This window comes from Bidens hawaiensis, unplaced genomic scaffold (genome assembly GCF_021521415.1).
Source record: "Bidens hawaiensis isolate Kalapana, Puna unplaced genomic scaffold, B.hawaiensis_p1.1 tig00008535_1, whole genome shotgun sequence".
In the NCBI taxonomy this organism is placed as follows: domain Eukaryota; kingdom Viridiplantae; phylum Streptophyta; class Magnoliopsida; order Asterales; family Asteraceae; genus Bidens; species Bidens hawaiensis.
The window spans coordinates 892595-964486 of NW_027491610.1; the positions used below are offsets into that span (position 1 = coordinate 892595).

General features: G+C 33.3%; 7 protein-coding genes across 7 annotated transcripts; 5 read left to right on the forward strand and 2 right to left on the reverse strand.

Annotated features, from left to right (window-relative positions):
- The first annotated feature begins 24547 nt into the window (after positions 1-24547).
- LOC143529360 (calcium-dependent protein kinase 32-like) lies at positions 24548-33407 on the forward strand. Its single transcript, XM_077025177.1, has 8 exons — positions 24548-25651; positions 26394-26517; positions 26620-26763; positions 28937-29089; positions 29587-29702; positions 29786-29953; positions 30046-30276; positions 33145-33407. Exons 1-8 carry the CDS (start codon positions 25139-25141, stop codon positions 33286-33288), a joined length of 1593 nt encoding a protein of 530 aa, XP_076881292.1. The 5' UTR covers positions 24548-25138; the 3' UTR covers positions 33289-33407.
- A 1099-nt stretch (positions 33408-34506) lies between these two features.
- On the reverse strand, positions 34507-35976 carry LOC143529373 (nascent polypeptide-associated complex subunit beta-like). Its single transcript, XM_077025188.1, has 6 exons — positions 35909-35976; positions 35600-35706; positions 35149-35199; positions 35008-35064; positions 34887-34925; positions 34507-34640 (listed from the first exon to the last, which is right to left on the reverse strand). Exons 1-6 carry the CDS (start codon positions 35974-35976, stop codon positions 34507-34509), a joined length of 456 nt encoding a protein of 151 aa, XP_076881303.1.
- Positions 35977-40235: 4259 nt separating this feature from the next.
- Positions 40236-43090, forward strand: LOC143529334 (nascent polypeptide-associated complex subunit beta-like). The gene is made up of 6 exons (XM_077025153.1): positions 40236-40309; positions 41452-41519; positions 41616-41767; positions 41840-41896; positions 41990-42037; positions 42731-43090. Exons 2-6 carry the CDS (start codon positions 41452-41454, stop codon positions 42886-42888), a joined length of 483 nt encoding a protein of 160 aa, XP_076881268.1. The 5' UTR covers positions 40236-40309; the 3' UTR covers positions 42889-43090.
- A 1118-nt stretch (positions 43091-44208) lies between these two features.
- Positions 44209-49262, forward strand: LOC143529335 (zinc finger AN1 and C2H2 domain-containing stress-associated protein 13-like). Its single transcript, XM_077025154.1, has 2 exons — positions 44209-44466; positions 48423-49262. The coding sequence occupies exons 1-2, from the start codon at positions 44368-44370 to the stop codon at positions 49137-49139; spliced, it is 816 nt and encodes a 271-aa protein (XP_076881269.1). The 5' UTR covers positions 44209-44367; the 3' UTR covers positions 49140-49262.
- A 1669-nt stretch (positions 49263-50931) lies between these two features.
- On the forward strand, positions 50932-51897 carry LOC143529374 (uncharacterized). Its single transcript, XM_077025189.1, has 2 exons — positions 50932-51021; positions 51088-51897. Exons 1-2 carry the CDS (start codon positions 50932-50934, stop codon positions 51895-51897), a joined length of 900 nt encoding a protein of 299 aa, XP_076881304.1.
- Positions 51898-55363: 3466 nt separating this feature from the next.
- LOC143529361 (protein SEMI-ROLLED LEAF 2-like) lies at positions 55364-64549 on the forward strand. The gene is made up of 21 exons (XM_077025178.1): positions 55364-55522; positions 55987-56031; positions 56134-56455; positions 56612-56686; positions 56780-56895; positions 56998-57112; positions 57425-57553; positions 57676-57723; positions 57881-58062; positions 58500-58696; positions 59520-59812; positions 59897-60046; positions 60887-61267; positions 61356-61505; positions 61717-61792; positions 61888-62015; positions 62092-62283; positions 62613-62741; positions 62831-62953; positions 63036-63227; positions 63946-64549. The coding sequence occupies exons 3-21, from the start codon at positions 56309-56311 to the stop codon at positions 64102-64104; spliced, it is 2982 nt and encodes a 993-aa protein (XP_076881293.1). The 5' UTR covers positions 55364-55522; positions 55987-56031; positions 56134-56308; the 3' UTR covers positions 64105-64549.
- A 1366-nt stretch (positions 64550-65915) lies between these two features.
- On the reverse strand, positions 65916-69963 carry LOC143529363 (leucine-rich repeat receptor-like tyrosine-protein kinase PXC3). Its single transcript, XM_077025179.1, has 3 exons — positions 69575-69963; positions 67016-69418; positions 65916-66293 (listed from the first exon to the last, which is right to left on the reverse strand). Coding segments are annotated over exons 1-3 (2733 nt in total). The 5' UTR covers positions 69576-69963; the 3' UTR covers positions 65916-65964.
- Between the last annotated feature and the right edge of the window lie 1929 nt (positions 69964-71892).

A 71892-nucleotide genomic window follows, 5' to 3' on the forward strand; every position in this document is an offset into this window, starting at 1 on the left:
TTACACATTTTATTATATATTGTTATTAATATATTTAAAAAAAAAGACATAATGTCAACCCGTGTAGCACACGAGCATATAAGCTAGTATATACATATATGTACATTTATATGTTTTTTTGTACACATGTGTGACATTCGTCAATTTCGGGTCACTTTTGTTATGTAAACCCGACCCGTTTGTAACCCGAACATTTCAAATATATAAAATATTGGATCTTGTCATTTAAAATATATAAAATATATAAAATATATTTTTTTTATATTATGCATTGTTTGACCATTTAAACATACCCATTTTTATGCAAACCATAAAAGAATCTTTATACCCAACCCTTCACTCCTTCCCTATATATACACACCCATCTTCTTCATTTTACTCTTGCTACATCTCCAAAAACTCTCTCAAACTCCATAGATTCAAGGTTGTTATTTCTTATGTATTCTTGAAGTTTTGACTTCTCAAGTCAAACTAACTATAGTCTTTCATTCTAAGGGGGTGTTTGTTTTTTCTTCAAACATCTTCAAGGGAGCTTATGTCTGCAGGCGCGCAGACGTCTCCCTTGAAGACTGTTTGTTTTTTTTTTTTAAACAGATCTGAACACATCTTATTTCCTCTTCAAAAATAAGACAGGGATCTCATTCTTATAACATCTTCACAAAACCCTACTCCCTCTTCTCCTCCAACCAGGTACGCACACAACATCAGGCGCTCCTCCTCCGATCATTTTTCCGGTGACCGCCCTCTTCTCCTCCGGCCAGGTACCTCCCTCTTCTCCTCCGACCAGCCCCTCCCATGGTGTTGATTGAAAAACAAAACCCTAAACTAGGGGGGGTCGGGTTTAGGTATAATATTACAACAGTTTAAATTGAGAAATTCCTAGCGATCACGAAGATTGAACCATTGAATCATTCTCATATTTTGATAAAAGCTTCATATTTTGAAAATTGAGTGTCCTTCTGTGTTTAGAATATCTGCTAAAACCCACCGAATCCACAATTTCTTATCAATTGAATCACTCACTGGTCATCCACTTGCAGGTACTAAACTCTTATGTGATAACTTATAACCATGAGTGCTTAATATGATGATTGTTGATTAAATTTGTTATTATGGGGCTGAAAGAATATGTTTGCATTGTTTTTTAAGAAATGCATACCAAGTGCTCGATGAAATGCCTGTGTGAGACTTGCTTGATTATGTGGTTGAATTTGGTCAAAATAAAGTTACTAACTAATGCTTAACAAATAATTTAAAACACATATGATATCATTTATAAAGTTTATTCATTTTTGTTTAAACTTAATATATTTTTTGGGCTGTTATCTGAGTTATTTCTTTCAATTTCAATCTGGTTTTTGTTAAAAGTATATTTCAGTTTAAAGTGGTGGCAGGGTAATTTGGTACATTTAGTATCTTAGGTTGATGGCCGAGCACGATTCGGTTCGGTTATTAGACGATACCCAAACTGAAGTGGTGGCAGGGTAATTTGGTACATTTAGTATCTTAGGATGAGTCCATTTCTTATCAATTCGGTACCGGTACCATCCCGGGCTCATCTCTAATTTTGGGTAGGTTTCGTGACATTTTAAGTTCTTTTGGGAGATAACTAAATTTAAGAATTGGTCTTTGTATTTTTTGTGCTAAACACACAATGAGTATTGAAGACAGAAAATTACTTGCTTATTAAACAGCCATGCAATCCTGCATTTTTCATTGACTTTGACATCCACTGAATTTAGTTATCTCCAATTAAACACACAATGATTAAAGTCAATGCTCATGACTTTAATCAAGTAAAACCTCTTCAGAATTGCAATCGTCCTTTGCCTTTATGTATATGTTTTGAGAATGTCTAAAGAGGTAGGTCCTCTACATATTTGTAATATACTAATATACTAGTTATCAGTTGTTATCATAGTATCATTCATATTGCCTTAAAGACCTTTTCTTGGTAACTTAATTAAGCATTAAAGCTTGAAACTTTAGTCGTCTTACCTGATGGTTTCCCTTTCATTCATATTTTGTGCTGTTTATTAGAGCAGTTTTGCTGCATGTTTTGTGCAGTTTTTTGAGCTGTTTTATGTTGTTTATTAGAGCAGTTTGTCTTGTATGTTAAGTGTGATTTAATTCTAGATGGAAACTAATGATGGTCGACAACAATGGACGGATGAGGCTGTTAAATGCTTATTAGAAACATGTCTTGAAGAAATAGGGAGGATAGGTAGAAATGGACAAAGCTTGCATGTTTTACACAACGAAATGTTACGATTGCATGTTTTGCGCTTCACAATTTTATACGGAAAGAGGGCTTAAGTGATGAACTTTTTGATGAATATGATCACCCAAATGTACGCCTTCAAGATGGAGATGAACATGCACAAGATGGTGGTGAAGAAGAAGTAGATCGACATGGAAGTGCAGCGGACCGTGAATTCATGAGTCAACTTCGAGATCAGATAGCACAAGAATTAATGCAAAATAATGTACTTTGAGTTTATTTCACTATTTGTGTTTTTAAACTTGGTTTTATTATTATATTTTCTATGTAACTTGAATAAATGACTTCTATCTTGTGAGATAAGTTTGACAGTTATGCAGACAGTATCAGCTTATAAAAACAAACAGTCTTATATTTTCAGCTTGCAGATCTTCAGACCACATCTTCAGTTGCAGACATGAAAACAGATGAAATCAGCTTGCAGACAGTTTATGTCTGCAAAAACAAACAGCACCTAACTTGTTCATCTAACATTATTAACTCTTGAATATGGTGGTACAACATATATATAATACACACCCCTTGTTTCCTTTATTTGTTACTTCACCGACTTTGGTTGGTTAAGTTTCGAATGTCATAAGGCAAGGCTTCATGGAGGACTTCGTGTTCTTGATATATATTTACACACACATAACTTATTATACATATCACTTATGACTAACTTCTAACCCTTTAGTTTGTTCATCTTATTTACAAGTTCCATGGTGTGGGTTTGTATAAGACTAACCTCGGTTTAACCGAAACTAGTCCAAACCGGAAACCGAACTTTTGTTTACTAGTTTTTTTAAAATAGTTGTTTAAACATGTTTATTGCTAGATTTGAGTTTCAAAAATCATTTTTACAAGTTCTTTGATATTAAGCATATGGAATCCATCTATTAACTCGTTGGGAGATGGAAACCGAACTAAACCGAAACTTTTGCTTAAAAGACTTGTAGTTAACTTTTTTTGTTGTAAAATTTAAGTTTTCTTCATTTATAAACAAATATACAAGTTCTATGATATTTGGGCATCTAGAAACCATCTATGAACTATTTGTGAGATGGAGACCGAACTATACCAACTTTTACTCGCTTAAGACACACAAGTGTGTTTTTAGTTATCAAGACTTGTATATTTCTTTAAAAAAATAGTTTACAAACTGATTTTAATTATTTTCTTAAGTACTTGGAATAGTTGGATCCAACTTGATCTCATAACATAGCTTGGACCGACAAAACCGAACACTCGCTTAACGTGCGTTGTTAGTTCTAAACAATAGATCTACATACTTGGTTAAGTGTTAGTATGTTTTAATGAGTTATCTCATAACAATTAATATTTTGGAAAGTTGACTTTGGGTTTGACCATTTGTCAAGACCCGAACCGACAACCCGAACACTCGTTAAAAACCCGTTTTAGTATCTTTAGCCTAATGGAACTTGCATTTTAGCATTTTCCCCACCTTATTACTTAACATTGGTTAAGTAAATATTAAGGTTAGATACTTTAACCCGGTTTTGAGCAAACTTACATTTTTTAAAAGGGTTATTATTATAAATTCTTAAATAGTTACATTTTAAACCTTGAACTTTAATTGATTAGTTTTTGCAACAATTATTTTATTTAAAGATCTTCAAGACAACCTTTCTAAATTCAAGACTTTCTTTTATTTAGGCTTCATACGTTAAACTCGTCGTTCCGGCAAATCTCCAAATAATCAATCTTTCAAGTTTATTACTTGAATGTGTGTAACTTCATACCCCGTTTTCTATCTTTTATTTTGGGGGTGACATTTCAACTTATCTAAACTAAATGTTTTATACTTGGGGTCTTAAACCACAAACGTTGTTGTATACCTTACTTGAATAATTGCTCGATTTGGTGTTCTATGCTTATTTGACTATGTGTTTATCGCTTTTGGATGGTAGAACTATAAATCCTAGACCATTTGGCAACCCCTCATGGCAAGGTGTCGTTAACGTAATGCAATTAACGATAACTATAAAATCCTAAACTATTTGGCAACCCCTTATAGTTGGGTGTCGCTAACTTGTTAGCGATAACTATTTATCCAAGTTTATAGCTATTATTTATGGTTTTGTATACTAGTTTTGTGGCTTTTCATACTATATATCTATTGTTCAAACTTATGAATTGCTCACCAACCTTCTTTATTTTATGAAATGTTACAGGTTTGCATCTAGGTTGATTATGGAGTTCGGTGAAGAAAACATCACAAATACCGTTAGGATATTAGCAAAAATGAACAATATTTGATTTGCTATATTTTGTTATATTTTGTTGTATTTGAGTTATAAATATTTGGTTATGTGACATTTTCGATGTTGTGAAATGAAATGAGTTTGTTAAATATTGTCGCTTTAAATAGTGTCATGCGCTTATGAGCAATCGTTGCACCCCGGCATGTTCCGCCGCCTTTGGTCGGGGTGTGACAACATGTGTATAATTTAAGATAAATGATAATGTACATATGTGTATATTACGTAACTAAAGATTATATAAAATTATACATATGTGTATAATACGACGTTTTTTTTAAATTTTTTTATTGAAACCGGAATGAAATATAAGAATTTTGGTTTTTTTACTTTTTAAAAATTTTTATTATTTTTTTATGATTTTTTTAAATATATTTTTTTAAATGTGTTTTTAGTGGTTCAAAATGGTTCTAAATTTGCAAAGGGTTTTTTTTAAGATTTTTTTAAGATCCTTACCCTATATATATATAGGGATAGGTTATAATAAGAATACATTGTCTTCTAGGAATGATGAGAATAAATCTCAACCATCAGATCAACACATATAACGGTTGAGATTAGAAGTTACAAAAATAGCATATTGTGTCTTAAGATTGCCTTTCCCATATAGTTTCTTAGGGGTAATTTTATACATTCACATTGTCAACAAAACTGAACCGCCATTTTTAAATGTTTAAGAACAATATTCAGTTATGAAGCTAACATTACAATTAATGGGTTTAATTAATTGGGGTAAAGTTCATGTACATTTTGATCTTAACATGAGTACGTAGGAAATAATGGCAAATTATTTTAAAAATGTGAACGTAAGAAACAATATCAATCTACATAAACAATGACTTATAATAACAAAGAAAAGAACCTAAAAATTACAACAAAAGAATCAAAATCAAGAACAAAATAATAACAGCATATACCAACAAATACTTATAACAACAAAAGAAAACATCTAATAATAACAACAAAATATAAATAAGCAAATACTTATAATGTCTCATAATAAAAAATTAGTAAATACGAACAAAAAACAGCAGCAAACACTTATAAAAATAAACCTAATCATAACAACAAATTGGTTCTCACCGTTTTCATGTTAAAAATAAAATGTATTTGATCTTGTTTCTAATTAATTGATTCAGTAGAGCTTTTCAAAGATATATTATATATTTGAGTGAATTGCGGTTTTCGTCCCTATGGTTTGTCCAAATCTGCGGTTTTAGTCCAATAGTTTCAAATTTGCGATTTTCGTCCCTGTGGTTTCATTTCACTTGCAATTAAACCCAAATTCACTAATCTCGTTAAGTCTGGTCGTTAAACCCGTCAGCGTGCTCTTCACGTGAGTGGCAGTTTTGTACTTTTTTTTCCCAAATACACCCCAGCCTCTCACGTGAGGGGTTTGCGAATTAGGATTGGGGTTTATTTGAAGAAAAAGAGAACAAAACTGCCCCTCACGTGAGGGGCACGCTGATGTGTTTAACGACTAGACTCAACGGGGATAATGAATTCGGGTTTAATTGCAAGTGAAATGAAACCACAGGGACGAAAATCGCAAATTTGAAACTATTGGACTAAAACCACATATTTGGACAAACCAAATAGACGAAAACCACAGTTTACTCTATATATTTATTTGATTCAGTAGCGACATAATAAAACTATGTATTTTGCATAAACTAAAAACTACGATATCTTGGATGAGATAAAAATAAACAATTGGATGGTCTGTAAAGAAACTATATGAATATTTCATAACACTCGAAACTAATAAATAATAAAAACAATCCATAGTAGTTAATTGATATCCCATAATTGTAGGAACAAGTAACAGGTTAATTTGATATTTTTATTCAAATTAATGAATATAAAGATTTACCTAAATACTCTCTAGTTTAAATTAAGAACTATGCTACGTGTCATTACTCTATTGGTTCTTTCTATTCTTATAAAACTATTTATTCTTATTTAAACCCTCATCTCTCTCTCTCTCTCTCTATATATATATATATATAGAGAGAGAGAGAGAGAGAAAGGTTCAAATAAGAATAAAGAGTTTCATAAGAATGATAAGAACCAACAAAATTTTGACATTTGGCATTACAAATAATGGTGAAAGAACAATTCTTGCAAACTATGTCGGTTATAATGATTAAAGAGTAATTCTAGGTAACTATATTGGTTATTGGTAATTTTAAATCTCAACCATTGATTAACTTAATCCAATGTCTATGATTTATTCCTAATCTTCCTAGAAAACTACTTATTTTTAGGATAACCCTTCTATATATATATATATATATATATTTTAATAATGTGATAATCATTTTTTTTATTCTTTTAGTTTAACCACTACACATAGTGCGAATATGCTTTATTCACAATTTAATATAATTAACTAACATACTTTCCATTAATACTTTTCACTTTATTGAATCTATGATTTGTAAACATAAGCATGTATGTATCGAGCAAACCTAACTCGAATGGGGCTTTTCTATAGTTGTTGGTTGCTTTTTTAATTGTTACTAAATCAAATATAGGGTGTCAAAATCAATATCGATGATTAACATCTCGTCTTAAACCAACCCTCACTCATGTATTTACAAACACGGTAATAAAAATCAAGCAAAAAGTTGCACGAGGAAAATTGGCGTCATACCGTGTTGACCAAAAAATAAACCTTATGCTGCCACCTTGGCGGCATCTCTTCATTTTATTAAATGTAATTGTAAATTATTCTCACGTGTACACATCACAGCCCATTTAAATTACATTATAGCCCTTTTATTTTTTTTAGTTACATTCTTTCCTCATCTACTAATATTTTAAGAAAAATATATAAGATTAGTTTTTGTTAAACAACAGTTCTTAGATATTTTTAGGACACATAACATCATAACCGGTTTACTGTAAAATTTGGACCTTTAACCTTTTGATTGTAAAAAACACCACTTAATCATCAGGATGTCCTCTTGAGGACATAGTTTTAAAAGATAATTCATAATATATAAAAAGTTATTGCAATTTTAGATTTAGGAAATATTTTGATCTCAAGAAGACATGCTTTTGTTTATACAAAAATATATTTTCTTATCAACTGAGCTCGTAACTTGTGACACTTTAGACAAATCTAATATCAACCTCCGTGGATCTTTATAGGTGTTGGTTCATGAGGAACAATTTATCTCAAATATTAGTGGCGCATTTTAGACAGGTTGGCTGTGAACGAAAAACAACTTCATAGTTTAATGTATTATAGAAAAAAAATTATGTAAGCTTCTAGTAAACAAAATAGATAATATCGGTTGATTTAAGGGTTGAATTAATGTCATTAACATGTTTCACATATATTTTGTGATTTCCAACTTTCTTTTTTATTTTATAATATTATACCATGCATAATAACGCATGTTTTATATTATGAATAATTAATTAATCATTGCTTAATAATAGCAGTTGTTTGAATGGTTTGGAATTTTATAATAATTGATGGAAATATGGAATAACAGGTCCTTACTTTTGGACTTTGTTGGGTGCCAAATGCTTAAAATATTGATCATCTCACTTGCAACAAAATATGGCACATTACATATGTTACATTCTATTAGTCTTACTACTATATATTTCAATTGTGGCACTAGAATGAACTAAATTCTAAAGTTGACACACAAATTTCATGAATGACATTTAGATCCCCTTTTATTTTCTAATGTGAACACCAGTTAATTCATACTAGGAACTAGTTCGTTCGAACCCAAACTAGTTTAGGATTTTAACCGGTTTGTGCACCTCTAATTCAGAGTAGTCCATAAAAGAAAGGACATATAAAGAAAAAGTATGTGTCGCGTCAAGCTTCTTAAAATTTGTAAGAGTAATCAGTAATGTGCTATTTATATGTGATTTTAAATTATGCTACTTTATATGTGTATCTATCCTCTCTATACATTACAATAAGTACGTTTGTTTGTTTAAATTATGTCACTTTTAGATAGTTAAGTTTCATATATTAATCAGTTTTGCTTGAAGCCTTAGTAATCAATTTTATTAAGACATCAAAACACTTTACACTTGATATAAACTATCACGTATGCCACTTAATCATTCGTACCCGTCGTTTGACATATTTCAAATGATGATATTGTATTTGATAGTACTATCTTAACTACTATCACGAACCATGTGTGGTTAAAAATATTGAGAGTTGTTGAGCAGCTTTCATTTGGTTATATACCTTAAAAGTTAATAAAATGGTTAGCAAGTATCTATATGAAAACTATATCTGAACTTAACAATGGCTTATATAAGAAACAAACATCTATGTGAAAATATCTATCCAAACTTGATTGTTTGCATTCTGATTTGTACTTTATATAATTGCATTTTAGGTAACAAACCTGGGCATCATTTTTATATAACTATAATAATGTGGGCATTTGGTTGAAAATTGCAAGCATGCCCTTTAAGTTATGTATAAACAATTAAACACACATTTTGACTGTTTCTAATTTTCGAACTTTCGTTATATCTTTCTATTGGTGAAATGTCATATGTATTATACCTAGGACTAAGCATATATGGCTCGGTCTTGTGTCTGGGGTGAATTTAGGTTTTGTTTGAATAAAAACAAAGTCGTGAAACTTTTTGTCTAAAAAAATCATATTCGATCTTGGTCCTATCCGTTTTAATACAACTCACACCCATAGTTATACTTAAGATTTGTGCCATTAACATGATCAAGTCACCTTAAAGTTTAAGCCTGAGAGCCGAACCGAACAAAATATACTGAAGCCTAATGTATAATGGCTAACTCTAAGGCTATATAGTGGATGAGCTGCACAACATTGAGGGCGATTTTTGATACTGACGTCACGTCAGCAAGGGATGTGATTTTTATTTTAGGGTGTAATGTTTTATAGCCCAATATTGCCCCTCGCATCACTCACTCACACGCGCACACGCACACACATATATATATATATATATTACACACACAACATAATAAAAATATTATTATTTCTCAAACACAACCGGACGACAAGGGAACGTCGCCCACCCAAGAATCTCCATGGGGTGTTCACGGCAACATCAGGGCGGTATTGTACTCAGGTCACTCCACTACACGTAGTCTAAATGTTTAGAAGTAGAAGGTTCCGATAGAAAAAAAGCTATTTCTCAAAGAATAATTATGTTAAAACCTAAATATCCTATGTTTGATTTACTCAAAATCTTACCAATATAATAAATCAACACAAGTCTTCCACATGTCCTTCTACTAGGTTGTCCACCTAGGCCTCTAACTCACTATCTTTCCATTCTAAGAGTGTCTATAATGCTGCCACGTGTCATATTCACCACACACTTAAAAATTGTAAGGCCCGTTACCGGTAGCCCTACTTTCGTGTTGGATTTACTCATAAACACAGTTCTAAATATCAGAGTTAATTAAAACATTTACGCGGAATATAAAACTTTCATAAAACATTACATAATTCATAACTTGTCTCAAAACATCATTTGTCTTTCAACATTAAAGTATTAAAATTTAAACATCATAAGTCTTCAGATTTCAGACTCTTGTTCAGTGCCACGTGTCTCCTCAAGCAAGCTGCCTCAACCTACTCACCTGCGTGCATACTAAAAGTCAGCTACGCTGAGTGAGTTCTAATTAATCACATAATCATACCATACACATAAAATTATATTCTTTTATTCATACTTTTATACTTTCATAATTTCTTACTTTCATACTTTCATACTTTCTTACTTTCTTTTGTATTAACTTACTTTCATATCTTACGTTATAAAGAGCATTACGCCTACATTCCTCGAGTATTATTAGGGCTCGGTACCCTCTTTCCTCGAGTATTATTAGGGCTCGGTACCCTCTTTCCTCGAGTATTATTAGGGCTAGGTACCCTCTTTCCTCGAGTATTATTAGGGCTCGGTACCCCCTTTCCTCGAATATTAGTAGGGTTCGGTTCCCTAGTTCTCGAATATTAGTAGGGTTCGATTCCCTCTTCGTTACCATACAACCATACATCATACCTCGAGTATTAGTAGGGCTCGATACCCTTTTCGTAACCATACAACCATACATCATACCTCGAGTATTATTAGGGCTCGGTACCCTTTTCGTAACCATACAACCATACATTATCATTTCTTTCTTCTATTATCTCTATCATGTTCATACACATAAACATACATAACATACTTACCTTATACATAGCGTTACAACCTGACAGTACGTGCAATATCCGAAGATCGTTCACGTACCATCAAGCAATCATTCATACATTTCACATTATCCACATAAGGCATACACTTATCTCTTAGGATAAGTGTATTAACAAACATATTGAGTATGCACACAGCCCCGAAAACGTAACACATAAATGGGGCTAGAAACTCACCTGAACACGGTTACGTTCACCGTTAATCGTAATCCCTTTCTTCAGTTGTGCACGGCTGACTGTATAACAAGTATACGTATCAATTAACTATCACTTCTCATAATGTATTTCTATCTTTATATGGCCCACAACGAACGGGGGTCCGGGGGCAGCGCCCCTAGCAGCGGGGTCTAGGGGCGGCAGCCCCTAGCAGGGTCCAAGGGGCAGAGCCCCTGGCTGGGGTCGAGCTGCCAAATCAGCTTGGAAAAATTTTATTTCCATTAACTGTCTTAACACATTTTTCATTAGATTTTTAATTTATTTTCTAAACGAACTTGACTTTAAGCGAAGTTAAACCTTAGGCGAACTTAGCTTTAGGCGAAGTTATCAGGCGAACTTGGCTTTAGGCGAAGTTAAACCTCAGGCGAACTTAGCTCTAGGCGAAGTTGTCATCAGGCGAACTTAGCCGTAAGCGAAGTTATCCATTAGGCGAACTTGGCCTCAGGCGAAGTTGTCATCAGGCGAACTTAGCCGTAAGCGAAGTTATCCATTAGGCGAACTTGGCCTCAGGCGAAGTTGTCATCAGGCGAACTTAGCCGTAAGTGAAGTTATCGCTTTGAAGGCGAAGTTATCGCTTTGAAGGCGAAGTTATCGCTTTGAAGGCGAAATTGCCCAGATGCAGGCGAAGTTGCCCAGATCAGCCGCTGTTTCGGTTTCTGTCCAACATTTCGAGCGATTTTTACACCCTTGTTACGGTCCAACATCAACCACTACGCTTCCCGACCATTTTCGGTCGTTTATACACTAAAAGCTCGGATCTTTAAACTTCAAAGATCAAGAATCATACCTTTCTTGAGCGTGTTTGGATCTCGGTTAACTTGTTAGTCACAACTAGTCTCTCTCTCTCGCTCTCTCAGATCTCGATCTCCCTCTCCCGGCCGCCGGCGAAGTTATGGTGTGTGGTGTGTGTGTTTTGGAGTGTTAGCTAATAATAAGATAGAATGAAAGATATTTTGGGTTTAGGGGATATTTATATCCCCTAGATCCCATTCTCACTTAACCCAATCTCAATTAATCTAAGTACATGACCCGCTCCTTACCCGATATTAATTAATTACGCGAAATCACTAAACATAACTTCCTTTACTCGACATTAAATTTTAGGATGTTACAAAAATCTTATATTTGGAAGATTTTTCATAACCCACCATTAATTTCAACACTCATTTTTCTCTCTAACCTCTTCAAGAACATACGAACCCTAATTTCGTCGCTCAGATCCAACATCGTACGTCTACAGTATTTACCAACAATTGTTTAATCTACCATGTTTTTCTTCACTTCCAAGGTTATTGATGTCTTTAATCGGTTCAATTCCGTTCAATTGATCGTTTCTCAGAGGAGATGTTATAAGTGTTGGATTTTATACAAGGTTATCAAAGTTTCAAGTTAACCATTTTAACATGAAAAACGCAACGGAAGCTAAGATTTTAAAACTTGTTATGAACATACCATTATGTTAAAACTAAAACCCAAAGAGCAAGGATCAATATTACAAGAACAAAATGCTCACAAAATGTAAAATGTACCTCTTCTACCTTTAGAAGAAGATGTAGGTGGATGAAGATGATGATGTCTTCAAATGGCAAGGTTGCAAAGGAGAAACCCTCAAGCTTTGAATACCCCAAGCTTTGAATCAACAACACCAATTGATGCTAGGATTTGAACACTTTAATCAAGCTCACCAAAACCCCAAAATTGGCCAAAGTGGCCGTGAGTTTTAGAGGGAGAAAGAGAGGATGTTTTTGATTACTTGAAATTCAAAATGAGACAAGAACCAAAATGCATGTCTTGTGAATGGTTATTAATAAAAGGTGGTCAACACAAAAGGACAAAAGTTTGGATGGGACCAAACCCTCCACCCACATGGGGTGGCCGGTTTTGTTTTTTTTTTTTTTTTTTTTTTTTTTTTTTTTGTGTTTTGTTTTAACCATTTAAAACACCTCCATTTATTTTATAAAACTCACTTTTATAAAATTGTACATACATTTATGTAATTATTTAACCAATTAAATAATTTATTTATATAAACAAATTATCCAGATAATTTATTTAAATCCTCAAGTGTGTTTGTTTAGAAAACCAATTTTCTAAACACGTAGTGTTCGGTATTCGTTTAAATGATCAAATCACTAAAAGAATACATTTGGTGTTGTCTAGCTTGTTATTGGGTATGACCCGACTTGGATCAAACACAGTTAGCCACATTAGTTTAAGTATGTGTCTCGGGCATACGTAATTCCAACAATCTCCCACTTGCACGAGATACATAGAAAATTAATGCAAGTGGTGAATACCGCCTAACAACAGTTCACCACCCCTAATGTGTTTGACGAAGTGCCATTCAATAACATCATCCCTTCAAGTCCCTTACTTGATATGATTTAGGTGAATCTATCATTATATCCCTTTGTTACTAGATGTCATGTTGGATCTAAGAGACATAGGCGATCATTCTCTTTACAATTCAACTTTATCAGGCCTTAGACATCTAAACTCTCAACACATAAGAGGAACAAATTCCTTCTTGATTGTATACGCCTCTCACTATCACTTTATACTCCACCCGAGCTCATCCTTATATACCATCTTTTACGAATAGCGAAGGGGAGAGTCAAAGTGTAATACTTGGTGAAAATCAAGACCCAGTATACATCTCAGGTCTAAGGATAATATGAAATTCTCCTTTACTCAAAATTACTAATGATCAGGTCAATCGACTCCATGTAGTAATATTGAGAGCGGGTCAGTCCAATATTTGTATCCCACAAATATCTATGAACCTTGGCAGCATACCTATGTTCTATATTCATTCCTTATGAATATCCACCAATCCTAGTTCATAATAGTCTTGCTTCATATTTGTTCCCACAAATGTGATCGACTACGGACTTTTAGAATAAGATAACTTATTCATGGATTAAACATGCAAAATTAGAATTTAACTCAAGATTCCATAATCATATAAAAGAGTTAAATTACAAAAGTCTTTTAAACTTTAATACAAAATAGATCAAATCCAATTACTAGAATATCGAAGTCCTAAGCCACTCGCATGACGCTCATGTTTCGGTCTTTCTAGGAGCTTCGTGAATGGATCCGCAAGATTTTGATCAGTTCCAACTTTGCGAATACATATCTTTCCCTTTTCAACTTCATCCCTTATGTAGTTGAATCTCCGCTCTATGTGCCTTGTCTTTTGGTGCGAACGAGGTTCCTTGATTTGTGCAATCGCACCCTCGTTGTCACAAAAGATTTCTAGGGGGTCTTGAATGGAAGAGACCACCCCTAGATCAGTAATGAATTTCTTCAACCATGCAGCTTCCTGAGCTGCCAATGAAGCGGCGATGTATTCTGATTCTGTAGTGGACAATGCTACCACTTCCTGTTTTGAGCTCTTCCAAGAGACAGCTCCTCCATTAAGAGTGAACACATACCCAGACTGTGATCGAGAATCATCTCGATCAGTTTGGAAGCTCGCATCCGTGTAACCTTTTATAGCGAGTTCCTCCTCACCAGATCCATATATCAGAAACATATCCTTAGTTCTCCTAAGGTATTTCAATATGCTCTTAACAGCCATCCAATGACTGTTTCCTGGATTCTGTTGGTATCTGCTTGTCATGCTCAAAGCGCATGACACATCCGGTCTAGTACATATCATCGCATACATGATGGATCCTATAGCAGAAGCATATGGGATTTGTTTCATCGTCTCTTGCTCACCCTTTGAGCTTGGACATTGAGCTGAACTCAATATGGTCCCTCTTTGAATAGGTACAAAACCTTTCTTGGAGTTTTCCATCTTGAACCTTTTCAAGATCTTATCAATGTATGTACTTTGGTTCAAACCTATCAAGCGCCTTGACCTATCCCTATAGATCTTTATTCCCAAAATATAGGCAGCTTCACCAAGATCCTTGATGGAAAATCTACTTCCAAGCCAAGCCTTAACGCTTTCCATGGTTGGAATGTCATTTCCAAATAGTAGAATGTCATCGACATACAATACTAAGAAGGTAATTATACTCCCACTAGCCTTTTTATACACACAAGCCTCATCAGCGTTCTTGATGAATCCAAAATTTTTGATTTCTTCATCAAAACGATGATTCCAAGTTCTAGATGCTTGTTTCAATCCATAGATTGATTTCTTTAACTTGCATACTTTATTAGGATGTTTCGGATCGACAAAACCTTCAGGCTGAACCATATAGACATCTTCCTCAAGATATCCATTTAGGAAAGCGGTCTTGACATCCATTTGCCAAATTTCATAATCATAATGTGCAGCTATGGCAAATAATATCCTAATAGACTTTAGCATTGCCACAGGCGAAAAAGTTTCATCATAATCAACCCCTTGAGTTTGAGTGAAACCTTTAGCTACAAGTCTTGCTTTATAAGTATCCAAGTTTCCATGCATATCAGTTTTTCTTTTGAAAACCCACTTACTTCCAACAGCTTTGGAGTTGAGTGGTAGTTCAACCAATTCCCAAACTTGGTTGTCATACATGGATTGCATCTCAACGTTCATGGCTTCAAGCCACTTGTCACAATCATTCTTGGACATTGCATCACGGTATGTGGTTGGTTCATCAGAATCTACCACGTAGCAACCTTCTACAAAAAATCCATATCTTTCAGGTGGATTGCTAACTCTACCAGATCTGCGAACGTTTTGTGTGTTTTGATCAACCACTTGATCACTTTCAACAACCTCTTGTTGAGTGCTAGTATCAACCAATTGTGTATCATCTTGTGATTCTTGATCCTCATCAAATTTCACTGTTCTACTATTAGTTCCTTCCTCAAGGAACTTAGTTTCTAAGAACTTACCCTTTCGAGCAATAATAACATTTTGCTCACTAGGGTCGTAAAAGTAATATCCTATATCATCTTTAGGATAACCTATAAAGATACATTTAGTGGATCGGACTTCTAATTTGTTTGGGGTGTATTGCTTTACATAAGCTTCACAACCCCAAACTTTTAAGAATGATAGCGATGGAGCCTTTCCATGCCATATTTCAAAAGGTGTCTTCTCCACTTTCTTGGTTGGAGCCATATTCAATATGCGAACAGCGGAAAGTAAAGCATAGCCCCAAAATGATAGAGGTAAAGTGCTTCTAGCCATCATCGATCGAACCATATCTAATAGGGTACGATTTCTCCTTTCAGACACACCATTATGTTGTGGTGTTCCAGGTGGAGTAAGTTGTGAAATAATTCCACAACTCTTAAGATGATCTTGAAAAACACCACTTAGGTATTCACCTCCTCTATCACTACGAAGTACTTTGATTGTGGTCTTGAGTTGTCTTTCTACTTCAGTTTTGAAGTTTTTGAACATTTCAAAAGCTTCATCTTTGTGTTTCAATAAGTACACATAACCATATCGACTATAATCGTCAATAAAGGTAATGAAGTATCTTTCACCATTCCTAGTCATTGGTCTAAAAGGACCACATACATCCGAATGTATGATACCCAATAATTCTTTTGACCTTTCAAAAGTTTTATTAAAGGGTTGCTTTGTCATTTTGCCTTGTAAACAAGATTCACATACATCAAATGAATCATACTCATTTGTTTCTAGAATACCACTCTTGCGAAGAGTTTGCATGCGATTCTTGCTTATATGTCCAAGGCGACAATGCCAAAGATAGGAATCACCCAAGTCCTTCTTGAGTTTCTTGGTGCTGACATTGTACATTGAACTACTATGTGACATACCACTTTGATCTATTTCATATATACCATTCATGGGTATAGCTTTAAAATAAAATATGCCATTCATCAAAACATGAATATCATAATCAATAAACTTAAGATCAAAGCCACATTGTTTTAAAAGGGACACGGAAATAATGTTTCTCCTTAACTTAGGAGCATACAAAACATTCTTCAAAATTACTTCCAAACCACTTGGAAGCTTTAACAAGTAGTCTCCTTGGGCTTGGACTTCAACTCTTGCTCCATTGCCCATAAAGAGACTAATGTCCCCTTTGTTGAGTTGTTTACTTCTTTTGAACCCCTGCAACAAATTGCAAATGTGAGTTCCACATCCGGTATCAAGTACCCATGTATTTGAAGAAATAACATTTAGTTCAATATGTATAGTAAAGATAATACCTGAGGTATGCCCCGCATCCCTCTTATCTTTTAACGCATTGAGATAGGTCGGACAATTCCTTTTCCAATGACCTATCTCTCCACACTCAAAGCATGGATCTTGCGCCGCAACCTTTTGCTTCTTTTCCTTCGGTTTGATGGGCGTGATGGCTTTCCTCTTTCCCTTTCCTTGGACGTGGCCCTTGCCCTTAGCAACACTTGCTTTGGGGTTGGAGTTATGTCCCCTTTTTCCTTCATTGATTGTTAGAACGGGTAAAACCTTTTTACCCATTCCCGCTTCGGCCGTTCTTAGCATTGCGTGAAGCTCACCAATGCTTTTGTCCCACCCATTCATGTTATAATTCATGACAAAGGTTTCAAACCTTTTGGTCAAAGAGTTGAGGATCAAATCCGTAGCCAACTCATTAGACACGGGACAATTCAACCTACGAAGCTTTTCGATGTAGCTTTTCATCTTTAGGACATAAGATGAGACGCTTTGGGTTTCCTCCATACGACATGCATGAAACGCTCGAACCGTTTCGAAACGTTCGGCTCTAGCTTGTTGAAGGAACATTTCCTTCAATTGAGTTATCATGTCGTATGCCCCATGATGCTCGAAATCCTTTTGGATTTCGGGAATCATAGTCGCTAACATGAGGCAAGAGGCTTGCACCGAATCTTTGGTGTAGTTGACCCAATCGTTATAAGCCTCCTCATCTTCCACGTTAGGCTCGTCGGGAATGGGATCGTCTAAGACATATGATATCTCTTCTTGTTTGAGAACTATTCTCAAGTTGCGATACCAATCCATAAAGTTATTATGGTTTAGACGATCCTTTTCAAGGATGGTTCTTAAGGATAGGTTACGGGTGTTATGGGTAGAGGTGTTAGCATTGTTAGCGGCCATCTACAAAATTTAACAAAGTTTCATTTTAGTATTATAAACAATTTAATTATTAATACCCTTTTATTCCAAATTTTAAAAAAATAATTAAATTCTAGAATCCAACGATAAATCAAATTTCGGTTAGGTGACCTTTATCCCGTTATTTGATTTAACAAGGTAGTCAATCTTGACAATTGCAACCCTTTGCAACTTCTAGAGGTATGGGACCATTCGAAATCCTTATTTCGTGTTGGCATGTTTATCCCATCAACACCATTAGATCCCATGCTTAGGTGACCTTTATCACATGGTTTCCAATTCAAGTCGTCCTACTTGTATAGACATGTAAGATTAACATACAAGTGGTTAGGTGACCTTTATCCCACAAATATGTTAATATTACCCTAAGTATATTAGTTTGCTCAAAATGGTTAGGTGACCTTTATCCCATTAAAAGTTTCCTAATACGTTAAGTGTCATACAAAAGGATGGTGTTAGACTTGTTTCTTTGGTAATTATGAAAAAGGGATTTTTAAGTTTTCCAATATTCTAGTTTGAAAAACATTATGCCATATCCTAACATGCATTTAGTAATATGGCGATTTTGAAAACCAATTTTCAAGGTTCAAGTTATAATAAAACCAATTTTATTATATGTGAGTAATCGCTTAGTTTTAATAAACCCATTTAATTAAACTAATTGACGCGATATTACCAAATATATATTAGAACCCGTTTTATGCTTGTTGTCGTTCCTATGTGACGGTTTGGATATCCTAATATCTATCAACCACACATTACATAAAGTAAAACAAACAACCAAGCATACACATGCAAAATATAGTCATAACCGAGAACCACTAAGTTTGACCATACTTGTTAGCCGAAACAAGTATAGGTCATAAGTCACACCTAAGGGACAAAACATGACACAAGGATGGAATGTTGACTCCCACTTGACCTTGCATCCAAATGCTTCAAGTATCCTTTCCAAGTTGTTGTGTTCTTGTTGGGCTTGTTAATGGGCTCCAAACTTCCAAAAGTCTTCTTGGGCCCAAGAGTGAAATTTATGGGCCTAATGGGCTTGAATCCCATGATGGGCCGGTGAGGCCCAACAAGCCCAAAATTTCGGTCCAAGGCCCAAATCCACCAATTCTTGCATCTTCAATTTTTACAAAATGTATCCTAATACATATTTTTCTAAAAAAAAGAAAATGCAACTAATCTATTTATTACAAACCAACTTATGAATAAATAAATTACACAAGCCTAAGATTATGAATTATTACAACCATATTGAATAATAAACATAATCAACATACACAAACAACAATCAACACATCCAAGGTCTAGGTTTCGGTTATGACACATCCAAACATACCAAATGTTCTAAGCATGCAACCTAAGCAACCAATGCCCAAAATCACCAAATAAAATCGGCCCCCCCCCCCAAGAGGCTACGGCCCAAATTTTTTTTATTATTATTTTTCTTTATTTTATTTTCAACATCCAAATGTTAATAATGGTTTCCTAAGATCTTTCCATGCATGTCAAGATCTTACAAATCCATGAGGGGTAAAATCCACCAAAATTTCGGACCCCTTTTTCACCCATGAAAAACCCGAAATCTATGAACATGTAAGAAGCATAAGTCCTTGTAACCGGCTCTTGATGCCATTGTTGGATTTTATACAAGGTTATCAAAGTTTCAAGTTAACCATTTTAACATGAAAAACGCAACGGAAGCTAAGATTTTAAAACTTGTTATGAACATACCATTATGTTAAAACTAAAACCCAAAGAGCAAGGATCAATATTACAAGAACAAAATGCTCACAAAATGTAAAATGTACCTCTTCTACCTTTAGAAGAAGATGTAGGTGGATGAAGATGATGATGTCTTCAAATGGCAAGGTTGCAAAGGAGAAACCCTCAAGCTTTGAATACCCCAAGCTTTGAATCAACAACACCAATTGATGCTAGGATTTGAACACTTTAATCAAGCTCACCAAAACCCCAAAATTGGCCAAAGTGGCCGTGAGTTTTAGAGGGAGAAAGAGAGGATGTTTTTGATTACTTGAAATTCAAAATGAGACAAGAACCAAAATGCATGTCTTGTGAATGGTTATTAATAAAAGGTGGTCAACACAAAAGGACAAAAGTTTGGATGGGACCAAACCCTCCACCCACATGGGGTGGCCGGTTTTGTTTTTTTTTTTTTTTGTTTTTTTTTTTTTTTTTTTTTTGTGTTTTGTTTTAACCATTTAAAACACCTCCATTTATTTTATAAAACTCACTTTTATAAAATTGTACATACATTTATGTAATTATTTAACCAATTAAATAATTTATTTATATAAACAAATTATCCAGATAATTTATTTAAATCCTCAAGTGTGTTTGTTTAGAAAACCAATTTTCTAAACACGTAGTGTTCGGTATTCGTTTAAATGATCAAATCACTAAAAGAATACATTTGGTGTTGTCTAGCTTGTTATTGGGTATGACCCGACTTGGATCAAACACAGTTAGCCACATTAGTTTAAGTATGTGTCTCGGGCATACGTAATTCCAACAATAAGGTTTTTTTTTGGTCAACTAATGATGATTATAACAGATCGATTCTCCGATGAATATATTAAAGGTAATTAACAATCCATTCTTGCATATAGAGTTAATTATTTATTATAATATCCGATGAATATATTCCGGCCACTTTGTTATAAGCATATTTTATGTTTTTTGAGATTTTTCGGCCAGTTTATTATTGTTTTGTTTAGTGAATATTAAGAAGTGAATTTCCGTCCAATTTCTTAATTTTTTCCGTCCAATTTCTTAATTTTTTTCGTCCAATTTTTTATTGTTTTCTTTGTCCAATTCTTAAATTTTCTGTCCAATTTCTTATTGTTTTGTTTACTAAATATTAAGAAGTGAATTTCCGTCCAATTTCTGATTTTTTTCCGTCCAATTTGTTATTGTTTTTTTTTTACTAAATATTAACAAACATAATTTCTGTCCAATTTTTGATGTAAGGCCCCGAACCCGGTAGCCCTACTTTAGCGTCGGATTTACTCATAAACACAGTCCTTCAAATCAGAGTTTATTAAAACTTTTCGCGGAATATAAAACATCAATCATTTGTTACAAAACATTAAATCTTTTCTTTGATACCATAACACAAAACTTTATATTCAAAACATCTTTACTTCTTTCTTCAGATGCCAGCCGTTCAATCCATGCCATGCGTCATCCTCTTGCTAGCTCTGTAATCGGCTCACCTGCGTGCATACTAAAAGTCAGCTACGCTGAGTGAGTTCTAGTTAATCAGGTATCATACAATTTATTCCCATATATTACTTCCCGTATCCGAAGACACATATTACTACCTTAACCTTGTATAAATATCCATAGGAGGATCGTCACGTAATATTTATTAAAAGAACCATTACCATTACCCTACCATATATAATTTCCATAGGAGGAACACTATACTATCCATAGAAGGAACACTTTACTATCCATAAAAGGAACACTATACCTTCCATAAAAGGAACACTATACTTTATTATTTAATATCCATGTAAAGAGCTAGTCACTTCCCTTGACGACACGTGCAATATCCGAAGATCGTTCACGTACCGTCAAGCAATCATTCATATATTTCACATTATCCATATAAGGCATACACTTATCTCTTAGGATAAGTGTATTAACAAACATATTGAGTATGCACACAGCCCCGAAAACATAACACATAAATGGGGCTAGAAACTCACCTGAATTCTGCTTCTTTTTCTGATAGCTGTAAATCCCTTCTCTAACTGAGCTCGGCTGACTGTACAAGTTACACGTATCAATACTCGTCTGATCTAATCTGGTGGCCTAGTATTAGCTTACTTTAACTTATCGCTTTATAATTTTTCCGGCCAATTTTGATTCAGTATTATCAAAAGTAAAAAACTTCGATTTAATAATACAATTGTTTTGAATGTTTAATAAATTTGTTTGTAAATTATTTGTTTCATATATAATATTAATCTTTAATATTCCAAAAATTTAATTATAAATTTACTAATTTTTTTATTAATATTTACTAAATTATAAATATACTAAATTTACTATATTATAATATTGATCTTTAAAATACATATTAAAGTATAATATTGATCTTTCAAATATAACTTATTTTAAAATTTTCTAAAAATATAAATGTACATTAACTTAATCCGTTATTAGTTGACCTGTTTACTATAATTTGAAATTCAAATTATATTTAAAGCTTTTACTATAAAAACAATATTTAAGGAAATAATTTATGTTTTTATTATTGTTATTATTTGATTCATAAATTACTCAATGTATTATTATTATACATTAACTGATTTTCGAAAAACCTTAAACTTGGAAATATTAAATATTAGAATATAATACATTCTAATAATACTTTTTTTTAATAATCAATTGTTTATTTTTGGACATGATTATTTGAATCTAATTTATTTTTTTAATTTATAATATTCAATGTATAATTATTCTAATAATAGTATTTTTTTTTTTAATCAATATGTTATTTTTGGAGATAATTATTTACAATAAACCGGTTTATAATATTAAAACTTATGTTTAGAAAGTTTCTATATATATTACGTTTAACAAAATTAATATTATCTAATCCTACTGTGTTTTAATTTGTGGTCAAAATTTTGAATTTCAAATAAAAACAAATTAAATTCTTGATTGTTTTTATAAACTATTTTTATTAAGCTGTCAATAAATTAGTTTAAAAAGGATTTGACATTTCCATAATAACAAATTTTATTTCAAAACTTTTTAGAGTTAAATACATATTTTTTTAATGGTTTCGCTCGGGTTTGATCTTCCTTTTTACACACACACACGCACACACACACACACACATATACTTATTTAGCAACCGATTTTATGATAAAGTTAATCTTTTCAAAGTCAACATAAATTTAAACAATCTTTCCAAAGTTATTTGAAAATTCATTTGTCGTAAAACGTTTTTAAGTTTTCCAAGTTTAACAAATTATTAATGTTAGTGATTTAACAAAATATTAACGTTAGTAATTATAAATTTACTAATTTTTTTATTAATATGTACTAAATTATAAATTTACTAAATTTACTATATTATAATATTGATCTTTAAAATACATATTAAAGCATAACATTGATCTTCCAAATATAATTTATTCTAAAATTTTTTAAAAATATAAATGTACATTAACTTAATCCATTATTAGTTGACATGTTTACTATAATTTGTAATTCAAATTCTATTTAAAGCTTTGACTATAAAAACGATAATTAAGGAAATAATTTATGTTTTTATTATTGTTATTATTTGATTCCTAAATTACTCAATGTATTATTATTAAATATTAACTGATTTTCGAAAAACCTTAAACATGGAAATATTAAATATTAGAATATAATATATTCTAATAATACTTTTTTTATAATCAATCGGTTATTTTTGGACATGATTATTTGAATATAATTTATATTTTTAATTTATAATATTCAATGTATAATTATTCTAATAATAGTATTTTTTTATAATCTATATATTATTTTTGGAGATAATTATTTACAATAAACCGGTTTATTATATTCAAACTTATGCTTAGAAAGTTTCAATACATAATACGTTTAACAAAATTAATATTATCTAATCCTATTATGTTTTAATTTGTGGTCAAATTTTTGAATTTCAAATAAGAACAAATTAAATTCTTTATTGTTTTTACAAACTATTTTTGTTAAGTAGTCAATAAATTAGTTTAAAACGGATTTGACATTTCCATAATAAGAAATTATATTTCAAAACTTTTTAGAGTTAAATATATATTTTTTAATGGGTCAGCTCGGGTTTGATTTTCCTTTTAACACACACACACACACACACACATATATATATACTTATTTAGCAACCGATTTTATGATAAAGTTAATATTTTCAAAGTCAACATAAAATTCATTGTAAAACGTTTTTAAGATTTGCAAGTTTAACAAAATATTAATGTTAGTGATTTAAAATTTTGTTGCAAGATTGGTCAAAAATAAAAAATAAGTGTTCAAGATGAGTTTCTTTTGGTAGAATGTTTGAAGAAGTTTAACAATTTATTCTAATAATAGTATTATTTATTATAATATATTTAATTTGGATGCTATTGTTTTATTATATTTTCAGGTTGTGAAGCAAAATGAGTTTCTTTTTGTAGAATGTTTGAAGAAGTTGATGGTGGTTTAATATGAATGAACATGTCTTTGTCTTTTGTTGATTTTTTTATTTGTTCGGTGTACATTAATTTATTGTAACTTTTAATTGTTAATATCTAGACAAAGTAAATGGTTAACGTTTTGGTCCGAAAGTTTGAAGAAGTTTTGTGTTACTTGAATTTGTTATTTAAATTTATTATATTTGTTGACATGTTTTTCCATCCGTGTGTAACACGGGCTATACCCTAGTTAACATAATAATAAAATAACAATTTATAATAACATTAAAAGTTTAACACACTGGCATGGGCAGGAACAGTCCACGAAACAGCATTGACCCAATGGTGGCTGAGCTGTTGAAAAATTCCTCATTTCATCTTCTTCTTCAACACCCTCTTTATTCATCCCACCAAGCTCCCATTTTTACTCACAATTCTTGATCAAGATTCTTGCTTTTAAACCCATAAGTTCAAGATCCAATCAATTCATCAAAACCCATTTGACCCACTTCAAATTCACCATAACCCACTTCAATGTTCTGTTTCTTGATCACAAAGCTCCCATTTTTACACCTAATTTCTTGATCAAAAATCTTGATTTTCAAAACCCTAATTTCAAGATTCGATTTTTAATTGAAAACCCTTTTGACCCACTTCAATTAACTGTTTCTTGATCACCAAGCTCCCATTTTTACACCCAATTCCTGATCAAAAATCTTGATTTCAAAGCCCTAATTTCAAGATTTGATTTTTAATTGAAAACCCTTTTGACCCACTGCAATTATCTGTTTCTTGATCATCAAGCTCCAATTTTTACTCATCAAAACCTTCAATACTGGTACTAGTTTCTTCTAATACTCAATAACCCATTTGAATTATCTTGTTTCTTGATCATAAACATGGGTAATTGCTGTGCTGTACCATCTACCACCGATACCGATTTCGAAACCAATAAAGGGAAAAATAAGCCTAACCCATTTGCTCTGGACAACGGCGGTTCGATCCCAACTGGGAATGGGTATAAACCTTATGTTTTAGAGAACCCAACTGGGAATCAAATAGAACAAACATATGTGCTTGGTAGAGAATTGGGTAGGGGTGAATTTGGGGTTACTTATCTGTGTACTGATAAGTCAAGTGGTGAGGTGTTTGCGTGTAAGTCGATATCGAAAAAGAAGTTGAGGACGCGGGTTGATGTGGAAGATGTTAGGAGAGAAGTTGAGATTATGAAGCATATGCCTTCACATACTAATATTGTGAGTTTGAAGGATACTTATGAGGATGATAGTGCTGTTCATTTGGTTATGGAGTTGTGTGAGGGTGGAGAGTTGTTTGATCGGATTGTTGCGAGAGGTCATTATACCGAACGGGCGGCTGCGGGTGTCACGAAGACTATTGTTGAGGTTATTCAGGTGAAAAGTTGACCTTTTTTTGGAAATTTTGACTAATATGTGGTTTTCTTAATGTTTACTAAAATGATTTTAATGTGGTTGCTAAGATTCTTGTCATATATGTCATGAATATGATTAGTTGCTTTTTTACGAACTTTTTAACTGCAGTCTTGGTTGAATCTGATCTATGATACATATACTTAATTGCTTTACCAGTTAAAAATGTTATCGTGTTCTAATAGTTTTGACTTTTAAGATTCGTTTCTTTGTTTTCTAATGAGATTAGGAGCATCTTGTTTATACAATTAAAGATAATCTTTTACAAGTTTTTTGCTCTGAAATATGATAATTTATTTAATTGTTTTGCAAAATAGAAAATTTATGGTATCCGTTTATGGGCATCGTATTCTTGGTTATGCTAAGAATCAATTCTTTGTTTTCCATGAATAAAGAATCTCTTGTTGTTTCTTTGAAATCGTTCTTTTTTGAGTGTTTTGTCTGAATTATGATTTATTTAATTAAATTGTTTTACAAACTTTAAACCTTATGTTACCCGTTTGTAAGTTTTTGGCCGAAATATAAAATTCACTTAATGTTTTGAAAATAAACAAAAGTTCACGTTACCACTTTTTAGGAATTGTTTTCTTGATTATGTTAAGATTCTGCCTTTTTTTCTATGAGAAAAAATCTCGTTTTTCAATACGTATTCTCTTTGATTCCATTTTAATGCTTCTAATTTGTTTTTTATTTTATTTTATTTCAGATGTGCCACAAGCATGGTGTTATGCACCGTGATCTTAAACCCGAAAACTTTTTGTTTGAAAACAAGAAAGAAACCGCAGCCTTAAAGGCTATTGATTTTGGGTTATCTGTTTTCTTCAAACCAGGTAAACACGATTGTAGCTAATGACATTTATATGATCATTTGTCTTTTTAGTAACACATTTACATTAAACTAATTTATTTATGTTTCTTCATCATTTTTGCAGGGGAAAGATTCAATGAGATTGTAGGTAGTCCATACTACATGGCTCCCGAGGTCCTAAAAAGAAATTACGGCCTGGAAGTTGATGTTTGGAGTGCCGGTGTAATCCTATACATATTGCTTTGTGGTGTCCCACCATTTTGGGCAGGTCGGTTTTTAGGTTTTACATTAAGTTGCATGTGGCAAAAGGGTGGGTCGGGCGGGTAGGGTAACAGTTGGAAATGGGTTCGTGTTGGGACGTGCAACTATAAATACGGACCAAAACGGGTTTGGTTGGGTTGGGCTGACTCGTTTGGCCCGTTAGGGATAAATAAAACACAAATCAACCTTATTTTGATAAAAAAATTCTGTATTTATTTTTGACTCATTCCAATTTTAACCGTATTCTTATAGCTTCCTTGTTTGACCCGTTTTGTATAAATAGAACCCAAGTCAACCCTTTTTAGGTTAATGGGCTGGGTAAATGGTTGAAATGGGTTCGGGTCAGAACGAGTAACTATAAATACAGATCAATTCGGTTTGGGTTTGATTGATCCATATTTTGTTTATCTCTTTAATAAATTGTTCATATATTAAATGTGGTCACATGTATTATATTATTAAAATTCTACTCAACTTTTGTTTTTTAAAATACAATTTGAAGTCATTTTCGACACATTTCGGTTTTTCATAAAGTTTTTAAAATTTATCCACTTGACCCATTAGTGATAAACAGTGGCGAAGCTTGGGCTTAGTCACGGGGGTGACCAAAGTCACGGACTCAAAAATTTTCGGGTCGACAATTAGGTTCGTGTCGGTGATTCGGGTCGGGTCGGTGATTCGATTCGGGTAGGATCAAACAATATGACATCTATATATCTAATTTTTCTTCATTTATTCAAACAATTGTTCTTACAATAAAAAAAATTAAAATAATTTTTTAACCAACAAAGACCTAAAATATCCATGATGATGCGAGAAGAAGGGTGAGTAGGGATAAGCAAATTCGGTATTGATACCGGTACCGAAATCGGTACAGATTTGGTACCATCAGTACCGAATAGATATTAAAGTTTTGAGTTTTGGTAACGGTATATCTCAAATTTTACCTTCAATACCGGTATCGAATTGAATATTTTGGTATCGATACCGGCACCGGTACGGTACCGATCTCATCCCTAAGGGTGAATACCTAGAAGAAGACTTGCAAAGACCTAAAATATTTATAAAAACAAATCATTTACTATTCAACTGCTATTTTGTAACTTTTGTATATAAATATTGCGAGGTTTTAGAAAAAAAACCAAACGATGGGGTATTATAATTATAAAAAAAATCAGTAATGACCGGTAGCACTTTGGAAAAATACATCGGGGGTGACTGCGCTTAATACCTATAAAAAATTTCAAAAAAAAATCGCGAAATTTACCATACTAACGGAGAAAACGGCAGTGGCCTGGGCCACCCCCGATCCCCACATAGCTTCGCCCTTGGTGATAAAGCATAAATCAAAGTCAGCTATTTTCTAGATAAATGGGCTATAATTGTCACCTATGCATTAATTATTCAGTTGAAAAAAAAGTACCAAATTTATCCCAAAATTCAACATTTTTTTCTTAGCAACATTTATTATGTAACCGTTATAGAATATTGATAGCATTGTTGTCGGTCCACTAGATTTTTGTATTTTATTCATTATTGGAAGGTATTTTAAAACTACTCTTAAATAATGTTAATATATAAAAAAAATGTTTTGATGTTTAGAGTTCTTAACTTTTTTAAAGTTCTTAAATGATACTAACCCTATATATTACATATATATATATATATGTGGGTTATTATCATTTAAGAACTTTAAAAAAGGTAAGAACTCTTAAGAACTCTAAACATCCAAACATTTTTTTAACTTTTTTTATATATTAACATTATTTAAGAGTAGTTTTGTCATATTTTATATAAAAACTTTTGATTACATATATTAATCACAAGTTTACATATGTGTACAATTTATGTACTAACAAATGTACATATGTGTAAAACAAAACATAGATTTTTATAAAAACTAATTTTCAAAATTGTAATTGTAAATATATATTTAAAAAATGATAAATTTACACTCAAATAACATTAACATACAAAAAAATTTATAAAAAATGTTAGTTTTTAAGGGTTCCTTCAAGTTCTTAAATAATTTAACAGTTTTGTAATGATATTCATCCTATTAAGGATATTCATCCTATATATATATATATATATATATTTAAGCACTTTCATTAAAGTTTATGCACTGATTTGTAATTAATTAATTATATGTTTTAAAATATGGGTTGTTTTTTCTGCAGAAACTGAGCAAGGAGTTGCACAAGCAATCATTCGATCGGTTGTAGATTTTAAAAGGGACCCTTGGCCCAAAGTATCTGATTCTGCAAAGGATCTTGTTAAAAAGATGCTAAATCCTGACCCGAAGTTGCGTCTTACTGCTCAAGAAGTTCTTGGTAATCTAAAAAAATCCTTACTTTTTGGTACAGGTGACCAAATGGGCCTTATATGGTTCACGGGCTAAAACGGGTTTTATTTGCTTTATGGGTTAGTATGAGTCCGATATGGTTCGCGGGTTAAAACAGTCCCTATATGGTTCTCGGGTTGAAATGAGCCAAATATGGGTCGCGGGTTAGCATGTGCCCTATTTGGTTTACTGGTTAAAATGGCCCTTCACGATTTTTAGTACCTAATTTTTCATTGTTTTATAAACAGTGTGCTGAATATTATTACAAAAATATTATTATTTCACTGATAAGTTATGAGGTTTTATGCATCGGAAAGACACTATTTGGTAGATTTTGGCCTGTGTTCTATAACTGTTTTTTTTTATTTAAAATTTTCTATGTGACCTGTTAAAAGCTATAAAAAAGGAACCCAATTGACCAATTCTTATTATTTGGTTATGTTTATAAAAAAACTTAAAAGTTCTAATTTTAACTTCTTATTACAGATCATCCTTGGATACAAAATGCCAAAAAGGCTCCAAATGTTTCTTTGGGTGAAACCGTTAAAGCAAGACTCAAGCAATTCTCGGTGATGAACAAGCTCAAGAAACGAGCGTTAAGGGTACATTAAAAATTCATGTTCTTTTTTTTTTTGTGTGGATACTATAAGAAAATCTTTTTGATGATTCTAAATTATAATTGCAGGTGATTGCTGAACATTTATCTGCTGAAGAAGTTGCGGGAATAAAACAGGGATTCGATTTGATGGATACTAGCAAACAAGGGAAGATAAACATCACTGAGTTGAAAGTTGGTTTGCAAAAACTTGGTCAGCAGATCCCGGATGCGGATCTTCAGATACTTATGGATGCTGTAAGTTATATATGTTTTTAGTGTGTTATTGATATTGTAATAATATTTAATCTTATAACAGGCATTACTTATTAATAAATTATGTTCTACAGGGAGATGTTGACAGAGATGGGTACTTAAACTACGGAGAATTCGTTGCAATTTCCGTTCACTTGAGGAAAATGGGCAACGACGATCATCTTAAAGACGCGTTTGCATTTTTCGATCAAAATAAAAGCGGATATATTGAGATTGATGAGCTAAGAGAAGCCTTATCTGATGAACTTGAGCCCATCAATGAAGAAGTCATTGCAGCCATTATTCATGATGTTGACACTGATAAGGTTTGTTTGTTTGATTCATTCATTTTCTACATATTTTATCATTTTTTTAATGAAACTGATTTTTTCGACTTGAGTTCGTAATAATCGATTTTTACACTGTTTGGAAGAAAGCGGTTCTGATGAATACGGTTTAAAATTTTAGTTTTTAAATGCTGAAAAAACGATCTGGATTAAATTATGCAAATAAGATTACAAGAATTTTTTGTAATGATTTTTTTAAAAAGTTAGAAGGATTTAATCAAGGAAAAAAGACCTTTTATTTAAAAAATATAAAAATCTGTGACTTTGTCGTTACGTTTCGATAGTTAAAGAGGTTTTCGACACATTTTAGATATCAACCTATATTCTTATACATCGTAATTTTTTTTTTCCAAATATTTACAAACAGATTATTTGTAAAAAAAAAGAGTATATTTATAGTTGATGGAACATAAAATTTCATATTTTAATTTTCATATTTCGTGTCGTGCTCATCATTTCATTTGCAAATGGCCACCTATATATTTTATATAAGAGTTGATTATCTGATTTAGATTATTTATTGTAAGGCCCCGAACCCGGTAGCCTTACTTTAGCGTCGGATTTACTCATAAACACAGTTCTTACAAATCAGAGTTCATTAAAACTTTCGCGGAATATAAAAACTTTCATAAAACATTTCATAACAAAACACGTCTTGTCTTAAAACATCATTTTGTCTTTCAAAATAAACGAAACATTAAACTTAAATGTCTTGAGTCTTCCGATGCCAGCCTCTTATTCAGTGCCACGTGTCTCCTCAAGCGAGCTGTCTCATCCTACTCACCTGCGTGCATACTAAAAGTCAGCTACGCTGAGTGAGTTCTAGTTAATCATACACTATACAATACACATAAACTTATATTCTTACATTCATACTTTCATACTTTCATACTTTCTTTTGTATTAACTTACTTTCATATCTTACGTTATAAAGAGCATTACGCCCTACATTCCTCGAGTATTATTAGGGCTCGGTACCCTCCTTCCTCGAGTATTATTAGGGCTCGGTACCCTCTTTCCTCGAGTATTATTAGGGCTCGGTACCCTCTTTCCTCGAATATTAGTAGGGTTCGGTTCCCTAGTTCTCGAATATTAGTAGGGTTTGATTCCCTCTTCGTTACCATACAACCATACATCATACCTCGAGTATTATTAGGGCTCGGTACCCTCTTTCCTCGAGTATTATTAGGGCTCGGTACCCTCTTTCCTCGAATATTAGTAGGGTTCGGTTCCCTAATTCTCGAATATTAGTAGGGTTCGATTCCCTCTTCGTTACCATACAACCATCCTTTCCTTTTTTTTATTTAACTTTATCACATTCATACACATAAGCATACATATCATACTTACCTTATACTTAGCGTTACAACCTGACAGTACGTGCAATATCCGAAGATCGTTCACGTACCGTCAAGCCATCATTCATACATATCACATTATTCACATAAGGCATACACTTATCTCTTAGGATAAGCGTATTAACAAACATATCGAGTATGCACACAGCCCCGAAAACATAACACATAAATGGGGCTAGAAACTCACCTGAATCCTGTTACGCTCTCCGTTAATCGTTATTCCCTTCTTGAGCTGTGCACGGCTAACTGTATAATATTTACACGTATCAATTAACTACTACTACTCATGTTGTATTTCTATCTTTATATGACCCACAACGAACGGCTGGCAGCGGGGTCTAGGGGCGGCAGCCCCTAGCAGGGTCCAAGGGGCAGAGCCCCTGGCTGGGGTCGAGCTGCCAGGTCAGCTTGGAAAAATTTTATTTACATTAACTGTCTTAACACATTTTCCATTTGGTTTTTAATTTATTTTCTAAGCGAACTTAACTTTAGGCGAAGTTAAACCTTAAGCGAACTTAGCTTTAGGCGAAGTTAAACCTTAGGCGAACTTAGCTTTAGGCGAAGTTATCAGTTAGACGAACTTAGCTTTAGGCGTAGTTAAACCTTAGGCGAACTTAGCTTTGCAGGCGAAGTTGTCATCAGGCGAACTTAGCTTTGCAGCGAAGTTGTCATCAGGCGAACTTAGTTTTGCAGGCGTCATCAGGCGAACTTAGTTTGCAGGCGAAGTTGTCCAGCTGCAGGTACTGTTCGTCCTTAAATCCCTTAATCGTCTTCGTTTCTTAACCAAATAACTCGATTTAGGTATCCACGGAATCGTCTGACCAGCGCCTACAAACCTCAATCATCAAATCGACCTAACATCGATGTTTAAAGGGTGCGATTTAGGCATATAGGTTACGGGTTCTTTTATCAATCGATTAACCCATCAAATCATATCCATTTTCAGTAAGTTTAGCTTTGTTGGATTCGTTTTTACCATACAAACACAGATCTATCATTTCTATACTAATCCAAACCTAAACGAACAAGTTCTCGATATAAACGTACCGTAAATGAGTCGAACTACAAACACGAGCTGGTCTTGTTGCTTTGGTTCGTCACGACGATCTAGCACCAACGAGCTCGGGTCCTCGCCTTTGGATCTTGGTTCGGGTTGTGTGTGTTTTGGAGTGTGCAGAGATTAGGATGGATAAATGGATGGAATGGAAAGGATTGGGGTTTAAGGGGGTATTTATACTCCCTTAAACCCATGGACCGAAGGCCCATATTTTCTTTTGGTCCATATCTAATCCCATCTAATTATCCTACTAAGTCTTCATATTTTGCTATTATTATTATCGTTCCACTAACTCGTTTATTTCACCCGACAAAATAATATAATAAATATTACTTTAGAAATTTCGGGATGTTACATTTATTGTCACGTAATCTATTTCAATACGCTCTCTAAAAAAGAAAAACCGATCCAACGTTCGTTTGAATTTTGCAGGATGGAAGAATAAGTTATGAGGAATTCACCGCAATGATGAAAGCAGGAACCGATTGGAGGAAGGCCTCTAGACAATACTCACGAGAACGTTACAATAATCTTAGCTTGAAGTTATTCAAAGACGGATCAATGAACTTAAACTGATATATAGGGAACATAAACACAAATTTCTGGTGACTGTAACTTTTATAATATTATTATATTATTGTTGTTATTAATGTTCTTGTAATATGTTGTTGGGGGTTTATTCATTTCATTTTTCATTATGTTTCTTAAATGCATGGGAATTATCATTATGGGGAGTAAAATAGTGTTTTCTTGGATGTAAATATGTATCTTGCTTATATAATTTGTGCAAAGTACAAAAGGATGAGTTGTAAGCTATATTATGGTGTTTTTTCTTGCGTTTGCCGTGTGTTTTCTTGGAAATTTTAATCGTTGAGCGAACATTTTCTTTATGAATGAAACTATGAAAGGGTAATGGAAGTATACAACATACACATCACAACGTATGACAAAACAAGAACGTTATGCAAGCACGATAAACTGACATAGCACCACAAGCGTTTGTACTTTTACATAAAATACTAACTTAGCACCACAAGCATTCATACTTTTACATAAAACTCAATAGTGTTAGCAGATCAACCTGTTTATTAAACAAGTCATGTTCACGCCGACCCATCAACTTGAATCGCGATATTTTCATATTCAAAGTTGTAAGAGTGGTAAGGGGCAGGGCATTATAAAGTAGGATCTGCTACACTAGAACTTGCTTTGTAGTAAATAAATTTGCAAATCACAATCATAAATAATTAACCTTTAACTACAAAATCTATATACGACAACGGTTAGAAACCGACTTTTTTAAGAATTATGTTCCCTTACAAAATAAAGTGTATCGTACCTCATCGTTTCACTTAGAACAATGACATTATAAAACGGGCCACGAAGTTTTACTTCGTCGTAAGCTGCCAAAAAGATTGGGCCACACCTTGCAAGCGATCTACCCAAACGGTTGTCTTATCAGCCAAAGTGCCTGCTTCTGAAAATTATGCCGTTTTAAATTTAAGCACTTTGATTATTACAACTTTAAGATTATAATAAATGGATGGTTATACGAAGGGTTAGATTTTAAGCACTTTGATTATCAGCTTAAGTACTTACCTCTAAAGAATATCTCCTTGACAATAAGTATAAAAAAATAGATATAACAAATAATGGAGGTAATATGCAATGAAAAAAGGTTGACTTGTTCTAGTTTTACCTACTTGTAAGTGTGATTTTTTAGGAAAAAAACGCAACATAACTCAGTTAATATATAAACAAATTGGTTAAAACTGCCAACTTCGGTTGTTCTACTTAATCTTTTCTGCTAACACTTTGATTCACACCAATATGGTATCTTAAAAATATGGACTTTATCAAAGTTTTTTCTTCTGCTGTAAGACCTGAATTTTGTAACTCTTCAACTAATTCTCTTAATTTATCGGGCCCTGTATACCACAGATCGTTATATATATGAGTGCATTAATATTATTTAAGGAATCATAGAAAAAAGAGAAATACGAAAACTAATCATAATTATCTAGATGATTAGATTCAGCTACATTGATTCACATGATATGTAATTATACATTCGGACATTCGGTCAAGTGTTGATTCGTACCATAAATACCTCCTTGGCTCCTTTTATCAGGAACATAAAAAATTGTAAAAAGATAAATAAGTTATGTGCATACCCAACTGGTTAAGAATGTCTGGGAGAAAATCTTGTGCATCTGAATCAACACCTAAAAAATCACAAGTATTGGCATAATTTGAATAAACAAGATAAAAATTAGTTGGATTACATCAACCTACCTTTTGTTTTGGGAGAACCACTAACAACCCAAGTGTTAGCAGGAAGTGAGACTTCAACTGAAACACAAAAAAAAGAAAAAAAAAACTAATGTTTTAAACAAATAAAAAAGAGAACAAATGATTATTATTAAAACTATGTACCTTTAGGGTTTAAAAGCTGGATAACTGTATCATCCTTAAAAATGTTAACTTCTTCAATTTGTGGGATTATCATCATCATCATCATCATCATCGTACTCAGTATATCCCACCAATAGCAAAGCTATAGTAGGGTCTGAGGAGGGTAAGATGTAGACAGCCTTACCTCTACCCCATAAGGATAGAGAGGCTGCTTCCGGTGAGACCCCTGGCTCGATAGTAGTTTTGCATCAAGCCTTGGACATAAGGCACATAGCACTCAATCATCGGGACACCGGCTGATCGGTGCATGTACCCTTGTCTTTCGGCTATCAACGCCACTACATGATGCCTGATTAACCGTCCGTCACTTTTAACGTTATTTTCACGAGATTAGTAAAATAACGTCAAAATTAGTGCAATTTCACTTTTGCCCACCCGAGGGTTCACACATATATACATCATATGTGCGCACCGCAAGCAGGGCTAATTTGTGGGATTATGTTTACTCCAATTCTTTTCAAAATGTTTTGCAGCCTTTTGTCATCTGTTGTTGTGGTTTTATGCAAAACCTTCTTCTTTCTGTGTGTAAATAAATAGTAATTTATATAAAGTCTGAATTGTATTATGACACTATGCATCTAATAGCATCTCTCATGCAACTTTTCTAAAATATATACAATTTTTAAAGTTACTATTGTTAAAATATGTAAAAGTTTATATATGTAAAAACATGTTTTGTAAAAGTTAAATATGTATGCTCGATAACAGGAAAAAAACGCACCTTCTAACGCTCCCCTTCCCACCAATGCGAACAACGCCGGCCATTGTCTTTAGCTTATCAATATCCATCTGCCATGGATACAAAGAAATATCTCAATATAATACTCTGATTTTAAGGGGGTCACATACCGCATTTTGGTGTTGACCACAAGGGTGCAACTGTATTTATTTATCAACATTAATATAAGCACAACATTAATATAAGCACAAATGTTAATTGATGTGTGTTAACTGTAAATTGTTTTGCACATAAAACACATAACTAGTACTAAAAATCTTATATAATATAGATGAAATTGATTCACCTTGGCTTCAATGGGAGAAACAAGCTATATATGGCCGGTGGACAGAAACCGTGGTAAAACTAGAAGATAGAGCAAGCATATCATAAGATTTTACGTCCATAAGTGTGACATTCGTCAATTTCGGGTCTCGATTCGTAGTTGTTTTGTAAACTTTATTGATGTAAACCGACCCGTTTTGTAAACCGAAACCTTTGATATAATAAAAATGATGGATTTTATGTTATAATATTGTTTTACACTTGTTGGGTCTTGAAAACATTCATTTCGGTCATTAAAACGCTTAAAATCACTTAAAACGAACTTCGGGGGCCAAAACTGCCATTTTTGAAAATCTGGAAATAAACCCCTTCGCGGGGCGCGACGGGGCGGTCGCGTAGCGCGAAGGCATACCTGCAGCAACTCGTTTTTTTGGCTATTTTTATGTAAACATGTGACCAAAACACCCCATTTTCAAGCAAGACCCTTTATGCTTGACCATTTCAACTTACCCTATATATACACCACCCTTTCCATCCATTAATATCTGCTACAACTCCAAATTCTCTCTCAAATTCAAAGATCTTAAGGTTATTTTCATTGTGTTCTTGAAGGTTTGACTTCTAAAAATCAAACTGAGTTTTATCTTTAATTCTAACTTGTTCATCTAACATTACTAACTCTTTAATATGGTGGTACAACATATATATAATACACACCCCTTGTTTCCTTTATTTGTTACTTCACCGACTCCGGTTGGTTAAGTTTCGAATGTCATAAGGTAAGGCTTCATGGAGGACTTCGTGTTCTTGATATATATTTACACACACATAACTTATTATACATATCACTTATGACTATCTTCTAACCCTTTTTGTTTGTTCATCTTATTTACAAGTTCCATGGTGTGGGTTTGTATAAGACTAACCTCGGTTTAACCGAAACTAGTCCAAACCGGAAACCGAACTTTTGTTTACTAGTTTTGTTAAAATAGTTGTTTAAACATGTTTATTGCTAGATTTGAGTTTTAAAAATCATTTTTACAAGTTCTTTGATATTAAGCATATGGAATCCATCTATGAACTCGTTGGGAGATGAAAACCGAACTAAACCGAAACTTTTGCTTAAAAGACTTGTAGTTAACTTTTTAGTTGTAAAATTTAAGTTTTCTTCATTTATAAACCAATATTCAAGCTGTATGATATTTGGGCATGTAGAAACCATCTATGAACTATTTGTGAGATGGAGACCGAACCAAACCGAACTATACCGACTTTTACTCGCTTAAGACACACAAGTGTGTTTTTAGCTATCAAGACTTGTATATTTCTTTAAAAATAGTTTACAAACTAATTTTAATTATTTTCTTAAGTACTTGGAATTGTTGGATCCAACTTGATCTCATCACATAGTTTGGACCGACAAAACCGAACACTCGCTTAACGTGCGTTGTTAGTTCTAAACAATAGATCTATATACTTGGTTAAGTGTTAGTATATTTTAATGAGTTATCTCATAACAATTAATATGTTGGAAAGTTGACTTTGGGTTTGACCATTTGTCAAGACCCGAACCGACAACCCGAACACTCGTTAAAAACCCGTTTTAGTATCTTTGTCCCAAAGGAACTTGCATTTTAGCATTTTTCCCACCTTATTACTTAACATTGGTTAAGTAAATATTAAGGTTAGATACTTTAACCCGGTTTCGAGCAAACTTACATTTTTAAAGGATTGTTATTATAAATTCTTAAATAGTTACATTTTAAACCTTGAACTTTAATTGATTAGTTTTTGCAACAATTATTTTATTTAAAGATCTTCAAGACAACCATTCTAAATCCAAGATTTTATTGTCATTTAGGCCTTGCTCGTTAACTTCATCCATCCGGTTATTCATCTTTTACCGATCAAGTTTTATTCTTGAACGTGAGTAACTTCATACCCCGTTTTCTATCTTTTATTTTGGGGGTGACATTTCATCTTATCTAAACTAAATGCTTTATACTTGGGTCTTAAACCACAAACGTTGTTGTATACTTTACTTGAATAATTGCTCGATTTGGTGTTCTATGCTTATTTGCCTATGTGTTTATCGCTTTTGATGGTGGAACTATAAATCCTAGACCATTTGGCAACCCCTCATGGCAAGGTGTCGTTAACGTAATGCAATTAACGATAACTATAAAATTCTAAACTATTTGGCAACCCCTTATAGTTGGGTGTCGCTAACTTGTTAGCGATAACTATTTATCCAAGTTTATAGCTATTATTTATGGTTTTGTATACTGGTTTTGTGGCTTTTCATACTATATATCTATTGTTCAAACTTATGAATTGCTCACAAACCTTTGTGTTGATAAACTTTATTTTATGAAATGTTACAGGTTTGCATCTAGGTTGATTTTGGAGTTCGGTGAAGAAAACGTCACAAATACCGTTAGGATATTAGCAAAAATGAACAATATTTGATTTGTTATATTTTGTTGTATTTGACTTATGAATATTTGGTTATGTGACATTTTCGATGTTGTGAAATGAAATGAGTTTGTTAAATATTGTCGCTTTAAATAGTGTCATGCGCTTATAAGCAATCGTTGCACCCCGGCATGTTCCGCCGCCTTTGGTCGGGGTGTGACAATAAGCATCAAATGCGGGTCTTTATTGGTGCAAACTTAGATAAAACCAATGCAATACAATGGCTTTTGTTAGTTTCTTCTTGTACTCGTTATGTAGAGATCATTATAAACAACAAAGCTTATTTATAATACTCGAGCACATTTATCGTATGCATTGAATTTTTGAGAAAATGTTGTCCTATGGTACAAGTGTAAAGTTGATGCGCGATTTGTCATTCGTGTATTGCATGCATTTAAGTCACATATTGAGGGGATTAAAGTATACTACATGAGCTAAAAGTAGCCTAAAACAGATAGTGATTACGAGTCACATATATCTTAGGATACACATACAATTATTTTCTGATATGTGTATAATAACATATAACACGTCTTACTAAATGAATGGTAGTTTGTATTTTTGTAGTCCAACAGTATCAAGGTATTGAAAATATAAAGTCCTTTCAAGTGATGAGAATTCAAGTTATATTGTACACAATAATGTGAAAATTTAGGAGGCATGAGTTACCATTTAAATAACAACAATAATAAGAATAATAAATATATATAGCAAAGGTGTCATATTAGCCGATTCACACAAGACTCTACTTAAAAGTTCTATTTGTCTACTTATCAAAAGCATTTCAAATAAAACAACCGGTAGTAAAACGAGGGTATTCAAATGTTAATAGTCTTTTAGATGATTTTCTATATAATAAATTGTATAGCTTGGTTGCAAACACACACACAAACAAACAACGTAAAAATAAAGAACACGAGAATTTGCATAGTTCGGTCTAAATTACCTAAGTCAAAGAGTCGCAACTAATATATATTGTGAGGAATAATGATATAAATATATAGAGATAACATTAGAGTTCACATGTGCAAACGTTAATTTTATTTGTATGTTAACTTTCAGTTACTCTATTTGTATAGATAATCACTCTAATTGATTTTCACGTTCAGTACGTTAATTTTATTTGTATGTTAACTTTCCCCTATATTCTATTAGTATAATTGACTAACTCTGTTATGAGCTAATTAATTAATTAATTTGTCAACAAGCTAATAGTGAAGTGATAATGGAAAGACTTGGTGTTTCATGTGACACGGGTCGATTCTTGCCCCCATTATTTAGTTTTGACGACACTGGATGATGATGAGAGACTATGTGAGTATGTTTCGTTCATTAGTTGGATTCTTTCAGGCGAGTGTTCACAAACATTGGCCTTAAGTGAGGGTTTTTTCCGTATCAGAAGGCGAGTGTATCCAACCAGTAGTCCCATTTGAAGGATTCGATTACCGTTTAAAAAAAGGAGCTAATTAATTCCTGGAGGACTGAAACTGAAAATAATATTATAGGACTAATCCTACACTCATCACAAAAGAATAAACTAGGGTTTTATCATCCACTATATAAACCCCAACTACCGCCACCTCCATAATAATAATAATATAATTATTTTCCGGCCACCGTTCGTTTCCACCGTCGCCGCCGAAGGTAAATCCGATTCAATCTTGCCGTTACGTATACTCCAATGTCATTACACATTCGATTTGTAATTATAAATATGAAAACAGAGTGTTAATAATAATAATATTATTATTATTATTATTATTATTTTTAATAGATGCTGATTCCGTGTTTGTTTAAATTGTTAGGTTTATGTGTTACGTGTGACGTAAGTTTATGATGACGTGGATTTGGTAATTAGGGTTTTAGGTTATGCTGTATATTAGTTTTGGTTTTCTGCTGGTGTAATGTTTAGGTGATTTATGTGTTTTTATTATATATGCATATTCATTATTAATTATTAATTGTGTGTTTGATTTTATATATTTGTGTTAGTGTAAACGAGCCGAGCTGAGAGCCCGAGATCGCTTGCTTTTAGATCTTTATTTAAACCTTGCGGTCGTGTTTTTACGTACAACCAGGCTCGAGCTCGGCTTGTTTTTGCGAGGTAGTGAGCTGTTTTTTCAAGCTTGGGCTTTGTTATTTAATAATTAATTTATATTTTGAGAAAAACTTTAAACTAGTCTAAGATTAGTATTAGCTCGTGTTGTAGGGTGTAAACATTAATACATAGAAGTCCAAGAGAGTTACACAAGGTTCGATGAGCTCAAGGCTCGAGCTTGAAAAAGCTTAGCTTATTTTGAGCCCGAGTAATTTTGCGAGCAGCTAGGCTTGTTTGCACCTCAATTTGTATGCTTAAATATGCAATTCTTTTGATTAGATTATCATCACTAGATATGTGCATTGATTGTCTTTTGTGTTTTGTGTTCTAATTATACTTAATCAATGTGTTTTATATCCAGATTCATAATTCAATTGTGTATTTGATTATATGTAATTGTATGCTTAAATGCAATTCTTTTGATTAGTTTATAACTATTTGATTGGGTGCTTTGCTTGTCCTTTGTGTATTGTGTTTCAATATCAGTTAATATATGTGTTTTATATTCATATTTATCATCATTTGTCCATATAATATTGTTGGATTTCTCGATCTAAACGAATCATTGTCTAGTATTAGGAACAATCTGTAGCGTCCCATATAATCTTTATCTAGGTGGATGCTGAGTGAACAATTTTTTTATTTTTTACTTTTATTGACATGCTTTTTTAAATTTATGACATGACAGATGAATGTTGAAAAGCTGCAGAAGATGGCTGGTGCTGTTCGCACCGGCGGAAAGGGTAGCGTTAGAAGGTTTGTTTTTTTTACACATGTGTTTTTTAATGTATAGCACATATTTATATGAGTTTATCTAATATAAGTTAATAAGTTAATATTATACACCTACAGAAAGAAGAAGGCTGTGCACAAAACAACTTCAACTGATGACAAAAAGCTACAAAGCACTTTGAAAAGACTTGGAGTAAACTCAATCCCTCAAATTGAGGAAGTTAGACTTTTCAAGGATGATAATAAAGTTATCCAATTCTTGAATCCTAAAGGTATTCATTTTTAAATTTATTTCTGTTTAAACTTTAAAGCGTTTGGTAATATTAATTTCTGTTGTCTTTCAGTTCAAGCCTTAGTCCCTGCTAACACTTGGGTCGTCAGTGGTACTACTCAAGTAAAAAGTAGGTTTATTTTATTTATTTTAACTAATTTGTTTGTTTTGTTTATTCAGTTATGTAGTTATCTTACATGTAAGTTTTTTTTATGGTAATTAGATTTGGAAGATTTTGCCTCCGAAGTGAATGATCTGCTCAACCAGTTGGGTATGTTTAAAGCTTATTTGTTGGTTTTACATTTTTTTGTTACAGTTAAAAATAGCATGGTATTTTTCCTCATTTCGTGCTTTTTTCTAGCAGCTGAAATTACATGAAATATCAGCTAACTTTTATCGTTTACTTTCTTTTTCGGCATAAAATTGCTAGTTGCTGTTTTTGTAATTTTGGTAGAGGTTGGTAGTATCTGGATTTGGTACTGCATATTATCTTGCTGTTTAAAACCCTAAGTTAGGCTTGCAAACGAGCTGAATGAACACGAATGGAACATGTACGTGTTTGCTCGTAAACAATATAAATGAATGGTTGATGAACATGAAAGAATGGATCATTATCAAACGTACGCTAATGAACATAAACACATGTAAATGAATGAAATAAACGAACTGAAATGAATGAGCGAAATGAACGCTTTTTAACATAAATGAACGAACGGGACATGTGTTCTTTTTTGTTCATTTTTGATAAACATGAACGAACTTCCTGTTAAACATTTCATGACTTGTTTACATTTCGTTCGTTTGCAGTACTACTAACAGTATGAATATAAATTTTTGATTTTTCTATACACAAATATATTCCAAAAACAGCTATTTTTAACCTTACTTATGTGGTATAGCTGGCTCTATACTCAAACAATGTATAAAAAATCTTGATTTGTGGTTGACAATGTTGTTTGTGCAGGTGCCAATAATTTCAAAAAAATTGCTGAGCAGCTACAAAAAGGTCAGGCTGGGGCAGGTGAAGGCAGTATGGCAACAATACAAGAAGATGATGATGAGGTTCCCGATCTTGTTGCTGGTGAAACCTTTGAAGCAGCTGCTGAAGGACAGAAATCTTAGATTTTTTTTGTTCGAGAACAAGGTTTTTTATTTATGTTCTGTTTTTTACTTTTGAGGAAAGGGAGGGTAGAAAACTGCACAGTTATTTTCGATCTTTTTGGTTTTAATTATGCAGGCATTGCCATGCGATTATCAGATTTTGGTTGAATTATCTATTTTGGTGGATCATGATTTATTTTTAAGAAACACTGATTTATTTGAAGTTATGATTTTATATTTGCGTTTTTTTAGTATATACTTTGATGTTTTGATTGCTTATCTGATCATTGTGTTTTGATTTGACATGAAAGCCTTATATTGCTTAGAGCCAGTGAGGTCTGGTCGACCCAGCTTACCTGTTGGTGGTCAGTTCAGTTCGAGTCAACTTAAAACCATAGTTAGCCTATGTAGGTTTTTGACAAACGTAATCATTGTAATGACTTTTAGTAACAACGGACTAAAAGATTTTAGGGTCTTGGATTGTATTGTTGTTTGATAGGCAATTTTAAAATTATCAAATTTGCAAAACTTAAATATGACTTGGATATTATGTTTATCACTAAAAGATCAAAATGTGAACAAAATCTAAAGAGACAAATGTTAAAAGCAAATTGTGTATACCATGACTGATCACATTATCACAAAACACTAGAAAATTGTATGATTTGCTACTCATACGAACTACGTGACCATTTTTTCTGCTTATCATATAACATTGTTTGATCATTTTTTGTTGTCAAGCACACACGGTTTGTATGACAACACATCCATAATATTTGAAGTGTACTGTATTGCGTTAACATTAATAAGGTATAATTAGTGGTGCAAACCTGTCAAGTCATTCGCGAACTATTTGAGAATGAATTGATAAAAAGCTCAAAAAAAGCTGAGCTCGAGCGTCAATGAAAGCTTGAGCCTTGTATTGAAGCTCATTTAGGTTTGTCAAGCCACAACGAGCTTTGTATTCAAGTTTAACATTTTTTGGATTTTTATGCATCAATTTCACACCGCACAACCGTGTTTGAGTCGCTTAAGGTATTACACGGGCTCAGGCTCATTTAAGGTTTTTCTCAAAGTTATAACAATAACTAGAAACATATATAAATTATTTAATATACATTATAAACAAGGCGAGCACGAGCTTGAGAAATCACTCACAAGCCGAGCTCGTAAGATCAAAATGAGCTAAGCTCGGGCTTGGCTCGTTGCGTTTACAGACCTAAGAAAAGTTGAGTATATTACAATTATGCCCTGTTCTAAGTAATATAATATTAATATTAATATTATTTTATCTCCTAACAGCTCTTGTTCCCTGTCAATTCATTCATTCTGCAATTTGGACTTTGGATTCCGCGTGAAGACGACGACGACTTTGAACGCGGAATTCGAAAGATCTATCCATCACTAAAACAATCAATACATTCATTCATTCAAATTGACAGTTTCATATACTAAAAATTCAACAATCAATAATCATCGGTGGAAGTAGTACGTAAAGTAATGGGTACTCCTGCGTTCCCAGATCTGGGAAAACATTGCTCCGTTGACGATTGTAAACTCATTGATTTCCTTCCTTTCACCTGCGATTGCTGCTACAAGGTTCCACTTTCAACTTACTCCTCCTTTTATTATTATTATTACTCGTTTGAGGCCCGTGTATTACACGGATAATTGATAAAAAATTTAAATTTTAACCATTAAGTAAAATATAGTCAACAACATGATCATATATTGTTAATGTAATTACAATTTACATTTAAATTAAAGAAATTACATAACAGAGAATACACAAATATGTTACAAATAAGTAAAATCTTTCTTTACACTACATTCATGATTGTATTGGTTGGTATACATTGTTTATCAAAAATGAAAATCTTTAATACATGTCTGCTTGTAATTCTTGATAAGGTAGCATATAGCCCTGATTATAACTCTATCGTGTGTCAAGTAAGGTTCTTCAAGTACATACCGACCATAGATAAATGATAATGTATCCATGAAACTAAAAAATAAATATTCATACACGTAAAATATCATATCTTTTAATCAATTATTATGATATCATTTGAGATCATCTGCTCATGTTTATCCAAAAATCATGATTATACCAAAAACCAGATTACCTAAACTTTGATGAGATAATCATCCTTAGAATCTTTAGAATTTAAATTGATTGATTAATCATGATAAATTGTTGTCATTAATATTCTGTGTATGACAAATTTTTAATTGATATTATATCTTACAATTAACAATTGCATAATCAACGAACTGATAAAATCGAAAATTAAAATATAACAAAATGATTTGTTTCATTTCATATGAATGTAATTGCCGAAAAAAGACAAAGACATACTAACCTTAAAGCATGTTCAAGTAACAATGATTATTTTGAGTTAACAAAATAATAGAAGATTTAAAGTTGCATAAAGTGAAGGTAGTGATTCTTATTTATAATACTTGAAAATATTGGTTAGGAATGTTTAAATTTTATATACTAATCCTGTTTTATTAGTTAATATTATGGGAAGTTGTTGGATTATTTAACTAATCGATATATATATATATATATATATATAGAAAAGGGTTCAAATAAAAAGAAAGAGTTTCCTAAGAATGGTAAGAACCAATAGATTTTTGACAAGTGGCATTAAAATCTATGGTGAAAGAACAATTCTAAGAAACTATGTCGGTTATAGTGGTGAAAGAGTAATTGTAAGAAACTATGTCGGTTTTTGGTAATTTTAAATCTCAACCATTGATTAACATGATCTAATGGCTATGATTTATTCTTAGTCTTCCTAGGAAACTACTTCTTTTTAGTATAACCCTCCTCTCTCTCTCTCTCTCTCTATATATATATATATATATATATATATATATATAACAACTTATAGAAAAAAAAAGCAAAAATTTTGAATTTTATGAAAGCATGGTAAATGACTTGACTTTTAACCAGATTAACTATATATTTTTTTTACATAATTAATGTGAATGTGGAATGTCTTTGAAATATAATGAGAAGCATGATTAAGTTACAAATAATAAAAAATAAAAATAAAAATAATATATATTTGTATTAAGTTACATTATAAGGAATATGTGAATCTTAATGAATTTTTATAAATTTTAATAATAAATGTTATAAATGTAATTCTTTTTTTAAAAAAAATGTGTATAACTTTATTATTTTGAATATAAAATATAATAAAGATTTTAATTTTGTACTAACCAACATGGGAAACTAACATAACCCAGTTCATTGTATTTGTTTAAAAATAAAATTAATAAGTTAATATAATATAGAAATTATGTAAATAACTGATAAAAACGATATTCTAGATGTCAATATCCTAAATGATTTTTGGAAAACTAAAATAGTGGAATGAGATTGAATCCACTTTTTTGGTTTAACGTTTTGAATGTTTTTAGTTAAGTAATTTGTCTTATAAGGCATATTATTTTAAATATATTTAAATATATTAAAAAAAGTATTAATCAAGCCATAAAATATATATTTTAGAAGCATTTCGGTTTGAGTTATGAAAGAAAATATTGAAAACTAAATATTGATCTTCTTATTGCTAAAACCATTTACTACTTAAAAAGTCATATAAATAAATGACAAATGGTTCATATAGTAAATCGTTATACATATGATTATAATTATAATGCTAAAGATATATATAATAAGTATTCTTCATGTTTGCAATATTTATACAAAATGTTCGGAGAAAATTAAGAAAAATACACATTTTACTGGGTTCAAATGCATATGAGAAAATTTTAAATCCAAGTTTGAAAATCTTATATAAAAAATTATGCAATGTTGCTCGAATCTCAGTTTAAAAACAATTTGTAATTTCCATACAAATCCGAATACTTCGACAATGAAGAACCTGTATTTTCTTTAATTTGCAATTACATGTGACTTTAAAATTTTATTCTAACATGATTGCAACATCAATTTTGAATTTTCCTCATATTCTTATTTCACAATTAATGTTAATGAATGAATGTGTTAAGATTTGCATTTAATAAAATTGAATTCATATATTGCAATTACTTAAAAAGATAAGGACCATATATTGAAATTTGTTGAAAAAAGGTGAGGATTGACAAGTGGCAAGAATGAGTAGTCTTTTATTAGAATAGATATATTAGAATGAGTAGTCTTTTATTAAAATTGCACTAATTTTGACGTTATTTTACTAATCACGTGAAAATAACGTTAAAAGTGGCGGAAGGTTAATCAGGCATCATGTGGTGGCGTTGATAGCCGAAAGACAAGGGCACATGCACCAATCAGCCGGTGTCCCGATGATTGAGTGTTATGTGCCTTATGTCCAAGGCTTGATGCAAAACTACTATCGAGCCGGGGGTCTCACCGGAAGCAGCCTCTCTATCCCTATGGGATAGAGGTAAGGCTGTCTACATCTTACCCTCCTCAGACCCTACCATAGCATTGCTATTGGTGGGATATACTGAGTACGATGATGATGATGATGATTATTGATTTGAAACCCTTTGTGTGTTTATTGGTGGTATTCAGCTAATAATAATATTAATTTAGTTAGTTTTCGCCTGTTGAATATTAAATGTCTTCCATTTATCAACACACTTGGCCTGTTGAACTGTTTCGTTTTCTTATTGAAAGACTGTGGATAAGAAATTTTGTGTGGCTAGGTGTTCATGAACCGTTCTTTTGTCCGATAAAAGCTTAACGGGCGAACATGAACAACGCCTTGTCCGGTTTGGTTCGTTTACAGCCTTACCAAAGGCAAATTGTTTAACCTATTTATATAAACAAGTCAAACGGATTAATGGGTTTTAGAAAGTTATAATCAGGTTGTAAATGTGTTAAATGGGCTAACGGGCTGTGATAAATTTGATTAAACGGTTAGTTAACGATAAGTGGGTCGTTCTGTTAATTTGAATGGGTTAAACATGTGAACCTTAGCACGAAACATAGGCGTGTAAACGAGCCAAGATCGAGCTCGGCCTGTTTAACTTATAGGAGCTTGAGCTCGAGTTTGGCTTGATTTGAGCTATACTAATAAAGTTTGAGTTTGGCTCGTGATAAGTTTATCAAGCTCGAGATCAACTTGATCATAATTTTAAATTATATATGCACAATTATTATCTGTTGATATTTATTTAATGCATCAAATACAAGTTATATAAAATGTGGGCTCATTTAGGCTCACGAGCCTACTTGGAGCTCGATAAATGAAGCTCGGGCTCGTATTTTGAACGATTTTGTTTATAGACTTGAGCTCGTGCCTGTTTAAGCTCGGCTCAGTTTGAGCTTTTAGTGAGCCTATCTCCGGTAGCTCACAAGTGGCTTGGCTCAAAATGGGTTAGATTTGACATTATGAAATCTGATTATATTTGTTTCATCTCAGTAATTGTTCTGCTATATAACCGGTTGTGTTGCTTCTAGTTGCTTATGTGACCCTAAATAATCAATTTAAAAAACAAATATTTGGTATAATCCAAACAATATACACTGTCAAAATATTTAATTCTTCAAATTGCTAAACTTTTTGCAGGTTTTCTGTCTTGAACATAGAAGTTATATCACACACAATTGTCCAAAAGCCAACAAAAACAACCGAACCGTAGTCATATGCCCTCTATGCGCGAAAGCGGTTCACTTAATCCCCAGCCAAGATCCAAACATAACATGGGAATCTCATGTTAACACCGACTGCGACCCGTCAAATTACGAAAAGGCCACCAAGAAAAAAAAATGTCCTGTTCGCGGGTGTAGAGAAATCCTAACATTTTCCAACACGATCAAGTGTCGTGACTGCACCATCGACCATTGCCTTAAACATAGGTTAGGACTCGACCATAGTTGTCCCGGACCCAAAAAGCCCGAACCCACTTCTACATTTTGGGGGTTTTCAAGTCTCACAAAACAAGACTCACGAACCGTTTCGTCTAATGCATCCTCCTCGTCGTCATCAAGTTGGACAACAAGTTTACTCAAAGCGGTTTCATCTCTTATTATAAGTGATGATGATAAGAGTGGTCAAAATGGCGGTACGAGCCATTCCGGTGGTAAAGTGGAGGAGTGTCCGATTTGTAATATGAAGTTTTCGAAGGTTTCGAGTTTGATAGATCATGTTCAAATGGTTCATGAGAAGAAGGGTGTGATGAAGGTGACAGTTGACGTGTGTCCAAAGTGCAGCAAAGGGTTCCGGGATCCGGTGGCTTTGGTAGAACATGTTGAAAAAGAACATAGAGGTGTGTCTAAAGCTTAAAAACATAATATTGATTTGTTGAATTGGGTTGTAAATGTTAAAATTGGGTTTTGATATTCAATTTATGTAAATCCAATGTTGTAAACACATTGTTTAAATTGTTGGATTTGATTCTTTTACTTTGTTTTTTTTTAAATGATTGTGGAGAGAGAAGTGTGAGAGTGAGATATGCACATAAGTCTATAAACAAAACAAAATAAAACCAAACATATATTAACTGCACAATGTTTGTGTTTGTTCGTTTAACTCATGTTTAGGGGGTCAATATTGAGTAGCGAGCGAACGAACAATGACAAAATCAGAATACATGTTCATTTGATTTTGAACTTTGATATATATATATATATAAAGTTTTATATATGTTTCCAATTAAATGATATGCTAAAAATTAAAAAAAATATATTTTTTTTAATTTTTAACTGCAACATTAATCAACCCTTCTTACAGATGTGATTCAGGTGACACATATATGAGCAGCCATATATGTTTCACACACTAAACACTTGTTTTACAATGAACAACCATGACTAATCACACTGTTTATAGTTTAATTGCCCTTGGCATGTATGAACGTTAGTTTATTTAACATAATTATTTCCCAAAATGCCAGAACTAAATGGCCACTTGGCAGGTGACATGACTAATGTAACTTGAGTGAGGGCGTGCAGCCGTGCAAGCAACAATACCCCCCTTTACAAGTGGCATACATATAAAAACATAGGAACGCCCGTATTCAAATATATGGATTTTAGACTCGTATTTGACATTTAACCATATTTAGAAAGACAGTTTACATAGACCATCTTTTTTTTAGAACATACCGTAGTTGTTTGGCAAAGTCACATAACAACCTCTAGTGTTCACTCGTTCTACGCTTCAGATCTTTTATTATTATTATTATTATTATTTATTATTTTTTTTAATTTGATACAAGAACGTTTGTAGACGTTGGTTCATTCTTGTTGTTGCACTAAAGTTGACAGTTGTTCAATATCAACCTTCATTAAAAAAATATATTCTCTTGATTTGGTCTTTAAAGGTATTTAATGGGTTTGCTAGAGATACACCGCTTAGCTTATTTAAACACCATTCCCCCATCTAATCATAGGCCTCATACGCAACGTATGCTGGCATACGCAACGTATAGAATAATAACTTAAGTTAGTCAAATCAAGGAAGCCATACGAGTCATATGGAAAACCATACGAGTCATATGCTTCAGAAACTATACGAGTCATATACTTCAGAAACTATACGAGTCATATGCTTTTGTATACAGTTCGTATTATATGGAAGACGAGACGTATAAGATTTCATACGAAGCATGTAATCTAACATAAACATATGAACCGTATATGAAGAATACAAATCGTATGCATGTAGGTGTTTGAAAACTCATGAGAAGTAATCTATACGAAATGTATAGGAAATAATACGAAACGTATGACGAAGAATCTTTAAAATTGTACAATTACTTTTGCAAGAAGCGTGAAACATATTTAATCCATCAATCTCTCACATATATTTAGGCCTCATTGATTCTTTGACCATATTGTGAGACTGTAAGACGAATATTAGGAATAAAAGGAATCTCTCAACCATATAAATTGTGTGATCTCATATGGTTTTTTACCTACTTACTTCTTGAACGATATACATCTAACAATGAAGTGTGTGTATATTTTACTCACTTCCCCCCCCCCCCCCCTCCTTCATCCCTTCCAAATGTTGTTAAAAATATTACCAACCTAAATTTATTTTTCCAACCACATTGATAAATTTCGTTGATGAAATGCATAATTTTGAAGAAAGTTTTGTGGAATCCGATGAATCTTTCGCCACCGTTTTTGTGGAATCTGGTCATTTTTTCACAACCGAACAGGTCAGGTTTTCTATTCATGTTTGTATTACGTTATCCTGTTATTAACAAAAATGAATCTTATTTTAGGTGTTTATGTGTTTCGATAAGTTGAAGCAATGGGCGTACAACACCGGACTTAACAATGGTTACATGATAATTACCCAAAGGTCTAAGACAAATGTTGCTGGCGACAAGAACAAGTTGTTTCTTAGATGTGATCGTGGTGGTGTATACAAGGGGAAGGCAACTGTCAGACACGTTGGTGGTACCAAGAAAATCAACTGTTCATTTCAGTTGATTGCAAAGTACCACAAAGTGGAAGATGGTTGGAAACTAAAAGTTGTGTGTGGTACACATAATCATCCGCCTGCTCTATATATGGAAGATCATGAATTTGCAAAGAGGTTGAACCCCGCGCAAAAAGTTTTGGTTAAGGATCTGACAAACCAGAACGTGGATCCCCAAAACATTATATCAATAATAAGAAAACAGAACCCTCGTTGTGTGTCTACGGCAAAAAACGTATACAACGAACAACAAAGGCAACGAGTATCCCTCCACGGTAACAAGTCTCCGATGCAAGTTATTTTCACACTCTTGGATAATGCTGGTTACCTTCAAGAGCATGAGGTAAATGAATCCACTCACAAGTTGGAGAGGCTATTCATCGTTCATGAATTATCGTTCCCGATTTGGCGTGCATTCCCGCATGTGTTGTTCGTAGATGCAACATACAAGACAAATAGGTACGGTTTGCCATTTGTCGGGTTTCGGGTTTTCCCACCGGGTTCGAGTTTCACTACCATCCCTACTTACATTGCCATCCTAACGTTTATGTACTTGTTCAGGGGCCACGTGTCGATGAGGGGCAGTCGCATGGCAATGTCGGGACGGTGAATCAGGATATGTGATTAATTAATATGGAGCAGCGTATGATAAGGATGGAGAGGATGATAGAGTGGTTGGTTAGAGACAGGAACGGTCCCACTGCTGATGTGCCACCGCCAAAGGAGTCGCGGCCGCAGGAGGAGTCGGGCTTTCATGATGTTGGTGATAATGCTAGTGATGACGGTAGTGATGATGCAGGTGATGATGATGCTAGTGGTGTTGGTGATGATGATGATAGAGGTGACGGTGATGATGATGATTTTGGTGATGGTAGTGACGAGGATCATGGTTTATGATGATACCTAGTATGATAAATGCACAATTTAGCTATTATGGTTTTATCTTTTATTGTTGACGCACGTAAACGTTATCTTTTTTTGTTGTATGCGTGAATTCTAGTAATTTGGATGGATGTAGCAGTGATTTCCTTTTCAAACTATGTTGGGGTTTGATGAATGTTAATGCTTTTATTTTTATGTATTTGTTATACAACTATGTGAGTTTAGTATTTAGAAATGTTCATGGTTTCGTCTTTTTTAGGTCAAACCCAAAACCGACCCAAAGTCTTCACAATTGAATGAACATGGCCTATGTTCGTGTTCATTCATTTAGTTAATGGAACAAAATTCCTTGCTCGTGTTCGTCATATATTAAAAGAGCAGACATGGTCGAATGGCCCGCCAAACAGTTCTTCAAACATTCGTTTATTTACAGCCTTAGTTAGGTTACACTTTGTTCTCCAGTAGAAGCAGGCTGCAAAATTCATTGACATGAAAGTAATTATTTAAAAAGATCATTGAATTAGTGTTCTACTGTTCTTGAATTCAAGCTAAATCATTATCAAATTCATTTAAACCATAATTATTGTCCGGTTTATTCATCTTTAGATGTTAGTTATGTCAATAATTGATCACTGGTTCATGATTTCTGATTTTACCAAATAAACCATATTTACTAACTGCAAATATTATTATTTGCAGTTGAACCAAAAAGGATGTCCTGGTGCAAGAAGCTCACATGCAATGACTATTGTTGGAGACAAAGCTTACGCCTTTGTTTTAGATGGTTACAAGTAAAACTTATTTTGTTACACATTCAAATACGAACGGTATACATTTTAGATGATTCGTATTTAAGCTATACGAAATGTATCATTTTTATACGAAGCGTTTATTAATTTTACTTAAAAGTTGTTCATATGAATCGTATGCTTTTTCATATTATTCGTTTTGTTTATACAAAAGCCATATGAACCGTATAACATTACTTAAAAGTTGTTCATATGAATCGTATGCTTTTCATATTATTCGTATTGTTTATACAAAAGCCATATGAACCGTATAACATTACTTAAAAGTTGTTCATATGAATCGTATGCTTTTCATATTATTCGTATTGTTTATACAAAAGCCATATGAACCGTATAACATTACATACGAATCGTATGATATCTGAAAAAGTATTACAACATACGCAACGTATGCTGAGCATACGAAACGTATGCTGAATGGTGTGCAAATATGCTTACTTAATAGGTGTAGATGGTGTACCTTTAGAATTTTCCGTATTTAATTGTTCCACTTGATTTGAAAGTTAGGATTTAGCCAACACATATCAGCTTTACGTCCTCCACGTTCCAAATGGACATGCTAACCAATTGCAATTTTATTTTTTAATAATAATAATAATAATTTATATAAGACGTGTTTAGTTTTCAAACCTATTACTCAACTATTGGAAAAATTGTGAGTTTCTAAAATACTTCTCAATTTTTTTCAGTAAAATGATTTGGATATATGAAAATCAATCTAATAAGAATATAACTAAATGTGTCGCGTTGAGGCCAGTGGCGAACCCAGGATTTTTGGTCAATGGGTCCCAATTTTTCCGGTTTACAAAATTTTTGGGTCGGTCGTTATTCGGGTCGGGTCGAGAGGAGGAACATAATAAAACACGAAAATATGGTGTCATCGGAAACGAGTAAGCAGAAAGAATATAGATTAGAAACTAGATAGAACATACACTTTTAATTCATTTTTATTCATACCCGAAAAACATAAGCGTAAGCTATATATATATGGTCTTACATGAATAACCAAGACATGAAAAACTAACTCTTACACAAATAAATGATTAATTATAATATACATACACAAGATAAATAATTTAAGTATATGTAAAACTCATGTTGTCATTATATATGTTGCATGGTGATAATGGTTATATGGGATAAACTAAAGTGATAATGGTTATATGGGATAAACTAAAGAAAAAACACAAATACCCTAACTAAATAACTAATATTGACTAGAATATTAAAAAAACAACAAAAACTGGGTATGGTGAGGCTTGAACCTGCAACATCTCAAAGAAAAAATTTAATTCCACTAGACTAGTTCAACCTTAATAGTATGTGTTCCAAGTATTAATTTTTATGGGGTCCTTACAAAATTTAATATTTCGACTCTAAGTAATTTTTAAAAAACATTGGTGTCCCGGGACCCCGATGGGAACTATGTGGGTCCGCCCCTGGTTGAGGTGACACAAGGACACGAATTTGATCGGTATCGTTTAAGCGGTTAAGTTCGGTATGTCATCAATACTAAATCCTAAAGACACTCAAAATAATATTGTCACTCATATACCTTATTATTAAAAAATATATTTACGATAAAAAATGCTCTTATATTTTATTTTGAAGACTCATTCCGTCGCCGACGTATGACACATTTTAAGCCATCAACTTTTGCTTTTGGGCAGTCGGCTCATTGTGTCCTCTGTATTCATTCATGCCATGTGTCAAGTTCAAATTCGTTCATTTGAAAACATTTACCAATGAAAATAAAAAAGTTAATGTTTATCTAATTAGATTCCACTCTAATTTTGTTATAAATATTGTTAAAGGGGTGTAAAAGAGTTGAGCTCGAGCTCGACTCGTTTTGACTTACGAGAGCTTGAGCCAGTTTTCTAAATCTCGAACTTGGCCCGTTTATTATTTACTAATTAATAAATATACACTTTTAATTATTTTATATTTTAAGAAAAACTGTAAACAAGCCTAAGCTTGGGTTGACCTCGTTTGCTACTCCTTACGCGAGCCAAAGCTCAACTAGTAGCTGTGTAGTGTGAAACTAACACAATTAAAAGCTCAAAATAGTTGAAACTTTAAAATATACTTAGGTCTAACGAAATTAAACGGTCTTCTCATACAACATTAGTTAGCACCAAGACAAATGCGCCCAACGTTCTAAAATTTGAGTGGGAAAGTGAAAACAAAAAAATGCAATGATTGAGGTGACATGACATCATGATTACAATTTGACAAAATTTAAATCCATTTTGTCATTCCATTATATATATTTAAAAAAAAAACTACAATGTATTATTAGTATTATTATAATAATAATAATTAATAATTAATAATGATAAGTTGTTCGACCGGCTGATCCATAGTTTATTAATCGAATCGTAATCGTAATAATAATATAGAGAGACAGGAAGGAAAACAGAAAGAAAGAACAGGATTGTTGATCTGAGATCAATCAAAACCTGTTCGACGACAAATTTTGTTTCTCGTGATCACAAAACCTCCCAGCCTTCCAGCCTCAATGCTCTTACAGGCATCGACTTGAAGGTAATCAATTTCATTCCTTTTTATCGAAGAAATTGGATTGCATTTTGTGTTGGGTTTTTATGCACACCACCTGTTCGATGAAATGCCTCGCCCAAATTGAATTATGCAATGGGGGGTTTTTGAGGTGGGATTGATCTTAATTCATTGTTTAATTGTTGTAAAATTGGATTCAAATGAATTTTGTGTTGGGTTATGTTATATATGCACACCACCTGTTCGATGAAATGTCTCATCGGTAATGGGGTTTTTCAGGTTGAATTGACCCTAAATTGTTGTAGGCTGGTCGGGTCATTGTTGAAATACCATTAATTTTTTTGGTGATTTGGTAGCTTTTCTTTCCCTTCTTCGTATGAATATTGCATTCGGTATTTATGCGCCTGTTCGATAAAATGTTTAACCCAATGTGAGTTATGTATTGGGGTTTTTGAGGTGGGATTGATCTTAATCTTCGTTATTTGTCGTAGGCTGGTCGGATTACTGTTGAAGTTATAATTTCTTTTTGGAATTTGGTAGCTTTTCTTTCTCTTCTTCGTATTACATTGGTATATATGCACTGCACATGGCCTGTTTAATGAAATGCTTGACCCAAATTGTCGTGTTATTTGTTGTAGGCTGGTTGGATTATTGTTGAAGTACCAATTTATTTGGGATTTGGAAGCTTTTCTTCCCCTTCTCTATTTATCAAGATGGTTGAATTTAAGAAGGGAAGAAAGCTCAAAACACAATCTTGAAATATTATTATTGTTATTATAAGTTAGTGTTATTTTGTATAAATTGGTATACAAAATGAGTGCTGTTTCTGGGCTAGTATCAAGGCAAGTTTTGCCGGTATGTGGTAGCCTTTGTTTCTTCTGCCCCGCGTTGGCTACAAGGTCTAGACAGCCCGTTAAGAGATACAAGAAGCTGATCTCAGATATTTTCCCAAAAAATCCGGTTAGTTCGTTATTATTTTCTTCAATTTATTCACAGTTTACATCATAGTTGTTGATGTTGTGAAAGAAAAAAGAAACACTGTGTCTAGATAAGTTTACATGTTAAATGGCAGCAAGAAAGTATTAAAGTTTGCATTTTTATTTGTGATCTGAAAAGGGTGAAGAACCGAATGATAGGAAGATTGGGAAGCTTTGTGAGTATGCTGGTAGAAATCCTTTACGTGTTCCAAAGGTACCATATGATATCATTTTTTATTGGATTAATGAAGCTATGATATTGTTTGGTTGTTGTATTATTAATTAGTTTTTTTAATCTTACATTCAGATCACATGTTCTCTTGAGCATCGTTATTATAAGGAATTAAGAAATGAGAATTTTCGGGCTGCAAAAATTGTTATGTTAATTTACAGAAAATTGTTGATTTCGTGCAAAGACCAAATGTGAGTTCATTCACACATCATTAATATGTATAGTTTTGGGCAATAATATATTAATAATAATAATAATAAAATAATAATAATATATTTGTCTTTTTTTGGCAGGCCGTTATTTGCAAATAGTTTACTGAGTATCATGCAAACTCTGCTGGATGAAACAAGACATGATGAAATGTTAATTATCGGATGCCAAACGCTCTTTGATTTTGTAAATTGTCAGGTTGGTGGTTGTTAATGTTTATGATGGCGGGTAGTATAACCTATTTACATTGAAATGGGCAATTTGTGTTGTATTTCATTAATGTCGGGTCAAAATTAGAGAATCAGCTAAAAGTCAAACATGCCAAATCGGTTGAACGGGTCAAAGGCGCCTCACGCGGGTTGAAATTGTCCTAAATCTTTTAATTATATAAAAGTTTGAACCAATCCCACTTTGACATGTAACCTGATCCGCCCGTTTGCAAATCCTAGCTGTTAGATATTTCTGTTGACTTTCAACAACCTTATCTTTGGTTTTCTTTATATTTTGCAGAAAGACGGAACTTATATGTTTAATTTGGAAGGATTTATTCCAAAACTCTGTCAAATAGCTCAAGAAGTTGGCGAAGATGAAAGAGTTGCCCCGCTCCGTTCAGCTGCATTGCAAGCTCTTTCTTCAATGGTATTTTTCATTGTTGCTTTTACGAACTTTTCTTGTCATGTATATGGTTGTTTTTTATTAATAATATTACTATATATGTATGTTATCTTTTTAATAATTAATTTTATTTTTTTGTATTGTAGGTTTGGTTCATGGGTAGATATTCCCATATATCATCAGAGTTTGATAATGTAAGCATATATTATAAGTAGGAAAATTGTATTTACTTCTACATTTATGTGTTCACTCACTCTTTGAGTATAAATTTTGTACCTTTTCTAGTTTAGTATCAAATAATAAAGTCATTATTATATTGATTTTTTTTTTCATTTTGTTTCCATTACATAGATTGTTTCAGTAGTGTTGGAAAATTATGGATCTTTGAACAAGGAGTCCGAAAATCCTAATGAAAATCGATGGGTCCAAGAAGTACTGAAAAATGAGCATCATGCCACCCCATCAGAGGCTTTGATAAAGGTTCCTTCTTGGAGTACAATTGTTAACGAGAAAGGCGAATTAAATGTGTCGGCGTAAGTTGCATTCCCAAATTCTATAAATTCATACTTTATGGTTATTTTGGAGTCAAATAATCAGTTTTTTTTTCAAAAAGAAAACCTATTTAGGGTAAACTTGTAATTTTGAATCAAACAAAAGAAGTTGGCTTGAAATAAAAACCATCTCAAACCGCATATTTTAACAAATTATTTAGTTGTCTTAACCTAAACAAGTAGGTAATCATGTGCAGCGTTTTTCATCTAAACACCCTGCTTTAGAAAAATCAATAAACAGATAAAACTATACATATAAAACTCCAAACTTCCCTTTACTTGCAACTTAACAAAATGTCATTATTATTATTATTATTTTATTCTTCAGTTTCTTAAAATAATTAAAATTTAAACACTCAAACTTCTACTTTTTGCACTTTGTTTCACTTGTATACCAAAATTTATTTTCCTTTTTGTAGGGTTGATGCTAAAAACCCTTGCTTTTGGGCCCGTGTGTGCCTTCATAATATGGCTAATTTGGGCAAAGAAGCTACAACAATGCGCCGTGTTCTTGAATCTTTATTCCGCTATTTTGATTCTGAAAATTTGTGGCCATTTCAACAAGGGGTTGCCTACCCTGTTCTAAAAGACATCCAGATTATAATGGATGAATCCGGTATGAATTCTGTTATTTGCGTTTTGGGTTAATTGCATATATAAAGTAACCACCGCTGTGTCAAATGTATCAGGTGTTCATTAGAGAAAAAACATCCCATTCAAAAAATGATTTAGGGTAACGAGTAAAAATGGTGGCATGGCAAATGGTCGATATATTTGACAGTGCTGACTTTTTTCTGATTTAATGTGTGTAAACTGGTTATCTAGTTTTGAGTGTCAATCGTGTCAGGTTGACGGGTTAACTGGTTGAATTGTTCAACCCAAACATGACCAGTATTTTTGTTTCTATCAGAAGCATCAACCCTAGCCCATATACACTTTAAATTGTGTAACCCACATGACACGCTTAATCCATTTATTTAAACGTGTCAAACGGGTTGGTGGGTAAATAATCAAGTTAATATGTTAATTGGGTTGGCGGGTTGTAAAAAGACGGACTGATGGGCCATAAACGGCTTGCGGGCCGACCTGTTTAACTAAACAGGTTGGTGGTTAGACCTGTTTAACTACACGGGCTAAACAGGCAAACCCAAACATGACTGATGACCCTTTTAATTAAAAACGTCAACCTGAAAATGACCTGTTTATTAAATGAAAAACGGGTTAGATATGCCAACCCAAACCTGATTATTTTCGTATCATGTTTGAGCGTATCTTAGGCGATTACCTCAAATTAAAGTTCCTAATTTGATGATTTTTCTAGCCTAAAATAAGTTGACTAGTCAAAGCTGAAATGTGATGAAAGTTGGTTGCGTTTTATGCAGATACTCTTTCGCAAATAATAATCTTATTCCTCTTATTATTATTATTAACTTTTTCAGGACACAATGCACATTTTCTTCTTTCAATATTAATAAAGCATCTTGACCACAAAAACGTCCTAAAAAAGCCCGAAATGCAAGTCGACATTATAGAAGTCACCACCTCACTTGCACACGATACAAAGAAAGAAGCTTCGGTTGCAATAGTTGGAGCAATTACTGATGTCATTAGACATCTTAGAAAAAGTGTGCATTTGGCACTAGACGATGCAGACTTGGGTGCTGATGTCATCAAAGGGAACAGAAGGTTTCATGAAGTTGTTGATGAATGCCTTGTGGAGTTATCCTCTAAGGTCCCCTTCATTTTCTTTATTGTACACCAAAAGTTTTAATTTTTTTACTTTAAAAATGTGATTGCTCAAACTTGGTCAACACAGGTCGGTGATGCGAGTCCAATATTTGATATTATGGCAGGAATGATGGAGAATCTTTCAAGTATTACGGTTATAGCAAGAACTACAGTTAGTGCTGTTTACCGTACTGCTCAAATTGTAGCTTCGTTGCCTAATATGGCCTACAACAATAAGGCAAGTACACATATACATATATGTAATCATATTTAAAGGTATAAATTGGTCTGCATGCATAACAAGGGTAAAATTGGCATATTGCTAACTAAAATATTCATTAACTTTACATATATTCCCATTTTTTTGTTAATTACCCTAATCGTTAAATGTTGCAAGTTGTTGAGTCTAGAGGTATGCACAAAACTGAAATAACTGAACCATAACTGGAATAACTGATGTAATTGAATCGAAATAACCAAATCCGTTAAAACCGACGGTTTGATTTCACGTTTAAACATTCGATTTTCTGGTTTGGGTTTAGGTTCTGCTATCGACCAAAAACCAAACCAAACCGAACCAAACCAACTTTTAGTAATTTGTAAGATATTAATATGGTGTAGTCCGAAAGTTTTAGATCCCAATGCCATTAGTTTGGAGTTTGGACCATTTTTTCGGCCCTAAGTTTTTAAGCCCAAAACTTGGCCCAAAGTTTCAGGCTAAAAAATTTTCGGCCCAATTGGTATCTTTAATGAATAAGGGTAAAATTGACAAGCTGCTAACTAGCATCTGCATTAATTGTACACATTTAAAATAATATTTTTTTGTTTTTTTAGAATGGAGACTTTCTTGTATTTAGGCTACCGCACTCTCCAAATTTTAGAGTCTCGTTGCCCCACTCTGGCCAGACTATGTTGTACCGGGCCCACGCTAGTTTCAGAGTTTGGCTTGGGCAAACTCTGAAACTAGCTTGGGCAAACTCTGATGAAATATGGCCAGACTATGTTGACCATAATTTTGAATTTTTGGGCAATTGAATCATGTTACTAAAATTATTATATATAATTTTTTTTTGTTAAGGCATTTCCAGAAGCATTATTTCATCAGTTACTTCCTGCAATGGTTCATAAAGATCACGAAACACGAGTCGGATCACATAGAATATTTTCTGTTGTTCTTGTGCCATCATCTGTTTGTCCTCAGTCTTCAAGCCTCGTGCCAGCTGGCACTGATCCCAATAAGGCGGCGGTCCCACGGTCACTGTCAAGAACTGTTTCCGTATTTTCTTCTTCTGCTGCCCTTTTTGGGAAAATGAAAAAAGGCGGGCCTTTAATGACCAATAATGCTAGTCAACAGAAGTCAAACAATAGCGGGGCATTTAACAGAATGAAGTCGAGTTATAGCCGAACTTATTCGATAAAAATCGATGCAAATTCTGGAAGTAATTTTAACAAAGATGGGGTAGGTTTTTGTTGTTTTCTTTTTCGCAATCTTTATTTGTAATATGGGTTATATATTATTTTTATTTATTTATTATTTCAATTATCAGGAGGCAGTTACTCTTAGGCTCAGTTCTCACCAAATATCACTACTGTTATCTTCAATTTGGGCACAATCTATTTCACCTGAAAACACACCTGAAAATTATGAAGCAATTGCTCACACATACAGTCTTGTGTTGTTATTCTCTCGAGCAAAGGTAATATCTTATGTACTAAATTATAAAAAAAACTGGGTATGTGACCCGCCATGTACAAGCCTTGTGTTTATAAATTTTTTTGGACAAAGGGTGTTTTGGGTCATCCCGACCTGACCCGGCATGTACTAATGTACAAAGATGCCCTCTTTGACCCACCCGAGCCGTACTGCTTTCTTGTTACTGAATCATTGAAATTATGGAATTTGTGCAGCATTCGGGCCGTGAGGCTTTAGTTAGAAGTTTCCAGCTGGCATTTTCATTGCTTGATATTTCTCTTGCTGAAGGAGGTATGAATCTTATAGTTCTTATCTTCAAAAGAATGAGCTTTATAAGTTTCATCAATGTAAGGTATTGGAGTTTAATATTATTGTGATTATGGCAGGAGCCTTGCCACCATCGCGTAGGCGGTCTCTTTACACTTTGGCAACCACTATGATTATTGTTTCTGGGAAAGCATTTAGTATTGTTCCTCTTGTTCCAGTTGCAAAGGCGACACTTGCTAATAAGATGGTAAACTGATTATTATTTCAACAATTTTATGCTGGTGTTTATGTTGGTTGTAAATATATCTGTTCTTTTGTTATAGGTGGATCCATTCTTGTGCTTGATTGAAGATTGTAAGTTGACTGCGGGTCCCGGGTCGGGTAACATTAGTTTTGGGTCAAAGGAAGATGATATGTCAGCTCAAAAATCGCTTTCAGAAGTAAAGTTTTCAGAAGAACAATCAATGGAATCATTGGCTGGTACAATCGTCAAGCACTTGGAATCGGTTTCAGAGGTACCCCTCCCCCCCTCTTTCCCGGGTTCATGTCTTATTTGGTCAAAACGGGTGTTTTGGGCCTGGCTGGGTTTGATCAGAAACGCTTTGGGCCTGGTCAAAATGTGTCTGGTTGGGTTTGACTGGTGACTTATAACCGGATTGGCCCGTATCCTTTTAAGTTATTTTTTTCTGTTCTACCTAGTTTAATCCTAATGCTGAGTCAACTCATTTGTAAATATACGGTTTGAAATTGCCATGTGTAATGATAACCCATTTGCCACTCAAATTTATGAAGTCATAAGTTTTTAAATATGTAGAAATTAAAAGTAAATAATTTGTTTGTGCAGTCAGAGCTATCGATCATTAAGGAGCAATTACTTAACAGATTTGTACCTGATGATGATGTGTGTCCTATTGGCTCCTCATCTGCAAATGTACCAAAAAAGAATGCAGAAAATCGTAAATCTATGGAGGAGGTAATTATGAACTTTGAATATTATAAGTTAAAATAATCATGACTATGAATGGTCAATATTTATAAAAAAAATTGTTCCTTTTTGTTCAGGATGCTCCTCTTTTATTTGTGGATGATGATTTTGATTTTGATCCGTTTGAAAGTAGCAACCGTCTTTCACTGGCAACAAGTGAGAGTAATGATCTCTTGAGTGTTAATCAACTATTGGATTCAGTAAGTCTTTTGAGCATGTTATTGTTATGCCATTTGATTTAATAGTAATCATAATATGATAAAAACCTTATATTGTTTCAAGGTTTTGGAGTCTGCACAACACGTGGGAAGAATGTCTATAAGTGTTGCACCCGAGATTTCTTATAAAGAAATGACCAATCAATGTGAAGCTCTTGTAAATGGAAAAAGGGAGAAAATGTCCAATTTGATGAGTATACAACGGCCCGCTAGTCGTAGTGATAATGCGCATCAAACTAACACAACCTTCCAATCGGTATAGTTTTCTTGAATTATATATGTTCATTACGTGCCATATGTTATTATATTCATTGTGTCGCGTTCATATAATAGAGTAAGTTACAAATGGTCCCTGTGGTATGGCCAATTTTTGGTTTATGGTCTCCAAGTTTAAGTAATTACATGTTTGGACCGTAACTATGCATAAACGTAACATGTTTTGTCCATGAAGTGAATGTTAGTTAACCTTTTCTGTTAACTAGATGTGAAATGACCTAAATACCCTTAACATAAAGTATAGAATAAAATCAATAAGTCGTCTTGGGGGTCATCCCACAAAATAAAAAAAAGAACAAAGGCAACTGAAAATCGTATACCATCTGACACATTTCCAGACACCAGTTACAAGCAATACGGCCCGTATTGCTATAGACGGGCATACGGCCCGTATCGCGCGTCGGTGATTTTTGACAGTGTCTGACGGCTCTCATACAGAGGGCCGTCTGTAACTGGAGAATTGACTGATGTGACAGTGGCGGAGGAATATCATAATGATTAAAGCAGCATGACCCGTATAACGACTGAAAATAAAAAATAAAAAATACAGAACCCGTTTTAAGTAGAGAACCGTGAGAATCACTTAAACGTTTGTTAATCTTTTTGGTCAACCCTATTAATCTTGATTCATATTTTCTTAGCATTTTTGCATTATACTATATTTTGTTTATATTATATATTTTTTAATCTTTTTTCAGCAAGCGGGCCATCCATTTTTGGAACAAAGCACACCTCCGGCTGTGAATGGACAATGTAGAGGATCATCATGTGCAAGAGAATACCAACACATACCCCAATCATTTAGGCTGCCAGCATCAAGTCCATATGATAATTTCTTAAAAGCTGCTAGAAGTTAGTCAACCAACCAAATCTTTTGGAACCATAGTATCGCGCGCGCTCTTAAAATGGTTAAACTTGCACAAAAGATATGGTTATGAAGGTCAGTCGTCCCGAGACATTGTGCTTGCATGCTGCAAAATTTAGAGATGATGAATTCTTATGTTTGTGATCGGATCGGAACCCGATTGCTTATTTCAGTTACTTATTCAACACAATTTGTTTATTCATAAATTTGTTTTGTGTTTATGTATAGAACTGAGAGGCATGGAGATGGCCTAAAGGTCTGATCTTTAAGCATTTTGAGAGTTTATTTTGTAATTAGAAAAGTGAATTGTTAGTAATTTGTTGAGGGGTTAAGTATTCTTTTTCACCCTTGAGTTGAAGGTGAATGTGAACATTGTATTTGTAAATTGTTAGCTTGTAAATTTCATTTTTATCCAACAAAAGGTTTGAAAGAGTGTTTTAAGATTTTGTATGTGCATTTGTATTTGATATTCATTGAGCTTGAATTTGTTGTAGGGAGATATGGATAAAAGATCTGAAACATTCGGGACGGGTAATGAAGTTTGGCACTTGTATTAGGTGATGAGTGCTCAATTATAATTTATTTGCATACTAGAGTTGCCATTTACTAAAAGATTAATGGTCTTCTTTAACAATAATTGAACTCTAAGATCAACTTTATTGGTGACTTTTTTGAATAGGTTGTTGACCAAATAATTAAAAGAAAATAGAAAAGTCATAAAAACTTCACAACTTGGTTGGTGTGGGCCGTGTGACAACCCAAGGTTGTGATGGGTTGTGTGACACATGTCAACCATGTCAACCCAAGAGTGGTTGTGATAAATTTTCTTTTACCTTTTTTTCAATATTTACGATTAGTATTATTAGTAATTTGATTTTTGTTTAATAACTTATATTATTTAACTTTTTAAGAAATATATAAAAACACAGTTTTGTTTTGTTTTTTATGAACATTTTGATACAAATTTTATATAAAACGGAGTATTTGCAAGAATATGTATTTTTAAAATATGAGCTTGTAAGATTCTTTTTAATTAGAAGTTGTAAATAAATTATTAGGTTCAAAATGAAATTTATGTGTTTAGTTTTTTTAAATCCAATTATATGGTCTTGTTTTGTTTAATAATCTTCTATATATATAATATTTTTGTTTAATAAATAAATTTTTTATTATTTATAATAAGTTTTATAGAATAAATCAACACCAAAATCATATATATGTAATAAAATATTAATTTAGGTTGGGTTGTGAATAAAAGTAAAAACTTGAGTTGGGTTGAGTAGATGGACGAGAGAGATATTATTTTATTATTAAAGGTTGGGTTAGTTTAAGTGATCCTTGAAATTTTTGTTAAACTTTAATTAAATTGTTATTTGAACTTATTAAACGGGTTGTGTGTGGGATAACCTGTTTAATTAAACGAGTCATGTTGAGGGTGACTTGCTTACCCATTTAGTTAAACAGGTCGACCAACCAACCTATTTATGTCAACCTACTAAGGTGTTTATAACCCATTTCAACCATTTTATACAACCCAACAACTTGATTAACATCTTAACAACCTGGTAATCACCCGCCAATATGTTTGACACGTTTAGATAAACGAATTAAATGACACACCAATAAAAATACGGGTTGTGTTCGGGTTGAGCAATTCAACCCGCTAACCCACCAACCAGACACGACTCTACTTTTTTTTTTTACTAAATATATTTGTTCGACGCATTTAACCGTTTTCGTTTACTACCACAAGATCAATATTACAAATGCTGGCTTTGTATTACATCAAATTCTTCAAAGTTTTCATACAACATACAAAACCACCTAAAAGATTCAATCTTTTTCATATTTTTCACTTACTATCTATAATTTCTTGAAGCATTTCCACCACTTTTTTCATTTTTGGTCTTTTTGCTGGTGTGGTGTCTGTGCAAAGTATAGCCACTTTTAATGCTGAAAGCATGTCTTTCCTCCACGAAAACGACACTGTACTAAGCTTTGCATCAAGTATCTGCTCTGGTGTTTCACCTCTTGTGGGTGCACCCTGGACCCACTTCACCAAATCTATACCTTCCCCGAATTCTTCGTCCACTGGGACCCGCGTTGTCAAAATTTCAAGTAAAATGACGCCGAAACTGTACACGTTTCCTGGAGCTGTTACTTGCATAGTGTATGCATACTCTGTTGTAAAACAAAATTAGGAACCCGGTTATTAAAATGATGATCAGGTCGTATAGATATGACGGTTTTGGCCCGTTTAGTTATAAAAGTATTGTTTAGTCAAAACGGGTTGACACTTGTCTAAAATGTATTTTTTGTTTTTTATGCATAAAACTCGCTGATTCTTTCTAATATAAATCTTTTTAATTTGACTTGACAACCTAATTATATTAATAAATACATATATATAAAACCCGTTTGCAAATCTTTTTGGGACAGGCGGTGTTTTGGGTCAACCCGGCCCGTTTAAACATGTACCCACAAAAATAGCCCGTTTGACCGTGTTGGAAAACATTAAACATGTAATGACCCCGCCACATTGCAACATACGGTTCATAACACGAAACTACAAAAGTCAAGATGACAGGTTTGATCCATTTACTTGTAAAAGTGTTTATACGGGTTGTGTTTAAATTCAAATGGGTCGAATAAAATAATTAAAAAGATGTCAAAGGTTGACCCATTAGACAACCCGTTTCGACTAATAATAAAACTACCTGCCTGACTAGAGGTGCACAAACTGGGCTTTTTGCCCAAAGTGGTTCCGGTTTGGATCAAAAGTCAAAACCGATTTTGTTGGAAGCAGTTCAGGTTGGAACCGAGTTGAAAACAGTCAAAGGATCGGGTTTGAAACCGGATTTAAACAAAGTAAAAAAAATACAGAAATCGGGCTTAAATTATACCTGGAGGAATGTAACCAAACGAGCCCGCAACCGCACTGATACTAGCGGTACCGCGTGAAGGATCCAAAAGCTTTGAAATTTCAACTTCACCGACTAACGGGCTAAAATTGGAATCAAGAAAAATATTCCCAGAAGAAATATCAAGATGAATAATAGCCAAATGATGCAAAAAAGCCAACCCTTCGGCAACACCAACCGCTATCGAAAGCCTAACGGGCCAATCGGGCTTATACCCTTCTTCTTTACTCGACTCATGCAGAAACCGGGCCAATGACCCGTTTGGTAAAAACTGGTGCAGTAGAAGTGCCACGTCATCATAAATAGCAAACCCGACGGGTCTGATCAAATTATCATGACAAAGATTACTAAGTCTCTCGAGTTCCCGAATCATCTTGCTTTGTTGGTTAAGTATCGTTTTGTCAACCGATTTTAACCGTTTGACCGATAAAGTCAAACCCGAAGGCATCTCCGCTTTGTAGATCGTACTAAACGTCCCGCTACTGATTTTGTTCGAATCTTTTAACGTTGCTTTGACCACGGCGTCAAAGTCAATGGCTTGTTTCAGATTCTCAACGAACACGTTTCCAACAATCACCAACGGTTTATTATTACTATCATTGATTTCTTCATCTTCTTTTCCAACCGCTTTCGCCAATTTTTCTTGCTTCTCTCGCATCATGAACAAAACAACGACGATTGTAACCGAGAGAAACACTAACAAGCCCGACCCGATAACTGCCAACACAATCCTGTAAGAAACCTTGTGGTGAAACGAGTCGGGCCCGTTTGAGTTTCCACAAAAAGAATTCAACGGGTACCCGCAAAGACCAGTGTTCTTCTCAAAACTCGAACCCGGGCTCTTTTGAAACGGACCAAACGTCGGTATCGGGCCCGTTAGACGATTATTTGCAAAGTTCACGTCGATTAAACTTACCATACCCTTTAACGCCATGGGAATATTACCCGCGAGCTGATTGTTTGAAACATCTAACGAAACCAACTTATCAAGTTTTCCTAAATCGGGTGGTAACGGGCCATGAAGATGATTAAAACTCAAATTCAAAGCAATTTGCAGATTCTTGATTTTACCTATCTCGGGTGGGACCGTTCCGGTGAGACGGTTACCACCGAGCTGCAGCTCGAGCAGCTTCACACAGTTGCCAATTTCACTCGGGATTTCACCAGTCAACGAGTTTTGACCCAATAACAAGTACTGTAATCTTGAAGAGTTGCATACATTTTTGGGTATGCTTCCGTTGAACCGGTTGTTACTCAAATCAATCTTGTTAAGATTCTTATTACCAAGAACAGAATCTGGAATCTCTCCAGAAAGATTGTTTCCAGAAACAATAAGTTCTTGAAGATTCGTCATTTCACCGAACACCGGGGGTATAATCCCACTAAACCGATTAGAAGCCAAATTTAACAAAGTTAAATTAGCACATTTAGCAAATTCTTGAACTATTTCACCAGAAAGATTGTTGTTATCTGCTTCAAAATAAGTAAGACTGCTAACATTACCGATTTCTCTAGGGATATTCCCGGTTAAATCGTTATTCCCAATTCTAATACTCGAAAGATGTTCACAGTTTCCTACTGAGTCAGGCAACTCACCACTGAGTTTGTTCTGAGTCAACACCAAGATTTCTAATTTCCCATTAGCAAACACACTCTTTGGGATTGAACCTTCTAAATAATTTGAATGCAGGTTTAATACTTCAAGTTCCGAAAATGCCCCTAAAGATTCGGGTATTTTACCGCTTAACTCGTTCTCGTAAGCTGTAAAGACTCTAAGATTGGTCAAGTTTCCGACCCAATTCGGAATACTTTCGTTCAAATGGTTGGTGTAAAGTTGTAAATCTTGCAACTTTACAAGCCCTTCAAGATCTTTAGGTATTGACCCGATAAGCAAATTACTCGAAATGTTTAAAGATTTGAGCTTTTTGAGTTGACCAAGTTCAACTGGGATTGACCCATCAAACTTATTGTAAGATAGATCAAGAAACTCAAGATCAGATAAGTTACCAAACAACACAGGGATTGGTCCATGAAAACTATTAACTGACAAATCTAGCCATTTTAAAGATTTCAGTTGGGATATTAATGTGAGGTTACCTTGAAGATTTTGATGAGAAAGATCAAGTCTTTCAACAGCTTCACTTGTGCTGCAAGTAATGTGAGGCCAAAAACAGTAATTTGAGGTGTTCTTGAGCCCGTTTTCGCCGTCCCAGTCGAGTAACCTAAGCTCTTTGCCAATGGCTACCAGAGTGAAAAGATCATCATGGTTGCCATTTATAAGCTCTGAATTCACAGTATCTTGACACCATGAAAGAAACCCAACTGTCAAAATCAAGAACCACCACAAATTCACCATTTTTGGCATAAAAATCCAATCTTTTCCCACTTTTCTTGATTTTTGAACAAATCCCACTAATTTTTCAGTGAGTTTTCATGCAGTTATGCTTCAAAACACTAAAAAAAGATGCTAAAAGACCCTAAATTTTCAGTCTTTCACCACAAATTCAACATTTTTAGCATAAAATTCCAATCTTTTTCCACTTTTCTTGAATTTCAACCAAACCCCACTAATTTTTCAGTAAATTTTCATTCAATTATGCTTCAAAACACTGAAAAGATGCATAAAGATTGTAAATTTTCAGTTTTTCACCACACCCAGATAACCATTTTCCAGATGGGTAAAAAAGCTTAAAAATCAAGAATCAGTTTCTTGATTTGAGGAGATGAAGTGAGCAAAGGTTTGTTTATGATGAAAACCCAAAAAGGGTTTTGTTTGGTTGAGGATTATGGATATGAATTGAGTGAAGAAGTGAATAAAGATGGGTACAAATGTTTAGAACACAGTATAGTATATAGTATAGTATCTATATCTGCAGATAGATGTATTGAATGGGTATACAGAAGGAAAGAGATGATAGATAGTAGGAGGCCAATATCATAAATGATCAGTCACGACTCTCACGAGTAGACTAAATATGTTGCAAATACCAAGGTTTACGTTAATGTTGTCATCATATAATAATAGATTTGAATTTAGTGAAAAATGTAAGGAAAAAAAATTATATATATAATATTAAGTTCGCCGGTATTAATCCATACCGGTAATGTGATATGTAACACCCTTGATTTTTATTTTTGTTGTCTAAGGACCGTCTTACTTTAGCGGAAAAGTAATTTCTTTTGTTATTAACTTTCAAATTCAGTATGTTCTTTCAAAACAATTTACAACAATTCGATTAAGATAAAAATCAATAAGTTGTTTATTAAGAGTAACGGGAGTTGCGTTTTCGTTATAATGAGATTGTCATTTAAGCGTTTGACAAAATGAAGTAAGTGTGTATGTCACACCTTTTAGCTTGTATTAATCTATATTTGGACAAAATGACTATCTTGCCCTTATATTTAATATACAAAATGTGTAATTTTCACAACTATAGCAAACACTTCGTATTTATAATATATTTTCATGTTTATATTTGGCTTTTAGTCGGAGGTCTTTCTAAAGTAACAATTTATACTTTAAGATAAAAGAGTTTATACTTTAAGATAAAAGAGAATAAATCCTTAAGGCCAAAGAGAATAAATCCATTGATACAAAAGGAACAAGAATATAAATTGATAAGAGGTATGAAGTACATAATTATTCATTAAATAATAAATAGTTATTGTTTCATGAACCAATGAACCCTTAAAGTTTAAGAGGTAGCGCCCCTTTTGTAGAGGTTCTAAGGGGTTCGAGAGCTACGCCTTAGATGAGGTCTAGGGGCAACACCTTTGGCGGTGGAATCACTAGAAGTTACACCAAATTTGCATGATTGATGGAAACTTCTAAGGAAGCTAATAAGTTGTAAATTGGTTCATATGTGAAAATAATCGTTAGTGGCAGCTGATAATTAATGGTAACTTCTCGTGAGTGGTTTTTGATGATCAGTGATAACTATCGACATTTACAATCACCAACTAAAGCATTATAATCGTCCATCCTCTATATAAGACGATCTTTAGTCTAATTCTAATACGAGTTTTCATATATTATAGCAGACCTGATTTTGTTGTTGTTATCCAGACTTTTACAAATTCCTAAAAGGGGTTTGAAGCAAGTGTCTTTTAAAGAAGCTCACCAACCAAACATTAATGCCTTTTTTAATTGCATTCAATTTCAGGAACACTAATTATAATCTAATTAAAGGTTTAAGCCTTTCAAGTTTAAAGTAAAATTTTGAAGCCTAAGCATAAGCCATTGTATAGTTTAGAATGTGTTTGGTTTGATGGTTTTGAAACAAGAAAATATTTATAAAATAATTCATATGTCTAATATGTCCAACTATAAGATAATTGTACATCCTTGTCTATGCACATCAAATATTCATACCATATACATTAACAAAAAGTCCTAATAATTTTTAGAAACATTTCTATTTTAATTTTAAAATAATCTAAAACAAAAGTTGTTTGTTTTTTTTAAGTTGGTTGTGGCTCAATGCTAGAGCACTCACTTTACAAGTGAGAGGTAGGGGATCAAACCTCACTACCACCAACTTATATGGGAGATATGAGGGATGACCCTGGCTTGCCAGGTTTCGAGTCCTGATCTCACCCGGTTTTACCGGCTTCTCGCTGTCGTGCCGTTTGGCGGGCGTGGGGGTCGGATTTTATCCGGTGAATCCATCAACAGGTGGACCGTTAGGGGCTCCGTCCGTCCGGACTAGTGGCCGGCTCGGGCTACCTTTAGCCAATAAGGGCCGCGTACGAGGTACCCGACATTGCTTAGTTGGCCGTTAAAAAAAAGAAAAAAAATGGTTTATAGACTTAGATTATGTTACAAGTTTATTCACAAATCAGCCGGCAAAAAAGAGATG

What these genes read in the sequence shown, in the direction of transcription:
- LOC143529363 (XM_077025179.1), bottom strand. An exon ending in GTTTGGTTACATTCCTCCAG is followed by an intron (nt 66,294 to 67,015) that starts GTATAATTTAAG and finishes GTTTTACAACAG; the next exon opens with AGTATGCATACACTATGCAA.
- LOC143529360 (XM_077025177.1), top strand. Translation starts at nt 25,139, where the DNA reads ATGGGTAATTGCTGTGCTGTACCATCTACCACCGATACCGATTTCGAA. An exon ending in TGTCCCACCATTTTGGGCAG is followed by an intron (nt 26,764 to 28,936) that starts GTCGGTTTTTAG and finishes TTTTTTCTGCAG; the next exon opens with AAACTGAGCAAGGAGTTGCA. An exon ending in TCAAGAAACGAGCGTTAAGG is followed by an intron (nt 29,703 to 29,785) that starts GTACATTAAAAA and finishes TTATAATTGCAG; the next exon opens with GTGATTGCTGAACATTTATC.
- LOC143529335 (XM_077025154.1), top strand. Translation starts at nt 44,368, where the DNA reads ATGGGTACTCCTGCGTTCCCAGATCTGGGAAAACATTGCTCCGTTGAC. An exon ending in CCTGCGATTGCTGCTACAAG is followed by an intron (nt 44,467 to 48,422) that starts GTTCCACTTTCA and finishes AACTTTTTGCAG; the next exon opens with GTTTTCTGTCTTGAACATAG.
- LOC143529361 (XM_077025178.1), top strand. Translation starts at nt 56,309, where the DNA reads ATGAGTGCTGTTTCTGGGCTAGTATCAAGGCAAGTTTTGCCGGTATGT. An exon ending in GATTATAATGGATGAATCCG is followed by an intron (nt 58,697 to 59,519) that starts GTATGAATTCTG and finishes TAACTTTTTCAG; the next exon opens with GACACAATGCACATTTTCTT. An exon ending in GTAATTTTAACAAAGATGGG is followed by an intron (nt 61,268 to 61,355) that starts GTAGGTTTTTGT and finishes TTCAATTATCAG; the next exon opens with GAGGCAGTTACTCTTAGGCT.
- LOC143529334 (XM_077025153.1), top strand. Translation starts at nt 41,452, where the DNA reads ATGAATGTTGAAAAGCTGCAGAAGATGGCTGGTGCTGTTCGCACCGGC. An exon ending in GGAAAGGGTAGCGTTAGAAG is followed by an intron (nt 41,520 to 41,615) that starts GTTTGTTTTTTT and finishes ATACACCTACAG; the next exon opens with AAAGAAGAAGGCTGTGCACA. An exon ending in CCAATTCTTGAATCCTAAAG is followed by an intron (nt 41,768 to 41,839) that starts GTATTCATTTTT and finishes GTTGTCTTTCAG; the next exon opens with TTCAAGCCTTAGTCCCTGCT.
- LOC143529373 (XM_077025188.1), bottom strand. Translation starts at nt 35,976, where the DNA reads ATGGATATTGATAAGCTAAAGACAATGGCCGGCGTTGTTCGCATTGGT. An exon ending in ACAAATTAGCCCTGCTTGCG is followed by an intron (nt 35,200 to 35,599) that starts GTGCGCACATAT and finishes CACAAATTGAAG; the next exon opens with AAGTTAACATTTTTAAGGAT. An exon ending in TGGTTCTCCCAAAACAAAAG is followed by an intron (nt 34,926 to 35,007) that starts GTAGGTTGATGT and finishes GTGTTGATTCAG; the next exon opens with ATGCACAAGATTTTCTCCCA.
- LOC143529374 (XM_077025189.1), top strand. Translation starts at nt 50,932, where the DNA reads ATGCATAATTTTGAAGAAAGTTTTGTGGAATCCGATGAATCTTTCGCC. An exon ending in ATTTTTTCACAACCGAACAG is followed by an intron (nt 51,022 to 51,087) that starts GTCAGGTTTTCT and finishes ATCTTATTTTAG; the next exon opens with GTGTTTATGTGTTTCGATAA.